Source organism: Hyperoodon ampullatus (genome assembly GCF_949752795.1).
Source record: "Hyperoodon ampullatus genome assembly, chromosome: 4".
NCBI lineage: Eukaryota > Metazoa > Chordata > Mammalia > Artiodactyla > Ziphiidae > Hyperoodon > Hyperoodon ampullatus.
Window position 1 is genome coordinate 26107977 of NC_136917.1, and position 67571 is coordinate 26175547.

The 67571-nt window shown below is 59.5% G+C and overlaps 3 protein-coding genes across 4 annotated transcripts in view; 2 read left to right on the top strand and 1 right to left on the bottom strand.

The window, feature by feature from the left end:
- Window positions 1–1893: 1893 nt before the first annotated feature.
- Window positions 1894–54756, top strand: DOT1L (DOT1 like histone lysine methyltransferase; the record flags this gene model as incomplete). Its single annotated transcript, XM_079704035.1, has 28 exons — window positions 1894–1974; window positions 14181–14224; window positions 22916–22990; window positions 25760–25823; window positions 26407–26635; window positions 28240–28334; window positions 28733–28795; window positions 34110–34165; window positions 36158–36237; window positions 40156–40224; window positions 40736–40842; window positions 41036–41077; window positions 41743–41853; window positions 41964–42198; window positions 42499–42591; window positions 43384–43475; window positions 43869–43970; window positions 44205–44342; window positions 44509–44634; window positions 45477–45961; window positions 46113–46248; window positions 46601–46747; window positions 47855–47984; window positions 48690–49267; window positions 49351–49556; window positions 52066–52130; window positions 52514–53443; window positions 54176–54756. The coding sequence occupies 28 exons, from the start codon at window positions 1894–1896 to the stop codon at window positions 54754–54756; spliced, it is 5160 nt and encodes a 1719-aa protein (XP_079560161.1).
- A 4440-nt stretch (window positions 54757–59196) lies between these two features.
- Window positions 59197–61548, bottom strand: PLEKHJ1 (pleckstrin homology domain containing J1). Its single transcript, XM_079704075.1, has 6 exons — window positions 61400–61548; window positions 61237–61304; window positions 60960–61026; window positions 60007–60097; window positions 59867–59930; window positions 59197–59776 (listed from the first exon to the last, which is right to left on the bottom strand). Exons 1-6 carry the CDS (start codon window positions 61491–61493, stop codon window positions 59711–59713), a joined length of 450 nt encoding a protein of 149 aa, XP_079560201.1. The 5' UTR covers window positions 61494–61548; the 3' UTR covers window positions 59197–59710.
- Window positions 61549–62569: 1021 nt separating this feature from the next.
- The window catches only part of SF3A2 (splicing factor 3a subunit 2), a 9761-nt gene continuing 4759 nt past the window's right edge, over window positions 62570–67571 (top strand). Inside the window, exons 1-2 of one of the 2 annotated variants that reach the window (XM_079703816.1) lie at window positions 62570–62591; window positions 66622–66786. In XM_079703816.1, coding sequence (XP_079559942.1) covers window positions 66661–66786 — 126 coding nt within the window. In that variant the 5' untranslated portion in view covers window positions 62570–62591; window positions 66622–66660. Of the gene's footprint in view, window positions 62592–66147; window positions 66232–66621; window positions 66787–67571 lie in introns of those variants that run through there. The other variant, XM_079703817.1, reaches the window with a different exon arrangement.

Genomic DNA, 67571 nt, shown 5'->3' on the forward strand with positions numbered 1-67571 from the left:
ACACACATATAAAATGCATAGTTTGTATATATACAGTACATACACATACATATAACATATACAATATACACACCTAGGTACATATATATCATATGTACACATACACACATACAAAGATATATTAGGTGTGTATATACACAGTATACATATACATATACTATACATACACATATAATATATGCAATACATACAATACATACATATAGACACACATATACACCTACATATAAAAGCATATAGCATAAAAATATATATGTACTGTATATATAAATACACAGTATATATACATACATATATCATATATATAAAATATATACACATACATATATACAATGTATATACATACATACACACCTACATGTAAATATGCGCATGTATATACACATATAAATACATACGCAAGTATGTATATATACAGTATATACATATATACATATAATGCCTATACAACATATACACGTACAGGTATACAACATATATACACACCTATATATAAATATACACTGTATACATACATACATACAGTGTATATATACAGCATGTTCAATGTTCACATGTATAATACGTATGCTATATATATACACATACATACATATATACAATATATACACACAAATATATAGGTTTCTATGTATACTATATATAGTACTTACACATATACTACATACGCACGCACATATAAACATATGTGTATATACATATATGTGTATGTACATACCTTATGTTCAATATATATGCATGCGTACATACATATATATATATAATATGGATACACACATATACAAATTAATAGGCGTGTATATATTCAGTATTTTTTGATATATAGTTTTGTTTTAAGGAGTTGACTCACGTGACCGTGCGGCAGGCAAGTCAGGGCAGGACTCTGGGCTGGAGAAACAGGGAAGAGCTGATGTCCGAAGGCCATTGGAGGAACAGTTCCCTCTTTCTACGGAACCTCATTTTTCTCTCGTCCTTCAACTGATTGACGAGGCCCACCCACGCCATGGCATTGACAATCTCCTTTACGCAAAGTGGACCGATTTCAGTGTTAATCTCATCTGAAAAATACCTTCCTGGCCATACCTGGAATGTTTGTGGTTGCCGGGGCCCCGCGCAGTGCGCACATGAGATTAACCATCCCCGTGGCGTTGATGACACTTTATTTTCTCGCCTGAGCATTGTCACTACTATTCCAATTAAAATGGCAGCGCCAAGAGGGCAGGGCATTTCCTTTTTTGCCAGTACTGAGCGTCCAGGGTCTGGTGCCTAGCATAGGCTAAATACACGGCATTCTTGCGAACAGAAGCCGGGATTCCGGCTGTCACATTTAATGAAGAATTATAGTCATTATTGAGGTGGGGGGGGTGGGGTGTCACGGTACGCCAAGAGGCGGACTCGAACCCGCCACCACAAGCCCCGAGGGGTCTCCCCGGGTCCCCACTTCGGGCCGGTGGGGTTGGCCGGGGGCAGCCGAGGACGTGCGTGCGTGCGTTCGTGCGTGCGTGAGAGCGGGCGAGCCCACGGGGCGGGGCTGAGGGGGGGCGCGCGCGGAGCCGCGGGCGGGGCAACGGGAGCGCGCCGCCTCTTCGCGCCGGGCCCCCCCGCGCGCGCGCCGCGAGTGGTTCAGCCCGGCCCCCGGCTCATTGTGCTCGCTTCACGCCGGCCCAAGATGGCGGCGGCGCTGGAGGCTCCGGGCCTGTGACCACAAAGAGGGAGCCGGGGGCCGGACGGGAGCGCGGCGGCGGCGGCTGAGGCCCAGGCTAGGCCCCCTCCCCTCAGCCCGCCCGCCCGCCCTCCTCCGCCCGCCCGCCCGCCTGCCCCGCCCCCGCCGGCGGCGCCCCGCCCCTCCCCCAACCGCCCGACTAGCATGGTGCGGCGGCCGCGCGCGCAGACATGGGGGAGAAGCTGGAGCTGAGGCTCAAGTCGCCCGTGGGGGCTGAGCCCGCCGTCTACCCGTGGCCGCTGCCGGTCTACGTGAGTGCCGCCCGTCCCCTCCCCCAGGACCCCCGCCCCTCTTCCCCCACGGCGCGCGCTGGGCCCACCGAGAAACGGAGCGACTCGAGTCCCCAGACCCTCTTTGGACCCTCCTTCCCGCCCCGCCGTGGTTCTCCGCGGCCGTTTCCAGCCCCCGCGCGCAGGGTGGGCAGAGGGGAGCCGGAGCCGGCCGGGGGCGCAGACTCGGCCGCGGGGACCCCGCGCTTCCGAGGGGCGCCCGAGCCGGGCTGCCGTTGGCTCTGCCGGGCTGGGGACCCCGGTCCCCCGGGCCTGGACTGCCGGTGGGCTTGCCCTTCCGTACTTTATGATCTGACATGTAGGGTTTCTTCTTCCTGGTAGTTTATTCTTGGCGCTGTCAACGTGCTTAGCTTTTTTATTTTTGAGGACACCCTTTTCTCCTTCTTTCCAGTTTTTTGTGTTTTTGTTTTGTTTTAGTTAGGCATTTTGTCCCTCTGATCTTGAGTGGCAGGACTGGCTGGACCTTTGGAAAGGAGACATTCTGTTCCCTGATCATGAGTGGGTGGGCTGGCAGGACCCTTGGAGAGGAGACGTTCTGTCCCCTAATTCGAGTGGCCTTTGGAAAATGACAGGCCAAATGGAAATTTACACAGGCGTCCCGGTGATTCCAGAAATGCAGGGTGCCCGGCCGGGTGGGCGCCCGGCCTCTCGTCCCCGGTGGCGGCGTGGTGCGCGTGTTCGTGTCCCAGGGTCCACGCTTGGGCCCTGCAGCCCGCCTTCGGGAGGGAAAGCGCAGCGGGCGCCGTGGGCCGGCGCCTTTGGGGCGCTCTTTCGCGCGCTCGGCTTGCGGGGGACCGGCCTCCAGGGACCCGGCGGGGAAGCCCGCGCGCCCCGCCCCTCGCGCGGGCTCCGTGTGTGTCAGTTTGTGGAAACTGTGTCGCGGCCGGGGGCGGGGTCGGGACGCTGGGACCGCCCGGGAGCCGATGTTGGCTCCGGGCCGCGGTTCTTCCCGGTTCTCCGAGATCGGAGGGTTTCCAGCCCGCCACTGCGCACCGGCACTTTCTATTTTTGCTCTTCCTGCGCCCGGAGGCGCGGCTGAGCCCGGGCTCTGGCTTTTCCGGTTGGGTAGCTCCGGGTGGCCCGGTGGGCGGCCTGAGCAGTGGGCAGGGCGGGGAGACATCCCAGGGCACGGAAACTGAAAGTGGGGAGAACCTTCAGAACTCCAGCTGATCCACTTGCCTCGCCTCCCCCGCCCCTCTTACTGCACTTGTCATGTACCGGTTGGCTGGCCGGCGCATTTTTCAAAATGTAATAATTTGTTTATCCTTAGTAGCCGTGAAGCATAGTTCACTTGTAGTGCACAGTTCTAGGAGTTTTGACAGATGATCGCCATCAGGCGGCAGAGCAATCCCGTCATCCCATTTGCTGCCCTTTGGCGCCAGCGTGCCTCTAGCCTCTTGGCCACTAATCTCCTCTCTGTCCCTAAGGTTTTGGCTTTTCCAGAAAGTCAGATAAACGGAACAACAGTATGTAGCTTTTTGATTCTGGCTGCTTTGGCTCAGCAAAACCTATCAGAGATTCATCCCTGTTTTTTTTAAAATATTTATTTAGTTAGTTATTTACTTGGCTGTGGTGGGTCTTAGTTGCGGCACATGGGATCTTCATTGCCCTGTGCAGGATCTTTTAGTTGCAGCGTGCGGGATCTAGTTCCCTGAGCAGGGATGGACCCCGGCATTGGGAGTGCGGAGTCTTAGCCACTGGACCACCAGGGAAGTCCGTCATCCCTGTTGTTGCGGTTATGAGAAGTCACCCCTTTTTCTTGCTGTGTTGTATTCCATTTTCCGTTTGTCCATTCGCCTGCGGGTGGCAGGACTTGTGGGATATTTCCAGTTTTGAGGGGATCAGGAATAAAGTTGCTGTAAACATCCCAGGGCAGGTTTCCATGTGAACTTGGGTTTTTACCTCACTTGAGAAAATACTCAGGAGTGGGACTGGGGTCTGTGCTAAGTATATGTTTAACAACCCTTCTGCATCTTAGAAATTGGTATTTTTGAATACTGGAAGAATTTAGAAATCCACTGTGACCCAGCACCCAGGCACTTGAAACGAAGATGAAAGTTCATCTGGAGATGGTCACGTTGTCCCCATCACTGTCTTTTATTCGAGGCAGAGCAAGGCCACAGATTTGTAACCCTTGTAAGGAAGGCCTCGTGTGTCCAGGCCCTGGCAGGACCTGGCTTTCTAGCGGTGGGCGGTTCTGAAGTGGAGAGCGTCTTTCCCTTGCTGGCCGGACCTCGCTTGGTAGGGTGCGGGGTGTGCTGCCTGCCTGGCCGGGCGCTCCTCCTGCTGGTCAGCAGCCGTTCCTGGTGTGTCTGTCCTACTACCAGGCAAGCAGTCAGGGGCCCTAGTGAAGTGCTCAGCGAGCCGCAGCCTTAAGCTTTGCGGGTAACGTCTGCTACCCTCCCATTTCCCCGCTGAGGAATTTTGCTTTCTCATGGGAAGTGAGGGGGCGGTACTTTATGAGTTCATATTTTGTGATGACTCGATGCTGAATACATTAAGAAAATGGGCTCCTTCCAGAAGCTTAACTTTTCAGAAGGTCAGATTACTCGTGTGACCGCACGTTTGAAATGACTGAGCTTGTTTGTTCATTGATTCATTCATTCTGCAAGTACCTCCTGGATATTTACGCTGAGTGTTCCAGGAGGCGCTGAGGACAGTAGACAGTATTCTTATTCTCAAGAAACTTATGACCGAAGGACAGTAGGTGATCTATAAACACAGAAGGTCAGCTGAGGTGTAGTGCCTCGTATATGGGACCAGCTGAGGTCCCAGAGGGTGGGGCTGCCAGGTTTGCCCTGGGGGAGGTGTGGGTGGCTTCTCTGAGGAGGGGGCACCCGCAGGAGGAAGTGCAAACAGCCACAGCCGTCCGCACACGGAAGTGTCCAGCCTCCAAAATGGGCTTTTGCAATTGACAAATGGGAGGGCGGAGTGCAGGGCGAGTTTTGTTCCTTCTGTGACTGAGAGTTCCCGGATATCCACTTGTAGCTCACGGTGGCATTTCTAAAGCAGGATGGCCCTTCTTTTGGTGGGAAAACCGGGTCTCAGCTCAGGAGGGAGCAGGTGGTATCTTCGGCTGCCTGATGGCAGGGCAGGAGCCAGCGAGGGCGTGCAGTGGTCCTTCCCCTCCGTGACTCACTGAGGCTGTGGGCGTGGAGCGGCCCCAGCGTGACTGTCCCCGCCTGCTTCTGGCTTCCTCCTGAGAGCCCACGAGTCTCTGATGAATGCCCGCTGAGCAGTCATGCCCTTCACTCGACTGTGAGTAGTAGCTGAAGTGGGCGGCTGAGTGAGCCATCCCTCCCTGTGACTCAGAGAATATTTTCTGATCTGACCTCTGCTGGTGTGAGTCCTGCCTAATCTGAGCTCAGGTGGAAGGCAGGTTAACCCTTTGACGACTTTCTGTGGGTGAAGTAGCCTCTTTAAGGAGGAAGGGATCACCGGAAAAGCCTGATATTCCGTATGTACGTGGCTGTTAGCTTTTGTACTTTTGTACCCTAACATCCAAATGCCGCCTGTGTACTCTGTTCCTGGTGGGAGGAGCCAGAGGTGGCCGGCCCTTTGGCTATTCACTAGGCAGGAGGTGGCGGAGCTGCAGGGGACCCGCCCCCAGTCTACCTCTAGGAACTGCATCCTTTTTTCCTTAATTAAACTTTTTATTTTGAGATTATCGTAGGTTCTTGCACAGCCATCAGAAATAAGACGGAGACACCCCACGTTCTCTTTACTTAGTTTCTCCCGATGGTGGCATCTTACAAAGCTACGCACCGATGTAATGATTTCGTTGGCATTGGTACAATCAAGATACAGAGTGTTTGGTGTCCATTTTGGATTCGGGGACCTGTAGGGTGCGACTGGCTGTGTCTGCGCATCCCTGGGTCCCAGGCCCGGCGCACGTCTCCCAGGAAACCCCTCTCCTTCCTTTTTCTTTCTGCCGTGTCCTCCTCTCGTGGTCCTGGCACTCTTCCCCAGTGCGTGCGCCTTCTCTCCCAGGCTGTGGGATGACAGTCCTGTTTCCTTCCTCCCACTCAGGGCGCTGCCTGGAGGCCTCTTTGGCATCTTCTCTGTCCCTTCAAGCTGTCCCTGCCGTTCCCACCAGCCGGGTCTCCTGCCGTGCCCGTGGCGTTGAGCGGTCCCAAGGGTGCTCACAGAGGACGTGCCAACGGGTGTCTGTCCGCGGTCCTCCGCAGCTCATGCGTGGCTCCGTAGTGCCTCCCTCACCGCCCGCCTTTGTCTTCCTTCCCAGACTCTCTCTCCCCACCCATGGCCGCTGTCGCGGTGCCTGGCCTGGGGCTCTGTTCCTCGGCGCCCCTGTGTCGGACCGGGCCCTCTTCCAGTCCAGGGCGCCTGGCAGGGCTGCCGACACAGGTTCCCATGAGCTGCAGTTGTGAGGTCGGAGGCTGTGTGCTTCACTGAGTATTGACCTTGGATGACGATGCCTCCTCATCTCTGAGGGGCTTCCGTTTGAATGCCCTCAGTTAGTCATGGGGTGCGTGGCCGATGTCCGGAAAGTGCGTCAGACTCACCCCAGGTGCACGGGCAGCCGGTGTGTGAGAGAGGTTACCTCTGAGAACGCTTGTCCCTTAAAAACCTGATGCGTCTTTTCCCGGGTGGGGAAGGGGTTTTGCAGGCTGTGTGCTGGGGGCCGGGGGGCCGCCACGGGGTGGTGCCCACGGGGACGGCGGGAGTCATGGGGCTCGGGGTGGGGAGCTCTCGGGAAGGATTTGCACATCGCGTGGTGGTGGTGGCTCACGTTTCCCCTGGTCTGCAGGTGGCTCCCTGGCGTTTGCTCTGTGCTCACCCTGCAGGCTGGGTGAGGCTCCCACCGGGGAGCAGGTGCTGGGGCCGCAGGACACGCTGGGCCCACACCTGGTCTGGGACAGACACCAGGTGAAGGGGCGGGACGAGGGGAAGAGGAGCTGCGCTGGGTCTTGTGGGTTTTGTGTCTTTTTAAATAACAGCTTTGTCAAGATAGCATTCACACACCATAGAACTCACCCATATGAAGTGTACAATTTAGTGGCTTTTACTATATTCACAGAGCAGTGCAACCATCACCTCTAATTCCAGAACATTCCATCAGCGCAAAGGGCCCGCAGTCCCCTTCCCCAGCCCCTGACACTAGGAACCCACTCTTTCCGTCTGTGAATCTGCCTGTTCTGGACGTTTCCCATCAGTGGAATCACACACTGTGTGTCCTTCTCTGTCTGGCTTCTCTCACTGAGCATCGTGTTCTCAGGGTCTGTCCACGTTGTTGTGTCAGGGTTTCACCCCTTTGCATGGCTGAGTGATGCTCCCGTGTGTGTGTCCCAGGTCGTGGGGTCTCGAGGCCCCTGGAGAGGCGTTCATTTGGCTTGGTCCTGGGGTGGGGCGATGTCAGTTGCTCTGATACGGTGCTAACAGGACCCCTTGCTGGAGTGGGAGACAGTTGAAGGCTGAGGGTGTGGCTCGCCTTGGCCTTTGAGACCGCGGGGTGGAGGCCGTGCTGCCGCTTGTCGCTTGGGGAGCTCCGGGCGAGTCCTTCTCCAGCTGTACCCCCTCGGAAGGGCCTCCTCCCTCCCTGGGCTTTCCCTCCCTTCCCATCACGGCCTCGGCCTCGGCCTCTGTGGCAGTAAAGCATTTTCTTTGGTGAGGGCGAGAAAAGTTCTGGTGGTGAACTTTTGGTCGTTGTGTTCCCCCTTCCCACCGGAGTCACTGCAGGACGGACCCCCGGCGTCAGGCGCTCAGCACTTGAAGGGGCTCCTTGGGTGGCTGGGCGGCCTGGGCTGTTACAGGTGGGCTAGTTTGGATTGAAACAAATGAAATGGTCTTGTCACGCCTGGAGCCACTGTGGCGCCAAGTCCTCCTATGGACACACCCATGCCCGTCCTGCAGAAGGACAGCTGCCCAGACAGCAGGGCGTCCCGGCTGGTCCTGGCTCTGCGCAGACTGGCTTCTGTGAGCTGCGGACCCAGGCGTGGAGCTCAGGCTCAGGGTCAGGTCTGGAAACGCGCCCGCAGGTGTGGCGGTAGGTGAGGGGGCACAGGAGCTACGCACGTGCCCTCCTGGGAGCCACATGACGAGTCAAAAGGAGGAGGCGAGGTACGTTTTCATAGTGTTGTACATAACCGAGTATAGCCCAAATACTACATTTTCAACGTGTCGTTTAAAAAATTAGTAAAGGGCAATTTTACTTTGTGTGTGTGCGCGCGCGCTATGTCTTAGAAATCCGCGTGCATCTTGTGCTCACAGCACATATCACTGGAGTGGGCCAGCGCGCACCAGTGCCCCTCGTCCAGGTGGCCTGCGGCCGCTGTGGACACAGTGAGGCTCCAGACCCCTTTCCCTCGTGGCGGCTCCTTCCTTGGACCCTGGTCATTGGGGCCCCTGTGTGCACAGCGGGTGCCACCCGCCCGGGTCAGGGCCACAGGCCCACTGTGTCCGTGACCCGGGAGCCACGGGCCCGCTCCCTCTTCTCTCTTCCTCCTCCAGCTGGACTTTGGCCTCATGGGGTCCCGGCAGCCCCTTCCTGTTTTCCCACATTGACTGTTCCTTGCAGTGCCGGTCTCGCGGGCAGGGTTTTGCGACGCGGCTCGGTCCCAAGACCAGCCTGGTTTGTCGCTTGGCCCTGCGGGGAGAGTGCCGGGTGGGCGGTGGGAGGAGATCCTCCTTCCTGGCTCTCTCCTTTGCATCGCTTTACCAGGCGGTTCCCATCCTTGGCCTGGCTTGTCCTCAGGTACGGTCCTGGGGCCAGGCAGCACCCCCTTGCTGGGGGCCTGCGGACATCCGGGGCTGACTGTGGACGAAACCCATGTGATGCTCCACAGCCAGTCTCTCTGGCACCCCCACCCCTGTGTGAAATGCACTCATTTTCAAGTAAAAACCTGTTCACTTCTTGAATACTCAGGCCCACCGCCTCCCCCTTTACCCCCTGCTCCCTCTCCCTGGCGAGTGGGTGCTCCCCAGCGGGGCTGCAGGCTGAGAGATGAGGCTGAGTGCCTTCGCTGGGCCTCGGGGCCCTCTGCTCACCCGCCTGGCTTTCCTCCCAGAGTGAGAGCCTTCTGTGGATTTTCCACTCCTCTAGCCAGACCTCTGCTCTCAAAGCCCTGCCACTGAGAGAGGCAGACAGACAGCCAGCAGACCTCCCGCTGTGTTCCATCTCCCCTGCCTTTGACTCTTCCCGCTGTGCTTCTCCACTTTGGGAAGCAGTGCGTGCATCACATCCTGGCCGCTCTGTCCCACTTGCCTTGGCCTCCACCCCAGGCCTCCGGAGGTGTACAGAGCCTCAGCGAAGAAGGCAGCAACCCCCAGCCTGCAGGCAGTGCCCCCTGCAGCCTGCTGGGGAGTGGGGACCGCGGGCAGAGGCCCAGGGTGCTCCCCCTCGGCACCTCCTGGGCACTTCTGCCCCCCAGCAGACGGTGATACAGAGTGTGTCCCTGCTTGCTTCAGGCCGGTTGTTCTCTGAGCAGGGCCCCTGGGCCAGCAGCTTCCCCACCAGCTGGAACTGGTTAGGAATGCGGGTTCCTGGGGCCCAGACCTGCTGACTCTGAAACTTTGCGGGTGGGCCTCAGAACTCTGCTCTGATTAGGGATTCTGATGCTCGTCTCGGTGTGATGGCCCTGCCTCGGAGGCCCCCTGGGTCCCGGCGTCTTCCTGCTGCAAGTGGAAAGAGGAGAACGGAGTCCACGTCTTGTCTCCTCCCTAGTCTCTGCCCCCTGCCTCTCGCCGGGCCCTCCAGGGATGATGTCTCCAGATGTCGTGCCCCTGTCACCGTGAACCAGCCTGCGTGCTCAGGGGTGGGCCGTGCCCTGGCAGCGAGCACCCAGGAGGCCTCCTGTCCAGGCTCCTCACGCCAGGCGCAGGGCCTGTGGGGACGAGCGGGGCCAGAGCCAGGCCTGCGGGCGTCTGGGTGGAGTTTCTGTTCCCACACCTGTCTTCACGGTCAAGGAGGAGGCAGGGGGCCTGCCGAGTGGGACAGCCAGACTCCCCAGCCCCGTGGGCGGCCCCCGCCCTCACCTGAGCTGGGCAGGGGAGGGGAGTGGACGGGACGGGCTTGGTGGCGGCTCAGGCCTGATGATAGCCTCCGGCTTCCACACAGGGTGCTTTTTCAGGTGGGAACGGTTGTGCTTATTGCGGCTGTTTTCCCAGGACCCTGGAGTGAGGTCGCCGGCTCTGTGGTGAGCAGTATTGTGCTAAGCCTCTGCGCGGCTTCCTGCGGAGGCTTTGACACCGTCAGTGAGAAGAGCCGGGGTTAGTCACTGACTCAGCAAGCAGCCAGCAGCGGGCCGGGGCTGTGGCTGGGACGGGGAGGCCGGGCATCCCGTGCAGCGAGACCACGGTTGGCCTCAAACCCCGGAGTTCCAGGGTTCCCCCGGGGGAGGAGGTGTGGGTGCTCCTAAGCGTGGGCTTCCTCAGGACTGTTCTCAGTCGGACCTTTCTGGGTTGGCTTCTGGCGTCGCTCTGTTCTGAAGGCCTGTGAAGCAGAAGAGGCCACAGCCGAGAAGCTGTGAGAGCTTCTGAATCATCGATGGTGATCAGGGCATCTTAAATCATACGACTCAGGACGGTCGCTGGAAGCTGGCCAGTCCCTAAAGCAGCATCCTGAGATCATAGGAGGCACGTCATAAACTGTTTTCTTCCTTTCGCTCTGGTTTGAAAGTTGAAAGCTTGGGAAAGCTTGAGATCATCTCATCACAGGTGAGACCACGTTCCAGGCCCCTGTCTTCCCAGGTCTGCGTGATTCGGTCTGAGACGCGGTGGCTCAGCCAGGGCTGCGGCCCGCTTGCCGTGAGGGCCCCTGCCACCCCTGCAGGAGGAGCGTCTCTGGGGTGCGTCCAGCCTCCTGGGGGGCACCGAGGGAGGGAGCGTAGTCTGAGCCGGCACGGGGCTGCCACGCGGCGCACGCTCAGGCACACGTGCGTGCTCACGGGGTCCTTTCAGAGCACACACGCTGTTTTTTAACTCCACAGTGGTGACCGGAATCAGACTCTCCTGGGTACTGTCACGTCCTCCCATGGCTCTAAGACTTGTTCTTACGGGCCGCGCTCGCAGGGTAGTGTATCGGCCTAAACGCAGACATGAATTTAGCAGCTTGAGATGACGCACACTGATGACCTCCCGTGGTTTCTGAGGGCAGGGATTCAGAGCAGGCGGGCCAGGGGATTCCGGCCAAGGGTCCCTCAGAAGGCTGCAGTAGGGGCTTCAGCCGGGGCTGCCCCAACCGAAGGCCGGACCGGGTGGGATGTCTGGCTTCCAGGAGGCCCCTCCCATGGCTCCTCTGCACGTGGGCCCTGCAGGGCTGCTGAGGCTCCTCAGTGCACGGGGGCCGGCCCCCCTCAGGAGGAGTGTGACGCAGGTGAGCGTTGGTGGAAAGTTCTAGACCCTCCTCCTCATCCTGTGACTACCTCAGCGCCTTGTACACTGTGCTGTGTGTGTTTGTCTCTGAGCAGACCCTGCGGGACGGCGTGGCGTCTTCTCTGCTTTCAGGGGGCCCAGGAGCCCAGGGAATTCCGGGCCGCCAGGACTGTGTGTGTGGACTCACTGAATGGTGTGGACCAGCAACAGAGTCTGTCGGCCGTGTGAGTGTCTGAGATGCTCAGTATTTTCCTACTGAGGCGGGGGTGCTTCTGACGATACCGTGCGTTTCCTCCTGTAGATTTTGTTGTGGTTTTTTGTTTGCTTGTTTTCGCTGCGCCACGCAGCGAAATCGGTTGCGGATCTTAGTTCTGCAACCAGGGATTGAACCCGGGCCCTCGGCAGTGAAGGCGCAGAGTCCTGACCACTGGGCCGCCGGGGAAGCCCCTGTTGTTCTTGACGTTGTTGTTGATAGTTGTTCTGAGGTGTAATTCCCACACCCTTCACCTCATCCACCTAAAGCGTGCCATTCCCTGCTTTGTAGTGTATTCATTGAGTGCAGTCATCAGTACTACCAATTTTAGAACATTCCGTCACCCCGAGAGGAAACCCCATCCCCATTAGCATCCCTCCCATCCCCCTCCCCAGCCCCTGACAGCCAGGAACCCACTCTCTGTCTCTGTGCACTGGCCTGTTCTGGACGTTTCCCATCAATGGAATCACACCCTGTGTGTCCTTCTGTGTCTGGCTTCTCTCACTGAGCATCGTGTTCTCAGGGTCCGTCCACGTTGTAGCGAGTGTCAGGGCTTCACTCTTTTTCGTGGGACACATTTGTTCATTCGTTCATCTGTTGATGGACATTTGGGTGGTTTCCACCTTTTGGAGGTTGTGAATCACGCCTCTGTGAACATTAATGTTCAGGGTTTTTTGTGTGTGGTCTTTTTTTTCTTTTTTTTTTTTGGCCGCGTTGGGTCTTCGTTGCTATGCACGGGCTTTCTTTAGTTGTGGTGAGTGGGGTCTACTCTTTCTTGCAGTGCCCGGGCTTCTCATTGCAGTGGCTTCTCTTGTTGCGGAGCACAGGCTCTAGGCACGCGGGCTTCAGTAGTTGCAGCACGCAGGCTCAGTAGTTGTGGTGCACGGGCTTCGTTGCTCCGCGGCATGTGGGATCTTCCCAGACAGGGCTCGAACCTGTGTCCCCTGCATTGGCAGGTGGATTCTTAACCACTGTGCCACCAGCCACCAGGGAAGCCCAATGTTCAGGGTTTTGTGTGGACAAATATTCTCATTTCTCTTGGGCAGACACCGGGAGAGGAATTGCTGGGTCATTTGCTAACTGTTTAACCTTTGAGGAGCTGCCAGACTGTTTTCCAAACCCAGTTGTCCTCACTGTTTTCTGATGTTTGCCAGGAGGCCTTGGGGCCGATCAGTCGTTCTTCCCAAGGGTTTCTGGGTCAGCAGTGGCGCTGATGCTGCAGGTTGGTTCCCCTGTGTCGGGAAACACTGGTCTGCAGGGCTGTCCTGTGCTGGACCGCACATGCTCCATCTCCCGCCCCCGGCCTTGTCTAAGTAATATGAGTTCAATGGATATTTACTGCTCCGTCCTTGGTAGGTTGGAGGATGTTATTAAGAATGATAGAAGATTGGTTTTTTTCCTTTGCCTTAAAAAATAAGACTCTGGGCAAAAGGTCACATATCGTAATTCTATTTACAAATGCCCAGAACTGGCAAATCCACAGAAACAGAGTGGATTACTGTTGTCAGGGGCTTGGGAGGGGATTGGGGTACGTCTGCTAATGGGGTGATGGGATGTTCTGGAACTAGATAGAGGGGATGGTTGCACAGCTCTGAATGTATTAAAACCCACTGAACTGTATACTTGAAGCGGAGGCCCATTTTGTGTGAATTATATCTCAGTAGGGCTGCTGTTGCAAAGATGAGGCTTAGGACACAAAGGGTGTTTCCAGAGTTGTTTGACCTGTTAGGACCGCTGCGCTGTGGGGGGCCCTGTCCTGGGACCTTCCGGGCATCGGTGCCCTGGCCCGTAGGGACTCTGCCCGCGTTGCCGTCCTCCACTGTGAAGCGTGGAAATGGTGGCCTGGGCTGAGAGGGGCAGTCGCTGTCCCGGGGCAGGGCTGGCAGCTCTGGGCCTGACCATCTCACCTCCGGCTTCAGCCCGTGCTCTTCGCGGCCCCTCCTCACCGCGATAGAAACCTTCACCGGCGGGGCAGAGGTGCAGTCTAGAGTTACAGACCGTCCACACGATGCGTCGTCCTCACTTGGTTTCTGCGGGGTCTTGGGTTAGCTGGCCGCCAAGACCCCAGCGAAAGGCCAGAGCGACCCCCGGACGTGCTCCTCGGGGAAAGTGGCGAGGCCAGCCCGCCGGGCGCAGTGGGGCCAGGAGAGCGCCGCTGTGGCCGGGAGGGAGGACCGCTGCTCGCCCGCTCCCGGTGGTTGCACGACTGGTGTTTCCCCATTTTACAGATGGAAACCGAGGCCTGCAGCGGTTCAGGGACTCAGAGCCAGGCCTGTGGCTTCCAGGCTGCAGGAGCACCCGGGGGAAGTCCTGGGGAAGGAGGGTCGGGGGCTTAGACTCCGTCCCGGTCCCTTCCCCGCAGCCCACTGGGCGGCAGGGCGCTGCAGGAACAGGCGCTCCCGAAGCCAGCGTGTCCCACGTGGCAGGACATGGCCCCAGCGCTGTGGGTAGGGCTCTCTGGTAGGTCCCGCGGGTCGGGAAATGAGGCGGGGAGTCCTGGGGGCTGCAGCACCCGCCTCCTCTGGTCGCCACCATCACCGGAGGGTGGAGGGACGGCTCTAAACCCTGTCCCATTGTCTTTCAGGACAAACACCACGATGCTGCTCATGAAATCATCGAGACCATCCGGTGAGTGTGGCACCTGCTGGGGTGGGGCCTCGGGGGCGGGGCCTTGGGGTGGGCCAGTCCTGAGTTCCCAGCAGCCCCCCAGCTGTGCGCTCCCCCATTCCTCCATGCTGATCTGCGTCAGCAGCGTCAGCAGCGTCAGCATCGTCAGCATCGAGGAGGCTTGGGAAGTGGGGCTGTGGGGTCAGGGGGTCAAGCCCTCTGAGTGTGACCCAGGACAGGTCTTGGTGCTTCGTGAGCTGGCTTCCTGTGGAAGAGGCTGGAAATCCTGAGTGGCCAGCTTCCCGAGGGACCCCCTCCCCTCTCGCCTCATCACCTTGCTTTACTCTTCTCCCGTGGAGTTTGGTGTGACCTTTGGGTTTGGGCTGCTCTTCCCTCTGTGAGCCTGCCCCATGCTGTGCAGAGGAGGCCGGGTGCCTGGGAGGCTGACCCGGGCGAGATCTGGGAGGAGGGCCGCCTGCGGTGTTTCTAGTGGGCTGTCTCCTCACGTGGGACCTGAGGGTGTGCCGACGTGGATGCGTGGGTGTCCCCATGTACCAGTGTACAGAGGAGTCACCCCTGTGTTTCCTTGTGCCCTCTCTCGGCCACCTCTCCCTCCAGAGTGCCCTCGGGGGTCCATGCGCGGAATCCTGCGACCGCTCTTGGCTTTAGATATTCCACATGTGTGACCATGGCCCTGGCATCTTGCTGCATTGTTCCTTAAAATCCTTAGCTGTGTAGCCACTGCCTGGGCCACACGCCATTATATCCACTTGAACCTGGGGCGGACGGGCTGGCAGGGTCCCAAGAAGGAGTCAGGATTGGGGTCTGGGCTGTGATGTGAGGCCCCGTCCTGCCCCTGGTGGCTGAGTGGCCTCAGACTCCCTGAGATTGTTTTCTCTGCTCTCGGGGCTGAGCAGGGCCTCCTGCAGTATTGTCTGGAAGACTGAGTGAAATCATGGGTGTGAGTCTTGCAGGGTGGGCCTGTCCAGGGGTGGTGCTGAGAATTTGGGATCTACTTTTTTTTTGTTAATGGTGTAATATATCATAAAAATAATGGTTTATTTTTGAAGAAGACTGCTGGTTAGGAAGTGGGGCTGTGTGATTAGGCAGGGGGCGCTGAGTCGGCCAGCCTGGGTTCTCACCCACTCCCCGGAGCTGAGCGAGCTCTGGGGGCGGGTCTGCCTCCCCACCTGCTTCCTTTCTGCAGGGAGGGGGTGTCCCTGCCGTGCGGGGTGTCAGGACTGGGTTTGCAGCTGTCCATCCAGGCCTGGTCCTCTCCCGGGTTGGCGGTGCCTGCCAGCCGCAGGCCTGCTCCTCATCTCACAGGCGACTTCACCTCCTTCCCTCGTGTCCCCGAAGGCGGGTTCTGTTCACTGGCAAAGACAGTAGTTACCTATTTTGTTTTTCCTCTTATTTTACTTTTTATCCTGGAGGATTTACGACATGCCCAGAGGTAGGCAGTGGGTGTGATGAGCCACCCAGCCCAGCACTCGCCGACTCTCAGCTGCTTTTGTTTCACCTGTACCTCCATCCTCTTTTCCATGTTAGGGTTTATTATGACACATTCGAGGTGTGGTTGAAGTGCAGGAGACTGCATGTGTGGAAAGTGTACAGTGGCCGACGTGGATGCGTGGGTGTCCCCATGTACCAATGTACAGAGGAGTCACCCCTGTGTTTCCTTGTGCCCTCTCTCGGCCACCTCTCCCTCCCTTCTGTCCCAGGCAGCCCAACCTGCTTTCTGCCGCTGTGGATTACTTTGCATCTTCTAGAATTTTACATTTTAAAAAAATGTAACAATAGTTTTTCCTTTTTATTCGTGAGGAGTGCATCATTGCAGGATGTACCACAGTTCGCTCATTCGTTTACCAGATGACAGACATGTTTGGGTGGATCTCGATTTTCGGCAATTGTAAATGAAGCTGTTGTAAACATCCCGCAGAGGTTTTTGTGTGGACACATCTCCGTTCCTCCTGCGTAAATACCCAGGAGTGGGATTGCTGGGTTGTGCTTGAAGACAGGCTGCCAAGGTGTTTTCCAAAGGGGCCACCCCACTTGGCGCTGCAGGTGGCGGTGCAGGACCGCTCCCGCGGCTCCCGTTGTTGGTGGGTGATGTTCACTGGGTTGTTTCTGCTGGTCCTGTTTGAGTCGTGTGGTGGTATCGTTGTGGTTCTAATGAGAGTTTTCCTAATAATTGATGACCTTCGTCATTTGCCTGGTTTTAAAAACTGGTTGTTTTTTAATTATTGACATGCTCATGACATTGTCTTTTAAAGAGCAGATATCTTAAATTTTGATAGAAGTCCAGTTTATCACCTTTTTTTTTTTTTTATAGTTTGTGGGTTTTTTGCATGCTAAGACGTGTTTGCCTAATTCAAGGTCACAAAGATTTCCTCCTATGTTTTCTGGAAGTTTTGTAGTTTGGGTTTTACATTTACATCTTTTCATCCATTTTGAATAAATTTTTACATGTGGTGCAAAGTATGAGCTCAAATGTATTGTTTTGCATGCCAGACGTCCAGTAGTTCCAGCAGCATTTGTTGATGAAACTGTCCTTTCTCTGTGGAATTTCCTTGTCACCCTTGTGAAAGATCAGTTGAAAGTGTACCAGGTGGTTTATTTCTAGACTCTGTTCTGTGCCGCTGATCCATGGCTCTCTCCTTTGGGCAGTACAAAACCTTGGTTACCACAGCTTTATGGTAAGCTTTGGAATCAGACAGTCAGTCCTCCATCTTTGTTCTTCTTTTGAAATGTTGCTTTGGTTATTCCATCTCCTTTGCATTTCCATGTAAATATTAGAATCAGCTTGCTGATTTTTGCACAGTTTAGTTAGGAATTGAATCTGTAGGTAATCTTGGAGAGATTTACCATCACTGTTGAGTCTTCCAATCCATGAACATGGTATACCTTTGCACTTACTTAAGCCTTTCAACATTTCTCTTGGCAGCTCTGGCATTGCAGTGTGGAGGTCTTCGACAACCTTTTGTTAGGTTTATTCCTAGCTCATTCATGCTTTTGGCACTACCATAAGTGGGATTGTGTGTTAAATTTTATGTTCTATTTGCCTTCTGGTAGTGGGTAAAAATACTGTTGATTTTTGTGTATTAACCATGACCTTGTGCTTAATTCATCAATCCTAGTGGTAGTTTTATAGATTTCCTGGGACTTGCTGTGGAAATAATTGTATCACCTGTAAGTGGGGACAGCGTTACTTCTTCCTTTACAGGCTTCATTATTTCATTTCTTTTTCTGGACCTTATTGAATTGCCTGGGACCTTCAAGACTGTTTTGCAATGAAGTGGTGAAATCTGGTATTCTTGCCTTTTCCCTCATCCTGGTGGGAAAGATTTAGTCTTCCACCCCTGAGGTGATGTTAGCTGTAGGTTCTTCACAGATGCCCACTATGAGTTTGAGGAATTCTCTACTATTCCTGGTGTTATTTTCCCTAGGTGTGACAGTGGCATCCACTTATGTTTAAAAAAAAAAGAAGCCATAACTTTTACAGTTAAATACTGAAATATTTATGGATGAAAACGTCACGTGTGGTCTTGCTTCCAAATAGTATGGAATGGGTGCAGAAAAAGCATTTGACAAAAAAGTGTTCCTCATAAGAGCTCTGAGTACAGCAAGAGGCACGTGGCATCCACATGTCTTGCCATGATGACATTAACTTGGATCATGTGGTTGAGGTGGTATCTTCCAGATTTCTCCAGTGTAAAGTTACTGCTTTCCCCTTTTTAATTAATAAAAATTGTGGGGGAAATATTGGGTTGACCAAAAGGTTCATTCGGGTTTCTGAACAAACCTTGTGGCCAGCCCAATACTTGGAGGCTGTGCAGATATCCTGTTTCTTCTTGGACTTTTGCTTGTGATTTTAGCATCCAGAGGTGGGTCTCACCTGCAAGGACTAGTTACTGGGGCATTTGAAAGATGCTTTTTTTTTTTTTTTGGCCGTGCTGCACGGCATGCGGGATCGTAGTCTGAACCCATGCCCCCTGCAGGGGAAGCACAGAGTCTTAACCGCTGGACCGCCAGGGAAGTCCCAAAAGGTGCTTTTCTGTTTCCGTCACTCTCCCCATTTATTAATTGGAACTCTTCTGTGAGGAAGGGGTGTTCCTCCGCAGGCATTGACTTCATTCTGTGGGTCATACCCTGCTGCTGCATTACTTGTTTTGCTCCTCAGGCTGTTCCTGTGCTGGCCTGGGGGGCTCTTTGGGTTTGTGCCCAGTTCCTTTGACTTGGCCCTGCCCACTCTGAGCACATCCTCACTTTCTGGAGCTGCCAGATGCTCCAGAGTCATCTTGAATTTGCTGTGTCCCAGCCCAAGAGTCGGCCACTGCTCCAGAGAGCTCTGGGTTTTCCTCTGGAGAAGAGTTTGTGCTGTTTTCTGTTTTTGTTTTTAATTAATTAATTAGTTAATTTTTATTTTTGGCTGTGTTAGGTCTTCGTTGCTGCACGCAGGCTTTCTCTAGTTGCGGCGAGTGGGGGCTACTCTTCGTTGTGGTGCGCGGACTTCTCATTGCAGTGGCTTCTCTCGTGTGGAGCATGGGTTCTAGGCCTGCGGGCTTCAGTAGTTGCGGCTCGCGGGCTCTAGAGCACAGGCTGAGTAGTTGTGGCTCACAGGCTTAGTTGCTCCGCGGCATGTGGGATCTTCCCAGACCAGGGCTCAAACCTGTGTCCCCTATTGGCAGGCAGATTCTTAACCGCTGCGCCACCAGGGAAGCACTGTGCTGTTTTTTTGAGAATGGGTTGTTTGTCTTCTTACTGAGTTATAGGAATTCTTAACATATTCTGACTTAGTGCCTAGTAAGATAGCATATTATGCATAGTGTGGCTGATTGCAGCTTTAATGGCATCTTGATGAGTGGAAGTTTTTAACTTATCAATTTATTCTTTGATGTTGGGTCGTCTGGGTCATATCCAGGAAATCTTTGCCTGCAAAGTCATGCAGTTATTCTCCTTGTTTTCTTCAGGAAGCTTTGTGGTTTTAGCTTTTACATCCAGGTTTAAGATCGATTGTGAATTAATCTTCGTTTATGTGTGATGAGGGTTTGTGTTTATGGGGGGGTCAAGATTTTTTTTTTCCATTCAGTATTCGATTGTTCTGGTCTCATTTGTTGAAAAGATGTTCCTTTCCCCATCAAATTGCCTTGGTGCTTTTGTCAAAAATCAGCTGTTAAAATTTAGTCTATCTGTGGATTCCATGTCCTGTACCATTGATCTGTTTGTTCACCTCTCTGCCGATACTACACTCTTGGTTACTTTAGCTTTACATTAAGTCTCAAATTAAGGCAGTGTGAGTCTTGCAACAGTGCTGTTATTTTTGAAGACTATTTTGGCTATTCTGGATTCTCTGCCTTTTTATGTCAGTTTGAGAATCAGCTTGTCTGTTACTCAGAAAAAAACCTACTGGACATTTTTATAGGAATTACTTTGCAGTTCAGTTTGAGGAGGAGATTTAACAAGATTTAGTCTTGTATTCCATGAGCATTGTTTGTTTGTTTACATATTTACTATTATGTTGTCTTTAATTTTTCTCAGTGATGTTTTGTTGTTTTCAATGTAGAGGTCTTGCAAATTTTTCCTTAAGATAATCCCTAAGTATTTACGTTTAAATGTTGTTTTTTTGTTTTTGTTTTTTTTTTACATTTATTTATTTATTTATTTATGGCTTCTTTGGGTCTACATTGCTGCACGCAGGCTATCGTTAGTTGTGGCGAGCAGGGGCTACTCTTCACTGCGGTGCAGGGGCTTCTCATTTGCGGTGGCTTCTCTTGTTGTGGAGCATGGGCTCTAGGTGCATGGGCTTCAGTAGTTGTGGCTTGCAGGCTCAGTAGTTGCGGAACGCAGGCTCTAGGGCGCGTGAGCTTCAGTAGTTGTGGTGCACAGGCTTAGTTGCTCTGTAGCATGTGGGATCTTCAGTAGTTGCGGCGCACGGGCTTAGTTGCTCCGCGGCATGGGGGATCTTCCCGGACCAGGGCTCGAACCCGTGTCCCCTGCATTGGCAGGCGGATTCTTAACCACTGGGCCACCAGGGAAGTCCACGTTTTAATGTTATTTTAAGTAACATATAAAATTGTTCACTTGGGCTTCCCTGGTGGCCCAGTGGTTAGAATCCACCTGCCAATGCAGGGGACACGGGTTCGAGCCCTGGTCCGGGAAGATCCCCCATGCCGCGGAGCAACTAAGCCCGTGCGCCGCAACTACCGAGCCTGCGCTCTAGAGCCCGCGAGCCACAACTACGGAGCCCGCCTGCCACAACTACTGAAGCCCACATGCCTAGAGCTCTTGCTCCGCAACAAGAGAAGCCACTGCAATGAGAAGCCCGCACGCCGCAACAAAGAGTAGCCCCCGCTCACTGCAACTAGGAGAAAGCCTGCATGCAGCAACGAAGACCCAACACAGCCAAAAATAAATAAATAAATTTGTTTAAGAAAAAGAAAAATTGTTCCTTTTTAAAATTCTTTGTTGCTGGCATTTATAAATATAGTTGACCTTTGTCCTGTGACCTTGCTGAATTCACATGAGTTCTGGTAGGTCCTCTGTAAATTCCTTAGGATGGTCTGTGTATTGAGTCATGTGTGTGTGAGTAGGGACAGTTTTGCGTCTTCCTTCCTGGCCTTTATGCTGTGCATTCCTTTTTCCTGCCTTGTGGTGCTGTCCAGGACCTGTGGTAGAAGGCTGAAGGTCCCCGCCCATCGCATCCTTGGGGAGCGCAGGTTCGCACTGCCAGCTTGGTGCTGGCTGCGGGGGCCCTTGGCTTCTGTGCTAGGGGCCTCCCAAGGGAAAGCAGGTGTGCTGGACAAGAGCTCGCCGGCGGTGAAGGCGCTCACCCTGAAGGCCCAGGTGGAGAGGCTCTGATGACCATGGGGGCAGTGACTCCAGGGGCCCTTGGGTCTGAGGGAGCCGGGGGCTGGGGGGGATGACACATGGAAGCCAGCACTGCTCAGCTGCTGTGGTGACTGAGCTTGGGTGGGTCTCGCAGGGAGGGGAGCCAGACCCCTGACGTGGGAGCACCGGCCACCAGTGGCTAGGGCCGGTGTGTGTGTTTGGAGGGGCCTGGGGTCTGTACGATGGAGAAAACTACCTGCTGCTGGGTGAGGCAGTCTCGCTGGATGACACAGGGACCCAGGCGGGCACAAGAGAGCCGGCTCTCCTTCCTCTCCAGACCTGTGGTCTCCTTGTGCCCTTCCTGGCAGAGCGCCAGGCAGCAGCGGGCTTGTTGCTGAGAGACAGCAGCTCCACCACGACCCCATGCCCTTCATCAGGTGGAGGGTGGCTCTTTCCATTTCTGTTTTCCTGAAAGTTTTTATGTGAATAGGAATTGAATTTCGTAGTGTGCATTTTCTGCATCTGTTGAGGCGATCATATGACTTTTTTTCTCTTTTATTCTCTTAATGAGGTAAATTACAGTGACTAGTTTGTTTTTGTCTTTGTTTTTGTTTTGGCTGTGCCACACGACATGTGGGATCTTAGTTTCTCAACCCGGGATGGAACCCGTGCCCCCTGCAGTGGAACCGCAGAGTCTTAACCACTGGACCGCCTGGGAAGTCCCTACAGTGATTAGTTTTAGAATGTTAAACAACTTTTCATTCCTGGGATAAACTCTACTTGAATAAGATGTATTGCTGACTTCAGTTTACTGATATTTCTAAAGGGTTTTTGTGTCTGTGTTTGTGAGGGATACCGATCTGTAGATTTCCTTCCTGGAGATGACTTTATCTTTACAAGGCTTTGTCTTTCTCTGGTTTTGCTGTCAGGGTAATGGTTGGCCTCATAAAGCTGAAAAGGATTAGTGTTACTTCTCCAGTGATTCATAGAATTCACCAGCAAAGCTACCTGGGCTTGGAGTTTCTTTGTGGGAGGTATTTGATTAGGAAATCACATTCTGTAATAGGTATAGGGCTATTCAGATGTTCTGTTTCTTCTTCTGTCAGTTTTGGTAATTTATTTCTTTCAGGGAATTTGTTCATCTTTCCCAAGTTGTTGTGTTTATTGACATGCCATTTTTCATAATATCCCTTATTTTCCTTTCATTCTCTGTAAGTTCTGTAGTGATGACTCCTCTTTCACAATTTTTCTCAAGATTGTATCAGGATCCAGTCAGGGTTACACCTTGGGATTGGTGGATATATTTTTGTCTTTCAGTCCGCAGGTTCCCCCTCTATCTCTTTTTTTCCCTTGCAGTGTTTTTTTGTTTTTGTCTTTTTGGGATCTTAGTTCCCCAACCAGGCATTGAACCCAGGCCCTTGGAAGTGAAAGCTCTGAGTGCTAACCACTGGCCTGGCCCACCAGGGAATTCCCTCAGTGTGTTTGTTGAAGAAGCCCCGTTTTTTGTCTTGGGATTAGTTAATTCTTCAAATAATAGTTCCCTTTCATTTCTGGTCCATACATTGCTTTTCAGACTCCCTGATTTGAGCTGATTTGATTTCCTAGACCCTGTAACACATGAAGTCCATTTAGCTCCCAGTGGACAACATTGTTGGAACTTGAAGCAACCTAATACTTGTGTAATTCATAAGGACAGCATCATTGTAATGACGGCATTGTCAACTTCACAGCCTTTGTTTTGAAGTAACACCTCCCTTCACTCTTCCACATTTTGAGTTGGGTAACCAGGAAGTTTTGTTTTTGTATTTGTAGAGTAAACAGTGTTTAAGAACAGTGTTGAGAGTAAAAAATAGAGCACTAATACTAGTTTTCTTTGTGTTTCAGGTGGGTCTGTGAAGAAATCCCAGATCTCAAGCTCGCTATGGAGAATTATGTTTTAATCGACTACGACACCAAAAGGTAAGCCGGGTTCTGCCTGGACTGCGTCTCCACTTGGGACAGGCTCAGCGTGTGTGGACACAGCCTATAATTAGATCTTCCTCGATGCTGCAGGCTGATGGGAAAGTTCCTTTTAGAGTTTCCTTTCAGAGCCAACATTGAGTTATTTTGGTAGGAAATGTTTATCCAATATTGGCAGAGGCTGTCAGAGTGAGGACATAATTGGAAACTGCACGTTGCAGCAACTGGGATTGGTGTGTGTGTGAAACTACCCCAAGTTAGGAGTCACTCTTCACGGCGGGCAGCTGCCAGCGCCAGCGGCCTGGCCTGGGGAACCTTGGTCCCTGCCCAGCTCTGGTCAAGGTCTCGCTTGGCTTTGGCCACGTCTAGCAGTTTCCTACAGCCACATCCTGGGTCTCCAAGGAGAGTCCTGTGGGTGGGGAAGGGCGAGGCCATGTCTGGAATGCCTGCCTGGAATTTTTTTTGTTTTTCTTTGAGAAACGCTCCTGCCTGTCTCCGTTCTTGGCAGGCTTGAGGTGGCACGCAGGCTCGGGCTTAGGTAGCTGCTCGTGGCAGAGAACGCGGCCCCGAGGCGCCCTCAAGCCCCACATAGGCCCTGCTGCCAAGCCTGCTCACGTGGGCTCACTTCCGCGTTTGGAGGACTTGTGGTCCTGGCCGGCCTTCCCAGCCTCAGTCAGCCCCTGGTCCCACCCCCTTGCCTCCCCCTCCTCCGCGTTCAGTCATCAGCACTTGTGTTGTGACAAGAGGCCACCCGTGCTGGCCCCTCGTCCAGAGCAGCCAGACCCCTGCAGTGTTGGCACAGGTGGCCGCACGGTCTCGGGCAGCCAGCGCATCTGTGGGTCCTGACCCCTGATGACGCCTCCTGCCCCTGGGGTGAGGGCGCCTGTGGCCGCTGACCTTGAATGATGGTCTCGATCCGTGCAGCTCACGTCTCATGATGGTTGAGTGCCGTGGGCCTGGCCTAGAGCAGCTGGGGTGCTTAAAGGTGCTTTTGGTGCAAGGTGCTTGCAGGTGGGGGTTTGGTGTTCTTCCCTCTGTGTTCAGCCGGTTGAGGAAAGACTGGAAGGACGTGGGGCTGGGAGAGGGGGGGCGGTCTGACGGCGCCCACCCCAGGGACCCGTGCGACCTCGGTCTGTGACAGCAGGGCTGGCGCAGAGGGCCGAGCTCCTCTGTTGGGTGGATCCCGGCAGGGATCAGGGTGCCCAGGGTCCCCTGAGCTTCCGTGTTGCTCATCCTCCCAGGAAAAGGTCTCTTCCAGGATGTAGCCAGAGGCTTTGAAAGAGGTGTAGAAGTCAGAACACAAGGAAGTAAGGTTGTGAACTAGTGCGTTGTTTTCTCCCTGAGGCCCGCGTAGGAAGACAGGAGTTGGAGATGGACTGGCCATCGCGTCCACCCTTCCATTTCGAAGAGTGGGTGCCTGGGGCCAGGGACGGGCGTGTCACTCACAGACACTGCACTCGGGTGGCTGCTGGGCCGTGCTCTCTGGGACCCCGCGGCCCAGTGCTGGGCTGGACCCCTCGCGCCTGTGCACGTGGTCAGCTCCCCCGGAATGTGGGTTTCCTGCCTTGTTGCGGCGTGTCAGCCTGCTCCCGGCGTGTTGGAGCCGCGTATCGCTGTGTGTCTGTGTGTGAGTTTCACAGGCTTCAGCCGCGCCTGCTCTTTCCCGCTTGAGATCTCTGGCTTTTCAGCTGCAGCTGCCATGCTAGGAAACTGAACTTGCCACATGGTTACAGGTCCCAGTTGAATTCTTTTACTTCTGTTAAGGAGGAAGGAAGGCGCACTTAGATTCCCAGAGCCCTTCCAGGGCCAGGGTCAAGGGCTGGGGGATCTCGAACACGCAGGTGGGGAGGGCTGCGAGGGGTGCTCCCTGCACCCCCGCGTGCGTCCTTGGGTTCCCCGGAGTCCTGGTGTCTCACTGGGGAGCAGCCGTCTTGCTGCCCTGCCTGTAGGGGGCGTTGGACGAGCCCCCGAGTGACAGCCCCTCCCCTGTGCAGCGCAGGCACCAGGCACAGCCCCTCACTGCAGGCGTCGGGCAGGTCATCCTCCACGGGGCCATCCCAGGCAGCCCCTGCCCCATCTCTCAATGCCAGTGGTGACAACCACAAATGGCCCCAGATACCGCTCCGGGGGTACCTCTGGTTTAGGGGATTCTGTTGAAAACTCATTCCCTTGGTGTTTGGGAGAACCTAGTCTTGTTAAAAACTCCCGACCACTCCCTTGTTAGGTGTCTAACACAGGCTGCTTATATCTGTGAAAGTGTCAGAAACTTAAACAGATGTAGTAAACAGAAGTGATGTCGGCGTGAGGGGGGAGGTGCTGACCCTACTCTCTGCAGAGCCGGGGTGTCGGCCGTCATCCCCTTCCACCCGACCAGCAGAGCGGGAGCCCTTTCTGCCTGAGCGTGGCCCTCGGCGCCCCGGCTGTCCCCCCGCCCACTCAAGTTAGGCCGAGGGGTGAACATGGAGGCCCCCCCGCCCCCGGCTAGGACAGGGAAGGGGCGGCCCAGCCCTGGGGCGGTGGGACTTCATTGCATCCATGGGTTGGGGGTGAGGCGGCCTTGGTCCCGCCCACCTCTCTCTGCGGATGGCTGTGCGTAGCCCTTTCCTCACCCAAGGCCTGCAGGGCACCGCTGCCCAAGGCTTTGACACGTGAGCCGACCCCTCCGCGGAGACCCCCATGATGCCCCTGGGACCTCTGCCCCCTCCCACGAGGCCCAGTGGCTTGTTCCGAGCTCGGCAGTGGCCAGCGGCTATCCCCTGCCTCTTTCAGCTTCGAAAGCATGCAGAGGCTCTGTGACAAGTACAACCGGGCCATCGACAGCATCCACCAGCTGGTATGTGGCCTTCACCCGCCCCTCGGGCCCGCCTCCTCCTCTGGGCCCACGCTGTGTTTCAGGACCCCGTTGCCTGTCGAGTCGCTTGGGTGCTTCAGCCCGGCCCCTGAGGCCCTGGGAGTGCAGAGCCTGCAGCACCCCAGGGTGTTGGACCATGTAGTGGGAAAGGGGTGGGGAACCGCAGCCGCTGTGACACAGACGGTCAGGACTGAGCGGCCTCGTTACTTCCGAAGGGGTCCCGGGCCCTGGTGCGCCCCCGGGGGCCATGGCAGGCGGGCGGGTGACAGGGAGCCTTCTTGGGGCTTCTCCGTCCTTCACCCACCCCTCGGGCGCTCTGGGCGCTGGGACAGACCAGCTAGGAGAGGGGAGCTATGCTGGGGAGCTCACACTGCTTGGGTCCAGGGGTGCACACGTGTGCACACGTACCACTGCACGGGTACATGCATGCACGCAGGTTCATACTACACACATCCACACACAGGCTCACACACATGCTCCCGTGCACACGCGTCACCATTGGGGGCAGTGGCACGGCCGGCGGGGCGGGGCCCAGGTGGACCGACTGGCGCCCCCTGTGCCGCAGTGGAAGGGCACCACGCAGCCCATGAAGCTGAACACGCGGCCGTCCACGGGGCTCCTGCGCCACATCCTGCAGCAGGTCTACAACCACTCGGTGACCGACCCCGAGAAACTCAACAACTACGAGCCCTTCTCCCCGGAGGTGTACGGGGAGACCTCCTTCGACCTGGTTGCCCAGATGATCGACGAGATCAAGATGACCGAGGACGACCTGTTTGTGGACCTGGGTAGCGGTGAGTGTGGTCCATGCCCATGTGCCCGCCGGGAGGGGTCCGGGGCAAGTGCTAGGCAGTGGGGGGGGCCCTGACCCTGCAGTCCTGAGTCAGCACACCCCTCTCCCCACCCGGCAGGCCACAAACCAAGCCCGCCCTTCCGGTGCCCAGAAAGCTGCCCCTTCACTCCTGCTAAGCCAGCCTGAGAAGGTCCGTGGGCTCCGCCCAGCCGCCAGTGCTGAGCTGTGGCTCTGCTTCCCGCCCCCGCCCCCGCCCCCAGCCTGCTCCTGCTGAGAGGAGAGCCCTGCTCCCTGTGCCCCCAGGCCTCGTGGCCGCACTCCCTCCTGCTCCCTCCCAGGCCTGGGGCTGCTCCTGGCTCTTGGCCCACAGGTGGCCCCAGGGACCACTGAGGCGGACCAGCCCCCACCTTGCTGGCAGTCCCTCCCCACTTTCGCACTCACCAGCCCAAGCGGCCCCCCTGCTTGCTCACGGGGTGTCCTTCTGCACAGAGTCCTGGGGGTAGGGCCTGGCAGGCACACACGTGGCACACCGTGCTGCCTGAGTAAGCATTGAGCTGACTGGTTCCTGGTGGGACCCATGAGGTCACGGGCTGATGTGGGTGCTGTCTGGCATGTTGTTGGGCGGCTCCATCAGGAACCCCCAGCACAGCCCGCTGGGGCATCTCTGCCATCCCATGTGACCTGCTCACAGACCCGAAAGTCCCGTCTCAGCCGGGCAGGGGCCCTGCAGATGGGGATGAAGATGGCTTCTTTCGTGGTGTCGTCGTCGGTTTAAGTCCTTTTTAGGTGTACGATTCATATTTTGATAAGAATGCACGTACTTCGAAGGTCATTTCTCTAAAAGCCTGTAAAACTCCCCTAGTGTCAAAAGGCTTATGATTTCTGAGAAGCGCCAGCCTCCTCAGGCCGAGCTCTCCACGCCATCCCCCTGTCCCCTGGGAGGGACCGCTCGTCCTCTCCCCTGTTTACCCTGTTTCTGAATAGAGGTTTGTTTTCATCATTGGAGTACATTCTATTCAAAATGGGAAGTCAAGGGGCTCCTGACACTTTATTTAAAGTGCAACTGATCTAAGTTCAGAAGAGACCATTTAAAAAGCTTCCTTTTGTTGTGAAGGCTAAATGCCCGCAGACTCTGCCTGCGTCCTGCTGGCGTGTGCGGTGCGGGGCTCTCCCGCCCCCTCTCTGAGCCCGCTTCAGACTCGGCTGAGGATGCAAGCTGGCCATGTAGTGGAACCGTGGTGTGTCCAGGGCGGGCGGGAGCCTTCCCAAGGGGTTCCTGGGTCTCACATAGCTGGGTCTGTGCCTGGACAGTTAATGCCATGTGTGGCCGTGGACCAAGGACGGATTCTGGTTGGGGGGCTGTGGAGTGTTGTCCTTGGATGATGAAGTGGAACCCAGATGGCTGTCCCCTGGTGGCGGCTCAGCCCACGGCCTGGGGCATTTGAATACATTCTGTGACCTCGGAGAGCGCTCGGGCACCTTTGCCAAGAGCCCATGGCCATCGCCCCAGTGGCTGGGGTGTGGCCTCTGTCACAGTGCACATCTGACACCTGCTGTCTGTCTGTCTGTCTGTCTCTCTCTCTCTCTCCGTCTCTCTCTCTGAAGGAGTGGGCCAGGTTGTGCTGCAGGTCGCCGCTGCTACCAACTGCAAACATCACTATGGTGTCGAGAAAGCTGACATCCCGGCCAAGTACGCGGAGGTAAGCGCTTCTGGGCTCCCGGCATGGTTGCATCTGTCGCTTTTCTTTCTAACCTTGGTTTGTGGTGGCCTATGGGGCGAGGGCGTGGCCTGTGCCAGGGGTCAAGGGGAGGGGAGTTCCCCCAGCACCATGGGGTCAGCTGGCATCACCCTTGTGCCAGCGTCTGCCTGGGGGGTGGCAGGGTCTGGGGAGAGCACACGTCTGAGCGGTGTCATCCCCACGGGAACGTGTTTAGAGTTGTGGTTCGCACGCCCGCTGACTCGGGTTCCCTGCGGTCGGGAGCCTTTGCCAGGAACCCCGGCGCGGGCGGGCGAGGGGAGGAAGGGGGCTTGGGGAGCCGTGGGTGCCATCCCGGCTGCCTGGTTCCTGATGGGCTGTCTGGTTCGGTTCCCTTGCAGACCATGGACCGAGAGTTCAGGAAGTGGATGAAATGGTATGGAAAAAAGCATGCAGAATACACAGTGAGTGCCACCGCTCCATGCCCTGTGGCTGCTGGTGCAGTGCCTGCCCTGAGCCTCCGCCCCCGGGGGCGGGGACAGCTCTCCCACCCGGAGCCCCCTCCCCACCGCTTTCCACCCTCTGCTGGCCGGCCACTCTCATCCTCCCTCCTGGGGGCCCTTGCGGGCGCTCAGAGAACAGAGGTGGCCCATGTGGCGTTTCTCTTCCTCAGCCCCCCAGGCACTGGCAAGGCCTCAGAACACCGGCTCTTTCAGAGGCAGCGCCCCTCCCGGGTCGGCACGTGGGGGCGGCAGGGTGTGGGCGAGGCGGCCTCTTCCCCGTCCGCGGGCCGGCTGAGGGCATGTTTCTCCTGCTTGCCCCCCGCAGCAGCGAGGGGCCCAGCGGATGAGTCCCCCGGCTGTACCGGTGCCGCCTGCCCCTCTGCCCCTCACTCAGCATCGCTCAGCCCGGCCTTTCGACGCCGAGGTTCCTCGGGTCTCGCTCCTGGATCCTGGATGCTCTGGCCTCTCTCTCTGCTCCTCCTACCCAGGGTGTCCGCGTCCGCATCCTCGGCTCGAGTGCGTTTCTGTGCTCAAGGCTTCATCAGTCTTTCTGCCAGGTTTCGGTTGCCTGTGGACGCACGGCCGCCATGCAGCCACCATCCCCTGGGCCGCTGCTGGGGCATCGCAGGGGGCGGGGTCCGCAACCGGATCTTCACCACACCCACCACTTCCCATCTCACGCGCCCCAGGTCACGTGGTCCTGACGCCCCCTCCTGGAGTTCCTTGCCATGCTCGCTGCTCTCCCTGCGCCGTCCTGCGGGCAGGGTTGTGGGGCCAGAGTCGGCGTCCCCGTCGCCTCAGGGACCCAGAGTGGGTCACATAATTGTAGGTGGGAGGCGGATGGGGGCGCAGGAGAGGGGGCTCCAGGCTCTTAGAACAGCCTAGCCATTTCTCCTTTCATGGGTCATGCTTTCGGTGTCGTGTTTAAAAGCCAAGCCTCAGCTCACCTAGGTTTACCTTCATGGTATCGTGTAGGAGTTCTGTGGCTGTGCCTTTTGCCTGTAGGTTCGTGGTTTCTTTCTGGTTACTTCTTGTGGAGGGCGTGAGGTCTGCATCTACATTCATTTCTCCGTGTGCAGACATCCAGCTGCCCCGCCCCGTCTGCTGCAGGGCTGCCTCTCTCTGTTGAGCCGTCTTTGTTGATTCATCCGAGGCCAGCGGCCGCTCTGCTCCGTCCCACGCTCTCCCCGTGTGCTCTCTCAGTGGCACCGCAGTGTCTTGACAGCTGCGTCTTCATGAGAGTCAGTCCTGAACCGCATGGCATCGGGCCTCCAGCCTTGTTCTCCTCCTTCAGTGATGTGCTGGCCACTCTGGGGGGTTTGGACTTGACTCCTGTCTGCGCTGTGCTGACGTACAGCCATACCCTCATCCTGCAACCTTCCTGTAGTTGCTGTATTAGTTCCAGGGTTGTCGTCGTTGTCGTTGATTCTTTTGGATTTTCTACATGGACGATAACATCACCTTTGAACAAAGGCAGTTTTACATCTTCCTTCCCAATCTGTACCCTTTCCTTTTCTTGTCTTATTGCGTTAGCCGGGGCTTCTAGTATGGTGTTGAAGGGCAGGGATGAGAGGGCACATCCTTTTCTTGCCCCTGATCTTAGCAGGAAAGCCTCGAGCTTCTCACCATGGGTGTGATGTTAGCTTTAGGGTTTTTTTGTGGATGTTCTTTTTAAAGTTGACGAAGTTCACCTCTGTTCTTATTTTTGTTCTGAAAATCTTTATTGTGAATGGGTATTGGGTTTTGTTAAAGCTGCTTTTGCATTGTGTGATTTTCTTCTTTGGCCTGTTGAGGGGACAGAGTACAAAGGTTGATGTACTTCCATGCCCGGCGTAAATCCCACCTGGCCCTGGGGTATAGCTCCTATTTTGTTGAGGGTATTTGCAGCCAAGAGGGATGCTGGTCTGTAGTTTTCCTTTCTCGTGACACTTGGCTTTGGCATCAGGGTGGTGTGGCCTCGTGGCGTGAGCTCGGCTGCACCCTCTCTGCTTCTGCTCTGCTGTTCCTGGACCAGGACTTGCACGTCTACAGACTGGGCCCAGCTCCCCTCCCCTTTTTCCTGGTGGGATTTCTTGCACGATTCTCTCCCCTCAGTGAAAAGCGAGGGGTGTACCCTCTGGCCTCCTGTGTCCCTTCTGCATCTGACGTCCTCTGGTGTTCGTTGCTCAGGCTGAGGGCAGTCAGTCCAGTTGGTTTCATCCAGGAAACTTCTTCCTGCCCAGTCCCTAGATCCACTGGCATGCTGCTAAGAGTTCCTGGATGGTTTACCATTTTCCTAAGACCTCATGACCTCATAAAACATAGGTTTTTAAATTTAAGAAGTGCCTCCTGCTTCTGGTGAGAGGGCCAAGCAGTTCAATCCCGTAGTGTAGAAGTCTGCATTGACGCAGGTCCCAGGGATGCCCCGATGGATCTGCAGGCAGCCTTCGCTGCTTTATTCAGAGTGTGGTTCTAGCTGTTGGTACAATCCCCGCGGCTGGAGGGAGAGGTGGGGGTGAGGCTGGTGGGCTGCCCGCCCCGGCGGGTCACCTCTCCTTCCTTCCTCCCCTCGTCACCTTTGGGCGGCAGTGCCTGGCCTGGTGGGTGTTTGGGGGTCAGTGGCACGTCAGCTGGCTCATTGGCGGGGCTCCCTGTGTGTAAACCTTCTCACTCTTTGGCCTCATGAGGTCCAGGGCGCTTGTCAGTTGCCCTAGCTCTGTGGCCTCGCGAGGTGGCTGCGAGCAGAGCTCGGCTCAGAGGACTCTTGGTCGTGGGCTTGGCGGCCGTGTCTGGAGCGGCAGCCAGCTGTGCCTCTGGCGTCCATGTGGCCCTGCTCCAGGAGGGTGTGGCGACAGTCCCTGCCCAACGCCTGGATTTGGCAGGAGCTTGCCGGCTGGGTCTGGAAAGGTGCCCCCACTGCGGGCTGGGAGCAGGTGACCTGGTTGGCGGGCAGGGTCCTGCCTCTGTCACTTAGTGACTGAGGGGGGAACGAAGCCAGCAGGAGCATCCGAGCCCAGTGTGTTTCCTGGCGTCTGAGCCACCTCTTTGGTCCCTGCCCGGCCCTGCAGCCCACAGCTCTCCTCCCGTCGGAGGCCCTGGGCCCTCCCTACGCCTGGCTTCTGCCTGCGTCTGTCACACCTCAGGGCGCCCCCTCCGCCTGGCGACAGCCGAGTGACCCCGTGCTGTCGGCCCCCGGCAGTGGGCCTGGCACACAGTTTTCCCTTGCCTGGGGCGGTGGCGGCCTCACAGAAGTGCCGTGTGGGGTGGTGCCCCCGGCCAGGTCCCCGGGCAGGCGGTGGCAGTCCCTGTGCCTGTGCAGGCTGGGGTCCGTTCTTCTCTCTTATGCCCGTGTGCATTTCTCCACACTGGAGGTCTTGGTTATCTTGGGGCCAGTCACGGGTCCTTGCTGGGGGTGACATCTTCCTGCCACGGTTAACTCGGGCACACTGGCCCCAGCAACACAGAGCCGACTTGGCCAGTCTGTGTCAAGAGGCGAATGGCAGCGGGGCCTGGACAGTGGCTGTTTTCTTGCCTTGAACGTGAGGCCACAACAGAGCAGTGGCGCTGTGGCTTGAAACGGTGTGGCTTGGATGGGTGAGCCCCCATGGAGAGAGAAGCCACATCAGGACGAGCCTGCAGGACCCCAGGACGCAGCAGACGTCGTCCTCACATTGTGGTTTATTCAAAGACAGGATGGAGCAAAACCAGCAGAGGGAAGAGGCGTAGGGTGGGTCCAGGGGACCAGGCACAAGCTTCCAGACTCTATAGGACGCACTTCACTCCCCCAAACGAGACGTGACAGCACGAGCGAGGTGTAGGCCCCAGGGAGGCTCACAAGACCCAGTGCCCAGGGGCTGTGGTCTGCTCTCTTGGCCACAGAGACCCAGCCCAGGGTTCTCACTGGGGGCTGGTCAGCCGAGACCCCAGACTCCGGGAGGAGAGCAGGTGCCTGTGTGGACCCCGTGTTTTTCCAGAGAGTGTGCGACCAGAGAGCCCCCGCGGTCCGGTTCCAGACACCGAGCGCCCTTCCCAGGACACGGCCTCAGGCCTGCAGCTTGAGCTTTTTCCTGTGCAGCATCGTAAGGACTTTGGACTTGGGTCAGTGCCCCGAGCCTGCTGGGCTGTGCGCAGGGAACCGTGGCAGCCTCGAGAGGGGAGAGGACCCAGCAAGCAGACGCGGACATCCGGGACATAGACCTCCCACAGCACCCGGGTGTTTTAGGATGGCCATCTCCCTTCTGCCCTGTGGGGCTCAGCCCCTCGTGTCCCTGGGTGACTCCTATGTGCTGGAGGGCGCCGGACTTGCAGCTGCTCTGCCTGGGCGCCGTGGCACTCACAGGCTCCTCCGCTTGGGGTCTTCCCTCCTGCCCGTCTCGAGACAGGCTCAGGGGCCAGCCCTGCTGGGTGGCGCTGCCCCATCGCTGCCTGGAGGGCCTCCAGTCACCTGGTGGCTTGTGGGGTGCAGACGGGGGCCGCCAGCAACCACCTCCACCCCCTCCCAGAGACGCTCTGTCTGTGGGTCCGCCTGTCCTGGATGTTTTCCATCACTGGAATCACACCCTGTGCGTCCTTCTGTGTCTGGCTTCCCTCACTGAGCATCGTGTTCTCAGGGTCCGTCCACGGTGCAGCGAGTGTCGGGCTTCACCCCTTTTTATAGCTGGGTGATGCTCCCGTGTGTGGAGGAATCACAGGGTGTTTATCTGTTCACGTTCATGATGGACACGTGGGTTCCCACCTTTGCTGCTGCGGACAAGGGTGTGCAGGTTTTCCTGTGGAGGTCTGTTTTCACATCTCTGGGGTGGACACCGAGGAGTGGGATGATAGCCTGTTTTTGAAGAAATATAAAGCCAGATTTCTTGGTTTGTTAAATGGTACAGTTCTGGGCAGTTAGGTTAATAAGGTCTGAGTTGTCTCAGGCAGACTCTGGCCTTGAGGCACAATAAGATTAGTCGGCTAACAAAGATAGTGGTCAGAGCAGTGCGGAGGGCATAAGGACAGCCCTGCTGCCCGGGAGACAGGCGAGGTGGTGCAGGAGAGCTGAGCCCTCGCCGCGTGTGCTCTGTCCAGCACGGCCGCCTCGGGGCGCCCCCTGCTGGCCCTGCATGGGCATGGCGTGGTCTCGGCCTCTCCCTGCCGTCCCCTTGTGGGAGCCTGGCCCCAACGCCACTGCCCTGCCGCGGCCTCCCCACTCAGGGCCTCTGCTCATTCCATCTCTTCTTTGGGGGGCAGGCAGGGGTGGGGTGCAGAGGCGAGCGAGACCCCTGAGTGATGGGCTGTCCCTCTTTTCTCCTTTCAGCTGGAGAGAGGAGATTTTCTCTCGGAGGAGTGGAGAGAGCGGATCGCCAACACGAGGTACGGCCGGGCCAAAGTGAGGCTGCGAGGGCCACGGGGGCCTGCCGGGCAGGGCAGGGCAGGATGTCGCGGGGTGGCGCAGCTCCCCCTCCCCGGGTCACTCCCTCTCCCTGGGTCTCTCCCCCTCCCCGGGTCTCTCCCCCTCCCCGGGGGTCACCCCAAGCAGGCGGGGGCCCAGAGAGTGCGGGGAGGGCCCGGGCTCAGTGCAGGTTCCTGCTGTCGGGCCTCCCCGGGATGGATGGTAGCACCGTGGCAAGCAGTCTCCAGGCTGACACCGCCGCGTATCCTGAGCTTGCCGGCAGCTCTGCCTCCGTGGCTCCTTCCCTTGTCCTGCCCAGGCCTGGGGCTGGGGAGCGGGCTGGACCCCGCGCTTGCGTACCTGGAGGCAGCAGTGGCAGCACCTGTGGAGCGCGAGGCACTCATGTGGCTCAGTGGGGGTGGCCGGGCCTCGGTGACTGCGGGGCGGGCGTGTCACTCTCTCAGCTCTCTGGCGGGGGCGGGTCACACCATTTCCCTTCGACCTCGTGGTCTGGCCTCCCTCATTCCTTCTGCATGTGCTTGCTGCACGGCGCTCCGAGGCCCCACCACTGGGTTCCCTGCGGGCAGGTAGGAAACAGGCGTCCCTCGTTCACAAAGGCCTGTCCTTGTCTCGCTCTCCCGTGAGAATGTCTCACCTGATTTGGACACGCTGTCCCCCTTTCCTTGAGGGGACCGTGCTGACCCCGTGGGTGTCCCCATCAGACGGGGTCGGGGGGCTCTGGAGCAGCTGCCATGGGGGCCTCTCCCGTAGGGGGCACCCAGCAGCTGTGGCCCGGCAAGGAAGAGCTCGCCCAGAGCACCGCGAGGTCCCGAGACCGGGCTCTGCCGGGGCCCCCAGACGGTGCCCCCCAGACGGCAAGCGCCCTATGCGCTCTGCTTCCTGTTGGGAGTGTCCCCGCCCTGACCAGCTCCTCTGCGCTCAGGGGTCTTCATCCTGGCTTCCGCGGGCCTCAGGGAGCTTCCTTGTTTTCTCTTGGGTGACTCTAGTTCAGGCAGCCCAGGGTCTGTCCTGGCTTACCCCCTCTCCCCACCTTGGCCACCTTGAGGCCCTGGCATGCAGCCTTCCCAGGCTCTGTCCCAGAGCAGGGACCCCTCCAGGCCGGCCCCACTCCCTGTCGGAGCCTCCCCAGCTCGCCGCTCTCATCAGGGCTCTGCCCGTCGGCCCCAACCTGAACCGCACCGCATCTGGGTTTCTTTCCAAGCGGTCGGCAGCGAGAGAGCTTGGCTTACACCTTCAGTGCTTCTCCTACTGCCCGTGTCCATCCTCGCCCCGGTCAGATCCTCTGTTACTGTCCTAGCACCGAGATTCCAGACAAGTGGCATGGAATGGCAGACAGCTCGCTGCTCTCCGTCACGTTCAGATGGGGAAGGGATTCCTGGTGGGGGTCCTCCATGGGGGCAGGAGCCAGCGGGCAGAGGAGGGGACAGGTTGGGGGCCTGTGCGGGCAGCAGCCTCCCACCACCTGGTGGGCGTCTTCAGGCAGCGCTTCCTCGGGCCGTCAGGTGCCAGAGAACGTTTGAGAAACGGGAGAGGATGGGCCAGGCCCTGCCTCGGAAGAACTTGGCGCTGGGCCCTTGGGTGGTGGTGCAGCTTGATGGGTCTGTGCTGCTTTCCTGCCTGGGTGTTCTCGCACCTCTCTGCCCAGGTGGCACTTGAGCTGCCCGCTTTCCAACCCCGGGGCACCGGAGGGGTAGGGCGGGCAGCCCGTCGCCCTGGGCCCGTGTCTGTGCACGCCTTCCCAAGGAAGCCAGCAGTCTGCTTGTCGCGGTGTCCGTGTTCACAGCACCCAGGGTGGCAGTCACAGCCTCTGGGCCCTGGCACCCGTCCCCAGGCAGGGCGGAGGTGGTGCGGGCAGAGCTGGCGGCAGAGGCGGTAGGCGTCGTAGGCGCTGCGGCTCTGCGTGTGTGTGCAAGTAGAACCTCCTTTCACTCAACTGGAATATTATTTTGCAGTGTTATATTTGTGAATAACTTTGCCTTTGGTCCTGAGGTGGATCACCAGCTGAAGGAGCGGTTCGCAAACATGAAGGAAGGTAAAGAACTCCCCTTCCCTCCCCTGTGCATCCCGCGTCTGCACCTGCTCGGGGCTGTGTAGCTGTGGCCCTGGTCACGGGTGGTGGAGTCCTGACTGGCATCGGGTTCAGCCCTGGTGCAAAGGCCTCAGGCAGGGGGTCCCGTCCACCGTGGCTCTTACTGTCACCTAGGCTGTGGGCGGGGGCCTCGCAGCTCAGCGCGTGTGGTGGAATAGACCCGACGCCTCCCCCGCTCAGGCCCCAGCTTGCAGCCGGCCTGAAGGACTGGGGCGGGGGCCGGATTAGCAAGGGAGCTTCAGGCTGGCTGGTTCATTTGGATTTCGCGGAGACAGGGAGTGACTTCTTAGTTCAAGGACATCCTGCCTTCTCCTGAAGGATACTTCACTGTGTATGGGAAACTGAAACTTGATTGGGTGTCCCCACGTGATCTGGAACCCTAACCTGGGGGCGCTGAGGGCACGGGGGTTCCCCTGGCCGGCCCCACGGCCTTTGCCGGCCGGGCCTTTCCCGTACTTGGACCCGGGCTGCCTGGCCAGCGCCGCCCCCCCTGCTTCCCCTTCCCCCTCACCCTCGGTCCCCGGGCCAGTCGAGACCCGGACGCTGGAGGGGACCTCACCTTTCTCGTGTCCAAGTCTTGGAAGCGCTGCCAGAACTGCTGGGCACAGCTCTGGAGGAAGAGGTCACGGGGCGGAGCTGAAGCCTGGGTCTGTTCTCAAGTCAGGATCCGTTCAGCATGTAGGAGGGCGCGTTCTCCCCGGGCTTATGAAAGTGTGTAGACTCACGGGTCACCTTGATGCTTTTGTGGAGCGAGTGCTGTTGGCATCTGGCCAGAACTTTGTATGGGGGAGGTCTCGACAGGACCGGGAGGGAAGTGCCAAGGCCCAGCGCTTGGGACAACGGGAGCTCCTGGTGTCTGAGCGGACTCTCCCCTCCTCAGGAACGCGGGCGGGGGTTGTTCAGTCTTCCTGTGTCCCGAGCTCCTCCCTCTGGCATGGTGAGCCTGAGCAGGGTGGTCCCCGAGCGCGAGATCCCTCCAGGCCACTGAAGGTGCAGGGAGGGAGCTGCTTTGAGGTCTCGGCTTAGCCGCCAGGGTGGGTCGCGCCCGCCCAGGCCCAGCAGCACACATGAGGTGTCCCTTAGCTGTGCCTGGGGCGTCCTCGTGCACATGGAGCATCAGACCAATGCAGACACCTGGGCGGGAGCCTTCTAAACAGCTGGGAGCTGACCAGTTTCTTTGAACCTAGTTTGTGTTCTTGTGCCCACCCCTGGGTCCCATGGTGAGTTGGGCTTAGGCTCAGAGTGGGAGAGCAGGTCCGGTGTGTTCCAGGAAGAGGGGACGGAGGAGCGGCTGCTTCTTCAGGCCGTCCTCCCCAGTCCGCCTCCCTCAGAAAGCTGGGCGCTTTCTGTCCCAGCCCCATCGATGGTCCTGACAAGCAGGGCGGCAGCTGGGGGACCCAGGGAGGGCCGCGTTTCCCCTTGTCCTGTGCCCTCGTGCCTCCTCCTCACCTGCTGCTTTGTTTCTTCCCCGTGGGGAGGCCGGTAGCTTCCCATGTGTGGTGAACACTCAGGATGACGGCGGCTCTGTCTGGGCCGTGACGCACTCTGCTCTGGGAGCGTGGGGGTCATCCCACCCCTCGTGGAGTCACGGGCTTCTTTCCCTGGATGCCCAGTCGCACACGGCCAGGCTCTGGTCCTCGGCCAGGGGCTGTCGCCATCCATGTGAGAGCTCCAGCCTCAGGTGCCCATCCTTCTCGGGGTCCTCCTGGCAGGACGGGACCGGTCTCCCGGGCCCGCCGTGGGCTGTGACCTCAGCGTGAGGCCGGATATGCTGTTGCCCCGCGTGCCCACGGCCTCGCTGGGCTCTGCCCGCTCCCCTTCCTGGGGCCTGGCCGGGGATGAGGCCCTGACAGTGTGTCCCCATGCTTCTCCAGTCGTGACATGAGATGGCAGGAATCACCTGTCCTGCAGGGAGGTCTCCAGAAAGCGTCTTCATCATTGGGCTCATGAGGGCGGCTTCTCTGGCCGCTGCTGCTGCTCCGATTCCCACGTCAGGTCTTCCCTGACGTGCTGCAGGAGCCCCGGCAGGGCAGACGTGCTGTGCTCTGTCCTGCCCCCCCCCCCCACTGCTCCCTGTCCCCACAGCTGCGGGGAGGCCCCCATGCCGTCCTCATGTCCTCTGTGGCCGGGAGAGAGAAACGGGGTCTGTCCCCCAAGTTTTGTTATGAAACATTTCAAGCAAACAGGAGAGGGGAAAGAGTCACCCAGCATAGACGCAGAGAGTTTCCAGCTGCCCTCAGCACCACCGGCTGCGTGTGTTTGCGTGTCTGCGTGTGCAGGTGAGCGTGAGCCTGAGCATGCGGCAGGGTCGCTCCCGATGGTTTTGTGGGAACAAGCGCCCTGCCCGGGCCCCTCTCCTGAGCACTCGGCGCCCATCCCCGCACCCCACCCGGGAGAGGAGCGTGGATTCCTGCTCTGCCAGCTGCCACAGGCGCCTCTTGGGCTGTGCGGTCCTGACTCTCTAGCCTTAGGGCCTCGGGTCGTGGCCCCTCCATCTTTTTGGACGTGGCCCGCTGGGCATCGGGCCTCGTTGTCTCGTGGGATGTCGCCCGTTCTTCACTCGTCCCTCGTGGTCATCTTGACCTTGCCCTCCACACCCCGTGTCCCACCTGAGCGCCCGGGTGTTGCATGCAGCCGGTTCGGGGCCCCTGCTGACATGCTCACGGAAGTCCCCTCAGGGCACCTGTTGTCCCAGAAGCCTTGCAGGGGGCACATTCCTAATTCGAGCGTTCTCCCTTTGACACTCTTCAGGTGCGCCCAGGGGACCTCCTCAGCCTCTGGCTGCTGTGACTGCTGGCACAACCAGCCGACTGCCCAAACTCTCCCCTGGCCAGCCCGGGACCTGGCATCGCCGCCTCCTCGGGGTGGGGGGCGCCCAGAGGCCAGGCTGGGGCTCGGGGAGCTGTGAGCGCGTGTGTGAGCAGTGGGCTCATCCTGACTGCTTCAGTTTACTCGTAACGCGTCTTCTTTGACTTTTATATTTGGTTCTGTATTTCCTACGTTGGAACGTTCTTGTGTATTACGTTTCCTGACAGTGTTTCATACAGGATGGGGGAAACGTCTGTAACCTGAGGGTGACATCATCAATCATGGTGACCTCTCTGCAGGAGGCTGCGGGTCCTTGTGGTTCTTCTTTTCCCTACAATGACTGCACACATGCCGGGAGTTAATTGGAAAAACTTTTCTGTGCAGCTGTTCCTGACCTGACCCTTTCACGTTCTGTCTGTGTGGGGTCAGGGCCCAGTTCTGCCTTAGGTTCTCCCTGTTCCTGTGGATCAGGACCCGGTTCTCCCTCAAGTTCTGTTTGTGTGGAGTCTGGGCCCCGTTCTCTCTGAGGTCCTGTTTCCCTGGAGTCGGGCCTCGTCCTGCCTCGGGTTCTGTCTGTGTGTGTGGATCAGGACCTGGTTCTCCCTCAGGTTCTGTTGGTTCTGTGTTAGGGCCTGGTCCAGCCTTAGGTTCCGTCTGTGTGTCCGGACCCGGTTCTCCCTCAGGTTCTGTCTGTCTCTGGGGTCAGGGCTGGTTCTGGTCCGGATCTGGTGTGGGTGTGGCACATCTAGACAGTGCAGAAGTTGTAGAGGGGGTGCCCAGCGGGCCCCACGGTGAGACCCAGGGGACTGTGAGGCCCTGAGCGCGTCTTGCAGGAAAGCAAATCGTGAGACGGGTCAGAGCTCTAAGGCGCCACTTTGTTTGCTTTCATCTGTGAGATTAACTCAGGCCTACCAGCCCCTCGGCTTTTCTGTGTTCAGGGGGCTGGTTTCTCTGGGTGCTTTTGCGTCCTGGTGCTCTAACCTTCATCAGGCTCTTGCTCTCATCGCGTGCTGCTGTCCCCACGGCCGGCACTGATCCCTCTCTGTGTTTTAGGTGGCAGAATTGTGTCCTCAAAGCCCTTTGCACCTCTGAACTTCAGAATAAACAGTAGAAACTTGAGTGGTAAGAGCTCTCCTATTGCCGAGTTCTTAACACGTGCAATTATGAGCACTGCCATGGGTTAAAGCGGGGTCGCCTGCCAGCAGTGGTGACGGCGGGGGGCGTCCCGGGCACTGTGGGATGTGGAGCAGCGGCCGCACTCACTCCATGCAGGAGGCCCCCAGTTGTGACAACCCCAGACGTCCCCAGACGTGGCCCTGGGCAGGACCGTGGTGCCGGGACCCAAGGGAGCAGTGACAAGGATGAGCAGCAGTGTGTGCGGGCCCGCGGGGTGGCAGGACCCTCAGGCGCTGGGCATCCTCGTGGCTGCTTGGTTGCCACATCGGCCCCAGCAGGCCTTTGGAGCCCGCCCTGTGGGCTTGTCGCCCTTGTCCTTGGCCAGGCACCTGGGTGTGGGGAGGGCCGTGGGCACCTCCCCAGCCGGCAGTTGGGACGCGCCTGGGACCTGAGCCCCGCCATACCCCTCCCCCTGGTGCCCTGGCGACCCCTGACCCCTGTGCCCCGTTGTGCACAGACATCGGCACCATCATGCGCGTCGTGGAGCTGTCGCCGCTAAAAGGCTCGGTGTCGTGGACGGGGAAGCCGGTGTCTTACTACCTGCACACCATCGACCGCACCATAGTGAGTGGCATCCCTTCCTCCCCGACCCGCCTCTCAGCTGACGTGGGTGGGCAGAGGTCCTGCTCCCAACCCGGGGTCCCGAGCGCTCACCGCGCCCGTCACTGCCTGACATCGGTGGGTCTGGGGTGTGGCTCTTGTCCTGACAGGGTTTTCCATCGCTAATGAGACATTTCTTTTCCTTTTCCGTTTTTAGCTTGAAAACTATTTTTCTAGTCTGAAAAATCCAAAACTCAGGGTAAGTTTGTGTATTTGTCCTTGATCTCTAAGCTGACCAGGGCCCGAGGCATCCCGAGTGGCCGGGCGTGGGCCTGGGCGCTGGGGCCCCCTGGCTGTGGCGGCCGCGTCTTGAGCAGCTTCACCCTGGCCACATTTCTTGAGAGATTTTGGGGGGAGATAGGTTGGAGTTACAACCTTTCAAAATGTCCCACGGCCTTGTGGTCATCACTTTGTCTCTGAATCTCGTGGGACGTCTGTCCCAGTGTCTTCCTCTTTGGAGGCTCAGACAAGCACGTGAGCCTTGGAGGACCCCCCCCGCCCGGGCCCTTCCTGTCGCACTAGGGCCTCTGGGTCAGGGCATGGTGACGGCCACCCCCACCTGGAGACAGAGGGCGGCCTTGCGGGTGGCCCTGTCCTCCCTTCTCTTGCCGTGGGTGTCCCGCAGCCCTCGCCTGTGGACAGCGCGCCCCTTGGTGGGGAAGTGGTTGTGGGGACCTTGGGACCGCCTGCCGCGGGTGGGGCCAGGCCTGGCCATCCGTGGGGCCACAGGGTTCCCAGCAGAGACTGGGTGTGGGGGGTGTGTACCTCGCTCTCCCCTGGGGCCAGGGCTGCAGGGCCCCTGCAGGCAGGAGGGTCTCCATGGTGCCCGCGGTTCAGAGGATGAGCCCCCCGCTTGCTCCCCAGGAGGAACAAGAGGCAGCTCGGCGCCGGCAGCAGCGGGAGAACAAGAGCAACACGACCACCCCCACCAAGGTGCCCGAGAGCAAGGCGGCCATGCCCGCCGACACCCCCATGGTGAGCGCCCCGCCCCCAGCCAGATGGGGTGCCCCGGTCTCGGGGGAGGGAGCCAGGCTGCCCCCGGGAGCCCACGTCGCCGGCTGGTCCCTCACGTGGTCTTCCACTAGGACTCTGGTGCTGAGGAAGAGAAAGCCGGGGCGACCGCTGTCAAGAAGCCGTCTCCCTCCAAGGCCCGGAAGAAGAAGCTGAACAAGAAGGGCCGGAAGATGGCCGGCCGGAAGCGCGGACGTCCCAAGAAGATGAGCACCACCAACCCCGAGCGCAAGCCCAAGAAGACCCAGAGCGCACTGGACCTGCTGCATGCCCAGACTGTGTCGCGGGCGGCGTCACCCTCGCCGCAGGGTGAGTGCCTCCTCGCCCCTGCCCCGCTGAGCTCTGGGATCCCGGGGAGCCTCACCGTTGTCCCTTTTCCTACCGGCCTGGGCAGAAGCCACTGCGACAGCGTCTGCACTGAGTACTCGGTGGGGGGAGTGGTGCTCCAGCTCCAAAGCCTCCCGAGGGCTCTCCGGGGGTCCCGTGCAGAAGCCCCGCTCAGGCAGGGCGAAGTGCCGTGGTTTGGGGTCTGGTGGCAGCTTGGCTGGGCAGCTGGGGCGTCACGCAGGGCCTGGCGTCTAGGGAACGTGACCCGCTGTCTCCCCGCAGGCGCCCCCTACCAGCTACCTCCCAGCACGCAGCGACGCCCCCCAGAGCAGCTGCTGCTGGCGCCCGCCCCGCCCGCCCTGCACAGGCTGCTAGGTGAGCTGCCGCGGGGGGGGGGGGGTGGCGGGGCGGCTTGTTCGCAGACCCCCTGGGAAACCCACGCTGCATGGCCAAGTGCACCACCCCCAGGGCTCAGGCTCAGTCCTGCCAGGGCGTGCCTGGGCTTCGGGGTCAGCGGGGCCCGTACAGCGGTCTGAGGCTGCGGTCCTGCCCCAGGGGAAGTGAGGCCACGTCTGGGGCATCGTCACAACTGGAGGGGGGGCTCCTGGTGTCGAGAAGGTGGAGGCCAGGGATGCTGTTCCACCACCCACGGTGCCCAGGGTGCCCCGCAGGGAAGTACCCAGCCCCGTGTCTGCAGTGTCAGGGAGACCTGTCCGGGATAAGCCCGGTGCCCCGAGGGAGCAGGGCCCTGTCCTGCCAAGTCGAGCTCGTGCTCACGTGGCTGGGCTGCCTTGAGATGCCTCGTCCCTTCAGAAAGTGGATGAAGGAAACTCTGGTACAGTTTTCTCAATTCAACATCAGTAGCATATATTTACCGAGAAGACCGGCAGACTGGCTGATCGCAACCCATGTGTCCTTGGGGAGAACGAAAACGGGCTGGGGATGGCAGGAGCTGCGAGGGTCCCCACGTGGGTGCGAGCCCCACGTGGCGGGACATGCTGAGGCAGTGTGGGGACACGGGCCGCAGCACGACAACGGCACCGTGCAACCCCAGCACCACTCGGGCCCTGGGGAGCCTGCGCGTCGTTCCCGAACCCCACCTGCCCCTGCCTTGAGCCTCAGCTGGAGGGTTTCTGAGTTAAAACCTTGTCTTGGCTCCGCTCGTAGAATCCTTCAAGATTCAGTACCTACAGTTCCTGGCGTACACAAAGACCCCTCAGTACAAGGCCAACCTGCAGCAGCTGCTGGACCAGGAGAAGGTGAGCCGCACCTGGTGCTGCCAGGCCCAGCTCCCCTCACCTGCGGGGCCTGATGGCCCCCGGGCCGCGGCTGGCCGGGCCCTGCTGCCCCATTTGAGGTGTCCTCGTCTGGGGACAGTGTGCCCTGCAGCCTCGGTGGCGGAGCTGGGGTGGGGGGCTGTGAGGTGCGGCCTCCCTCGGGCCCGGTGCGGGCACCCCGGCTTTCCTGGGGGCGGGAAGCGTCAGGCTCTGTGGCTCCTGGTCACGTCGTGCCACGTTCCTGGGTGAGGCCCTGATGGGGGGTCTGGCCAATCTCCTCACGGGTGTGTGTCCGCCGCCGTGTCTGCCAGGCGGGCTGCGAGTCAGACGGGGCGCCCGTCCCGGGGGCCTCGTGCTCACGGCCCTGCCCCGCAGGAGAAGAACGCCCGGTTGCTGGGCGCCGTGCAGCAGCTGTTCGGCCACTGCCAAGCTCAGAAGGAGGAGATCAAGAGACTTTTCCAGCAGAAACTGGATGAGGTAGACGCCCTGCCCTGGCCACCCTGAGGCCACGCAGACGGCCCTGGCGTGGGATGGGGGGCAGGCGGGGCCCAGGGCCCAGCCTGGACGTCTGACCAAGATCCAGAAGGACTGGTGCCCTCCTGGTGCTCTTCACATTGAAAGTCTCCCCGGAGGTGGTCAGAGGGAGGCTTCCTGCCTCGTGATGCCCCCGGCCCCCCGTGAGAGCCCCCCTGTGCCGTCGTTTGTCCTCAGCTGGGAGTGAAGGCGCTGACCTACAACGACCTGATCCAAGCTCAGAAGGAGATCTCGGCTCACAACCAGCAGCTGAGGGAGCAGACGGAGCAGCTGGAGAAGGGCAACCGGGAGCTGAGGAGCCAGAGCCTGCGGCTGGTGCGCCGGCGGGGCCCCCAGGCCCTGGGTCCTGGGATGGAGAGATGCCCGAGGGCAGCCCCGAGTCTGCAGCAGTGGGTCCTGGCAGCCCCCCGTCCCTCCTCAGGATCCTCGCGGGGTGTCCAGGGGCTTCCGACCCCTCACGGCCACCTGCCCGTCCCCACAGCTCAAGGCACGGTGCGAGGAGCTGAAGCTGGACTGGTCCACGCTGTCCCTGGAGGGCCTGCTGAAGGAGAAGCAGGCCCTGAAGAGCCAGATCTCGGAGAAGCAGAGGCACTGCCTGGAGCTGCAGGTAGGAAGCCTGTCGGAGGCGGGGGGGCTCCAGGCTTCAGCTGGGGCGCCGGAACCAGCGTCCTAGGCCCAGTCCCCGCCACACCGCCTGGGCTTGCGAGCGCCTTGTTTCTGAGGCTGCCGCTGGTGGCCCTCGCTTGCACCGTGAGAACAGCTCGTGCTGACAAGCTGAGCAGAGGATGGTGCGGGAAAGAAGGACGGACAGATCAGCGCGCGGGTGCGGGCTTCCCGGAAGCCCGTCTGCAGGCCGAGGCCTCCCACCACGTTTGCGTCTCCCCAGCGAGGTTTAGTGATTTACGTGAAGCTTTTGCCATTGCCTGGCTCTGGGGGCTCTTTCAGGGATGGGTTACTGCAGAATGGCACTGCAGTGAATTCCTCTGCACCGGAGGCTGCTCTGGAGGCTACGTCCCTAAAGACACGCTTCTCCCAAGTAGCCGTCGGAGTGGCTGTAGGTCCCGGGATACGGTGTCGCACTGCCTCCTGTGGTGGCCTGGCCCTGCTGCCAGCCTGTGTGCAGGAGTCGTCTCGGGAGGCTGCGCGCTGGGTCCTGACGCTCCTGTGTCACCGAGAGGCGGCCCGAAGCTGTGGGCCCTTGATTCATTGTGGGGAGAGCCCAACGATGCCTCGGGCCCCAGCCCCCGGGGCCCCCGCCCCCGGGGCCGATACCTTAACCGCGCGGTCGCGGTGACAGCCACGGAGCCTGGGCCCCTTGCTTCCTCAGGCCGGCGCGTCTGCCCGTCACACTAGCCGGCCCACATCCCTCTCGCTCTCTCAGGACCGTCCCTGCCAGTGAGGTGCTGGGCGTGGGGCCTCTCAGGCCTGACGCCTCCTCTCGTCCCCCAGATCAGCATCGTGGAGCTGGAGAAGAGCCAGCGGCAGCAGGAGCTCCTGCAGCTCAAGTCCTGCGTGCCGCCTGACGACTCCCTGTCCCTGCACCTGCGCGGGAAGGGCGGCCTGGGCCGAGAGCCAGAGGCCGAGCCTGGCCGGCCACACCTGGAGCTGGACTGTGCCAGGTTCCCCCTGCACCACTTGAGCAACATGAGCCCGGAGCTGTCCATGAACGGCCACGCGGCCGGCTATGAGCTCTGCAGCGCGCTGAGCCGGCCCTCGCCCAAGCAGAACACCCCCCAGTACCTGGCCTCCCCCCTGGACCAGGAGGTCGTGCCCTGCACCCCAAACCATAGTGGCCGGCCGAGGCTCGAGAAGTTGTCTGGCCTGGCCCTGCCCGACTACACCAGGCTCTCCCCTGCCAAGCTGGTGCTGCGGCGCCACCTGAGCCAGGACCACACAGCCAACAGCAGGGCGACCGCCAGTGATCTGCACCCACGGTGAGCTCGTGGTAGGGGTCCTTCTAAGCGGGGGATCGTCAGTTTGGAAGAGAATCTCGGGGGTTGTTAGGCCCAGGCGGCCAGCTCTGAACGCAAAATCGCGGCTCTGAGGGCTCCCCAGAAAATGACCGAGGACACGTCTGGTTTCCAGAGCTGAGCACGCCAAGGAGAACGGCCTCCCGTACCAGAGCCCCGGCATCGCCAACAGCATCAAACTGAGCCCACAGGACCCTCGGCCCTCGTCCCCTGCGGCCTTGCAGATGACGGGAGAGAAGGGCAGTGAGAAGGTGAGGCCACTGCTCTTGTGAAAGTGCCCACGCGCGGGGTGGTGTAGGGCTGAGAAGGCAGGTGGGAGGCTGCCTGGCCGCGCCCTAGCCCTTGGGTGAGGCTGGAAGAGTGGGATTGACTCTGGGGAAAGGAGAGGCCGGGTTGAGCAGCAGGGGAAGGGAAAAGCCTGCTGCGCTCCCGTGATGGGGTGCATGCTGGGGTGATGGGCGGGGGCCCTGGCAGGTTGGGAGGATCGCTTTGGGGTGGGGGTGACTTGTCACTGGTTGGAGGACTGCTGTGTCCCTCGGGGCGGTGCTCAAGGTCCAGTTTCCTGGTCAGCGGGAGCAGGCCGGCCCGGTGGTGTGTCTGCAGGGTTTGAAGGAGCGCACCTACGCCAGCAGTGGGGAGGCCATCACCAGCCTGCCCGTCAGCATCCCGCTCAGCACCGTGCAGCCTAGCAAGCTGCCAGTCAGCATTCCTCTGGCCAGCGTGGTGCTGCCCAGCCGCGCCGAGAAGGTGGTGAGTGAGGCCCTCGGCCTGGAAGCCTGACGTCCCCAGGCACTGTGTGTAGGCACCAAGAGAGCCGTTGCTCTTGTTCTTTCCCCTCGAGGCCCAGAGCATTCTTGTTCAATTGCACGTGGTTGAGTTTTGAGCGTATCGTGAGGCCCGAGAAAAACAGAATGTCTCATGTCCACATTTAGTTCTAGTAACATTTTGCCACTTTTATCTTAGATCCTTTTAGTAAAAGGTGACGTGTGCAAACGGAGAGGGACTAAAGCTTCCAGATTCTATAGAAACTTCTCCCTTTCCTTCTAGTTGACATGGGCATTCAGCCTCACACGCATGGACTTGGAAATGACACTCTCCTGTGGAGTGGGCTGTCCCTGTATATGGAGATGTCACTCACACATAGCTCACCCACCTAAGGTGTTCGGTGCAGTGGGGTTTAGTACATTCACCAGTCATGCAGCCATCTCTAGTTCCAGAACATTCCATCCCCCCAAAAGGAAGCCCATCCCCACCAGCAGTCACCCACATCCCCTCCCCAGCCCCTGACAACCACAAACCCACTCTCTGTCTCTGTGGATCTGCCTGTTCTGGATGTTTCCCATCAATGGAATCACACACCGTGGGTCCTTCTGTGTCTGGCTTCTCGCACTGAGCATCGTGTTCTCAGGGTCCATCCACGGTGTAGCGAGTGTCAGGGCTTCACCCCTTTTCATGGCTGAGTGATGCTCCACCATATAGACGGACCACATTGTGTTCATCCATCACCTGTTGGCAGTCATCTGGGGTGTTTCCACTTTGGGGCTGTTGTGAATCGTGCTGCTGAGGACGTGCGTGTGCGGGTTTTGTGTGGGTACTTGCTGTTGTCTGGCTCCATGTAGGAGTGGAGTTGCTGGGTCAGATCATAACGGCTGCCCTCACTGCTCTCCCTGCCCATTTATCCCTGGCCCAATGCTTGCCCATTAGCCAGGGCCATCCCTTAGAACCGAGGTCAGACACCTGTGCCTCACCTTGTGAGAACCTTCCCATGGCTGCTCACCAGGCTCGCGGCCTTGGGCCCTTGGCACATCCTGCGGCGTGTGGCCGGATCAGCTGACAACCTGCACTTTCTCTCCGCAGAGAAGCACCCCCAGCCCCGTGCCGCAGGCCCGAGAGTCCTCGTCCATGCTGGAGAAGCAGATGGGTGCTGGCGCCCACGGCTCCGGGGGCAGCGCTGCTGGGAGCAGAAGCCTCGCCCTGGCCCCCGCAGGTAAGGGCTCCCTCCCATGCGAGGACCCAGAGATGCCGGGTGGGCTCAGCACGTCAGCTGCACAGCGCAGCCCAGGGCTCGGGGGCTCCGAGCTGGGCTGTCCCGCTCTGCTCATCTCAGCGGGCTGTGCTCGGCCTGGGCCCATGCCGGTCCTCTGGGCGGTGGCGTCCTCGTCCATCCGCGTTCCAGCCGGTTCTGCTCCTCCTCAGAGAGCTCCGAGTGAGGCTTCCGGGCGGGGCCCTGCGACCTAGAGGGTGCCTGTCGCCACTGCCCAGCCATGGAGCCCATCGGGGGCGGCGGGCATGTGTGGTCGGGTTGCTTGCCTGTGTCCGCACGGCCTGATCCACGCCTGTTCTTCTGGGGGAAAAGAGTGCAGCGAGGAGGCTGATGCTGGGACGGGCGTCCCGCCTCGGGCGCTGCTGCTCTCGCGTGGGGAGGGCGTCACCGCTGGCGGTGCCCGGGGTCCACTGGCTTGTGCATGAGCTCCAGGGCCCAACCGTCCCAGGCCCAGAAGTGGGAAGAGCACACAAGTGATGGCCCAGGGGCCCCCACTTGTCCTCACCCGAACCTGGTTCCGTGGTGCCGTCTCAAGGTGCTGGGCACTGAGCGTGCAGAGAGCTGAGCTTCCTTGCACTCCGCCGGGTTTGGCCAGGTGGGCATCCTTTCCTGGACGAGCTCCCCTGAGAAAGCGTGTCCTTCCCACAGGCTTTGCCTACGCCGGCTCGGTGGCCATCAGCGGGGCCCTGGCAGGCAGCCCGGCACCGCTCGTCTCTGGAGCCGAGCCCCCGGCCCTGGACGAGTCCTCCAGCTCCGGAAGCCTCTTTGCCACTGTGGGGTCCCGCAGCTCCACCCCTCAGCACCCCCCCCTGCTGGCGCAGCCCCGCAACTGCGGCTCGGCCTCCCCTGCCCCACAGCTCTGTGCCAGTCCCCGGCTCGGCGCCCAGGGCCCGCTCCCCGATGCCAGCAAAGGAGACCTGCCCTCTGAGGCCGGCTTCTCGGATCCCGAGAGTGAAGCCAAGAGAAGGATCGTCTTCACCATCTCGGCCGGCTCTAGCAGCGCCAAGCAGTCGCCTTCCAGCAAGCACAGCCCTCTGTCCTCGGGCGCCCGTGGTGACAGCGGCCAGAGCCATGGGCAGGACAGCCGCAAGAGGGGCAGGAGGAAGCGGGCGGCGGCGGGGACCCCCGGCCTCAGCTCGGGCGTGTCCCCCAAGCGCCGGGCCCTGCCGTCCGTCGCTGGCCTCTTCACCCAGTCTTCAGGGTCCCCCCTGAACCTCAACTCCATGGTGAGGCTGGGAGTGGCGTCGGGGGTGGTAGGTCCAGGGCGCTCCAGGGGCCTGCTGACGGGCTTGTGCGTCTGACCCCTCAGGTCAGCAACATCAACCAGCCCTTGGAAATCACGGCCATCTCGTCCCCCGAGAGCTCCCTGAAGAGCTCGCCTGTCCCTTACCAGGACAACGACCAGCCACCCGTGCTCAAGAAGGAGAAGCCCCTGAGCCAGACCAACGGGGCCCACTATTCCCCACTGACCTCGGATGAGGAGCAGGGCTCTGAGGATGAGCCCGGCAGTGCCAGGCGAGTGGGGCCGATGGGGCAGGTCCTTGTGGCCAGGACGCAGGGCAGGCAGCTTCCCACCTGCCGCTGGGTGGTGGGCGCAGGGTCCTGACCTCACTTGGGGTACGTCCTGGAGCAGACAGGCCCCTTCCCGGATTATTTACTTTAACTGTGTAAGAAACAGCCCGTGAAGGGCCCAGGGCATCTGAGAGCCTCTCGCCACGTGCATGTGGGGCAGGGCTGACCCCGGAGTCTGCAGCTCCCGGGGCGGCGGCGCGAGGCGGGTGTTTCTTGGTGGCAGAGAGAAGGGGAGGGCGGCCACCACGGCGGAGAGCCAAGAGGCAGGTGTGCAGGCTCCCATCAGCGCCTGGTGTTCACTCAGCTGACGGTGAAGAGTGCTTTCTTCCTGGGTTTTTTTTTTTTTGGATAAGAGCTTTATTAGGTATAATTCACATACCACACTGCCCGCTTGAAAGGTGCGACCCAGTGGTTTTTGACGTATTCGTGGGGTTGTGCAGGCATCACCGCTGTCGGTTTTAGAACGTTTTCATCGCCACAGAAAGAATCCCTGTACCCTTAAACACTGACTCCCCAGCCCCTCCCCCAGCCCCTGGCCCCCACCATCTACTTCCTGTCTCTGTGGATGTGACTCCTCTAGGGACCCCGTGAGTGGGATCAGGCAGCGTGTGTCCTTCTGTGTCTGGTTTATTTCACTGAGCGTCCTGTCCTCAGGTTCATCCGTGGTGTATCAGGTGTCAGAACCTCCTTCCTTTTTAAGACTAGTATTCTTCTGTGTGTATATATCACATTTTGTTTATCCACCGTGTGTCCGTGGACGCTTGGGTTGCTTCGTTTTCAGCTGTCGTGAATCGTGCTGCTATGAACGTTCCTGTACTACATGTGTTTCTACTTGCAAATGTGTTTTCAATTTACCCAGTACTTAGGTGTGGAATTGCTGGATCTCCTGTGGCGAGTCTGGGTTTAACGTTTTGAGGAACCACCAGACTTTTCCACGGCAGCTGCCCCATCTCACATTGCTGCCAACCATGCACTAGGGTGCCAGTTTCTCCACAGCCTCACTGGCACTTGTTATTTTCTGGGTTTGTTTTTAGTACGGTAGCTATTTCTGTGAGGGTGTGGTGGTGTCGTCGTGGTTTTGACCTCATCTCCCTCGTGGCTGACGATGCTCGGCATCATCTGTTCCTCAGATGTCTGTTCAGGTCCCGGCCCCACTCTTGAGTCGGGTTGTCTTGTGCTGCTGTTGTTATGTCGTGAGGGTTCTTTAGACGTCTACGTACCGGATCCCTCGTCAGGTACGGGATCTGCAGCTGTGTTCTCCCGTCCTGTGGGTGGTGTGTTCACTCCATTGCTGGTGTCCTTTGAGGCAAAGGAGTGTTCAGTGTTGACGAGGCCCCGTGTGTCGTGTATCCTTTACTATTATTATTACTTTTTAAAATTTATTTATTTTTGGCTGCGTTGGGTCTCTGTTGCTGCGTAAGGGCTTTCTCTAGTTGCGGCGAGCGGAGGCTACCCTTCGTTGAGGTGCGCGGGTTTCTCATTGCAGTGGCTTCTCGTTGCGGAGCAGGGTCTCTAGGCGCGCGGGCTTCAGTAGTTGTGACATGCAGGCTCAGTAGTTGTGGCGCACGGGCTTAGTTGCTCCGCGGCCTGTGGGATCTTCCCGGACCAGGCTCGAACCCGTGTCCCCTGCATTGGCAGGCGGATTCTTATCCACTGCGCCACCAGGGAAGTCCCTTTCTTTAATTTTGTTTAATGCTTAATTTATTTATTTTGGTCGCTCCGGGTCTTAGTTGTGGCATGTTTAGCTGCGGCATGTGGGATCTTTAGTTGCGGCATGCAGACTCTTAGTTGCGACACGCATGTGGGATCGAGTTCCCCCACCAGGGATCAAACCCGGGCCCCCTGCACTGGGGACGCGGAGTCTTACCTGCTGGACCGCTGGGGACGTCCCTGTGTTTTCTTTAGTTGCCTGTGTTTTCAGTGTCTTATTGAGTTACTCTTCCACGTACGAAAAGTACGTTGTACAAGTCCTGGATTCTTTGGCGAGTTCTGTGTCTCTGGAGGTCGTAGTTCTTCGGGATGGTCCACAAAAATCCTGACACGTGAAGCACACACTGCTGTGTACTTTGGTGCAGCTACGGGTACAGCTTGCTGGGGAGTTAACGTGCTAGGTGCTGCACATCTGCCTCTGTGGACGACGCAGTCTCCTAGAGCTTGAGAGCACGTTAAGCACGGAGACGGTTCTGTCTGGGACTCACGGCTGTCTCTGCGTGTTGGGAAATGGCATCCCTGCTCCTCCGCCGGGGCCCGGCTCTCAGCTGTGTCCCCCACCACAGCCGTCATCGTGCCGGCACAGGCGCCACCGCACGGGCATGGGGGCGCCCAGGGGCCCTGACGGCGTGTCGTGCATTGCCGGCTTACCGACCCCACTGGGCAATTCGGTGTAAACGTATAGCGCTCCGGTGTGCCCGTGGACTGCAAACATTCATCATCTCTTTTTTTTTCCTGATAGAATTGAGAGAAAAATTGCAACAATCTCCTTAGAAAGCAAATCTCCTCCGAAAACCTTGGAAAATGGTGAGTTTGGTGTTCCCGATGCCTGAGTTCTTGGTGCCCGGCCTCTGAGGAGCCACATGGGGCTTCCAGAGTGGTCCCTGGGCGGTGTGGGTGCCGCCCGGCCTCCTGGCCCCTTTCCCTGCGGACATGGCAGGCACTCTGGGTGCTGCCTGGGTAGATCGGGCACATGTGGTGCTCTGTGCCGACACGCCGGCCCTCCTGCACAAGCAGCCCTGCTCCCTGAGTTTCTCCCATGGCCCCACCCTCGCCAGGTCAGCCCCGTCCTCCGCCAAGGGGCTTGTCTTGGGGGTGGGGGTCATTCCGAGCTGGCGGGGGTCTGGTCCCCGCAGCTTACGCTCTACGCCACCCAGCCCAGGCCTCACAGCCGCTGCCTCTCCTGGCAGGGGGCGGCCTGGCAGGAAGGAAGGTGCCGGCCAGCGAGCCGGTCAACAGCAGCAAGTGGAAGTCCACCTTCTCGCCCATCTCCGACCTCGGCCTGGCCAAGGCAGCCGACAGCCCACTGCAGGCCGCCTCCGCTCTGAGCCACAACTCCCTGTTCGCTTTCCGGCCCGGCCTGGAGGAACCTGGCGCGGCTGATGCCAAGTTGGCTGCCCACCCCAGGAAGAGCTTCCCAGGCGCGCTGCCGGGGGCGGGCGGGCTGAGCCCCAGCAGCCATCCCGCCGGCGGCTTCGCCCTGGGCGGGGGCCTGGCAGCCGACCTCAGTTTACACAGCTTCAGCGATGGTGCTTCTCTCTCCCACAAGGCCCCCGAGGCGGCCGGCCTGGGCACCCCCCTGAGCTTTCCCGGCCCGCGGGGCAAGGAGGGTGGCGCTGCAGAGCCCGGCCCCTTCGTGAACAAGAGGCAGCTGGATGGACTGGCCGCGAAGGGCGAGGGGGGCCCACCTGTGTGCGGGCCCGCGGACAAGGCCTCAGCAACGCACGGCAAGGCGGGCAAGGGCCGTGACCGCGAGCCCGACGTCAAGAACGGCCACAACCTCTTCATGGCCGCCGCCGCTGCTGCTGCCGCCGCCGCCGCCGCGCCCCCCGGGGGCCTCCTCAGCGGCCCGGGCCTTGCCCCGGCGGCGTCCTCGGCAGGGGGCACAGCCCCATCCGCCCAGACCCACCGCCCCTTCCTGGGCACCTTTGCCCCCGGCCCGCAGTTCGCACTGGGCCCCATGTCCCTGCAGGCCAACCTGGGCCCGTCTGTGCTGCAGTCCCTGTTCAGCTCCGTGCCCACCGCCGGCCTGGTGCACGTCTCAACCGCCGCCACCAGACTGACCAACTCGCACGCCATGGGCAGCTTCTCCTCCGGGGTGGCCGGCGGTGCAGTCGGAGGTAGGCAGCGCCCTCCGGCCGTGCGGGACCCGCTGGGGGACGGGCCGCGGGCCGCATGCTGTCACCGGTGCCCTCCGGGACCGCTGGGTTTAACCACCGCTGTTTGCAGGTTCCCTTCCAGGGCCCCCTGAGGGGGGAGAGGCTGTGCCCGCGTATCCCCTTGGGTCCACTTTGCACCCGTCACCTCGTTCCTTTTCGCGAAACGCGGACGTGACTGTCGTGTGGGCAGAGCGCTCAGGCGTGAGTCGGCCTGTGCCAGGCTCTCTGGTCTGACGGCGTCCCTCTCGCTCTCAGGGGAGCTGGCGCCAGACGGAGCTCTCTCCTTCCTCCCTGCGGAGGTCACCTGTCAGGCCTGACGCAGCCCGGGCTCTGGGCAGCCTTGGGGCCGGCGCTGGGGAAGAGCCAAGGGCCACGGCGCCCGCCACATGCACCGTGGCGCCCGCCACATGCACCGTGGCGCGTGCGTGCGGGGTGGAGAGGAGCGCAGGGAGCCACAGCCGGCCCCTCACTGGGCACGGGCGCCAGGGCTGGGCTGGGGAGGGGAGGGGAGGGGAGCCGTCCTGCAGGTAATCCCAGCGCCTGTGCTCCCGCTGCCTGTGCTTTGCCCTCACCTGTGCCGCTCGCACGTGGAGCTGGAGCTGCAGCCGCCATCGGCTTCCCCTTCGCGCGCCTTCCTTGGCTTGGCTGGCGATACCCGCCTGTTGAAGCTGGGTTTTTCTCTCCTGTTTGCAGGTGCCTTTAACCACGCGGTGCCTCCCGCCTCCGCTCATCCGTTTGGAGCCAGTTTCGGCAGTGGGGCTGCATGTCGCAGCGCCACGCTGAGCCTAACCCCGCTGCAGGCGGTGGCCAGCACCCCGGCCTCTTCCTTTCAGGCCCCGTCCCCTGCGGAGCCGAGGCCGCCCCCGCCCCCTCCGCACCTGGGCCGGCCCCCTCCGGGGCAGCCCGCCCTCCACGCCCCCCCCCCTCCTAACGCCGCCTTGCCTCCGCCCCCCGCGCTGCTCCCGGCTAACTCTGAGCCCGTGCTCCTGCAGAACCTCGCGTCCCTCCCAGCTAACCAAGCTTTCTTACCTGCCTCCTCTGCTGCCTCTGTGCCGCCTGCTAACGCCTCTCTGTCCATCAAGCTCGCCTCACTTCCGCACAAGGTGTCCCGCCCCTCCTTCACGGTGCACCACCCGCCCCTGCCCGGGCTGGCCCTGGCCCAGGCCGCGCCCGTGATCCCGCAGGCCAGCTCCACGGGGCCGCCCGCCGTGTGGGTTTCCCTTGGCATGCCACCTCCATATGCCGCGCGCCTTGCGGGGGTTAAGCCGCGATAAAGACCTTGCTTAGCTAGCAGTTCGTATTCTGTAAGGTAAGGCTAGAGCTCGACCAGGCGGCCCATACGAGAACCTGAACTGACCTTGCTTTGCAGAGAGCAGGCGGGCCCGCGGGGCTCCGTGGAGGGGCCCGGGGGCCAAGGCTGCTCTCCTGCGGCCGGGAGGTGCGAAGGCGAAGAGCCAGGGAGGCAAGGGAACCCGGGCAGCGAGAGCAGAGAGAGGGAGGGTGTGGCTGGCCCCGCCCCCTCCGGCCGCTGCCGGTGGACCCTCCCCCCAGGTCGCCCAGGGAGGGGGCCAGGAGGAGTCAGTCAGGGCTGGCGTCCTGGCCAGGTGGAGCCCAGCTCGAGCTTGCCGCCACCCTAGGCTTGGCGTCTGCAGCAGCCCAGGACCTGGGGTCATGGGGGCAGCTCAGGATCCCAGCTTTGCCTTGTGTGCGCTCTTGGGCCCCTCAGCCCGTTTCCATAAACGCGCCTTATGTAGGGTTTGGGGGGAGCTCAACGCGTTTAAGGCCCCAGGTACACGGCAGGCCTTCAGGACGTGGGGGTCGCGCGACGTCTGTTGGGCTCCTTAGCTAGAGGGCCTGCCTGCAGGGGCCGATGGGCAGCAGGGTGAGTGTGGTGCCAGCCCCACAGGCAGGAATGCCGGGCCGGTGGGGGGCTCTGTAGTTGTGGCCGAGGCCTGGCTCCTCCGGCCTCCAATGCGCACTGCCTGGCCTGTGCCTTTCAGACCGTCCGTGTGGGGTCAGCGGAGACAAGCGTAGGAAGTGCCTGCTTTCGGGAGCTGGACGGGGCAGGTGTCTGCGAGGCCTCCAGGGAGGGTCCTGGGCCCCGGTGCAGCTGGCCCGGCCACTGCTGGTGCCGCGTCCACATACCCCTGGGGCCAGGACTGGAGCAGGGGTTCCGCCTGCTGTCCTTGGCTGTCTGTCGTGTTTTTAAGTGGAAACAGATGGGAGGCCGCTGGAGTCTGACGGCCTCCTGGTCAGGGTGCAGGTCATCGGACAGCCCTACCCGAGGCCTGGGGATGGGCTGTGCCTCGGTTGTTGGAAAAGCCCAGAAGGTAGGGCAGCTCAGCCTGCAGTGGCCTCGCACCATCAGAGGAGCTTGGAGAGGGCAGACGTGCACTGGGAGGTCGGGGGCCAGGCCCACAGTGGACACTGCCTGCCTGCCATCCTGGCCGCGCCGGCCTCACTCCTGGGGCGTGCAGGCTTGTCCTGGAGCGCTGCCCGGCGTGGGGACCGGGGAGGGTCTCCTGGGGAGGAGGGGAGGTCAGGACCCAGCCAGCGCCCCACACGCACTGGAAGGGCCTGGGCACAGGACCTCCTGCCTCTGACGGGGTCCAGAGGCGTGGCTCAGGGTGCTGCCACCACCACGTCTGCCATCTGTCGTCCGTCCGTCCGTCCGTAGGTGGCTCTGGCGCCCTGGCCTGGGGGTGCGACAGGCTCGTCTGGGCGTGGGGCTAACGCTACGCTGCCTTTCCTCCCACGCCGTGTCCGCAGGTAACTAGGATTTCTACCTCAACCGCGAGACTATGCAAGGATGGGGCGGGCTGGCGGCGCGGGGCCCCCCGCAGGACAGCGAGGATGGACGGAGGCCAGAGGACAGGCTCTACTGTGAATCAGCGCCGCGCAGAGCTGCGGAGACGGCGCGCTGGGGCCTGGCTCCAGCCTGTACTGTCGATAGTTTTAGATAAAGTATTTATCGTTTTTTAAAAAGTATAAACAATTTTGACTTATTTTATTCCACCGAAGTCGTGAAGGCAACCTATCGAGAGATGTAGATACTATATATATGAGAGAATATATGTAAGGACGTCGCCGAAGGACCGGCCCGCCGCGGAGACGCCACCAGCCGGCCCGGTGCTATCTCGTCGCCAGGCTCGCGCCTCCACGTGCTCTTGGTGCTGACTCTCGAGGTTGACCACGCCGACGCCAGGCCCTAGCACCTGGCGTGTTCATTCCCGCCGCTCTTCCCATACCAAAGGCGGCGTCTCCAGTGGAGGCCCGCCCCGCCATCACTGTGAACGGCCTCGGCTCAGCCCTCAGGATGGCGCCTTTGGCATCGGAACGGCGGTCCTGCGCAGCAAGGCTGCGGTGGCGGAGCCTCGAGGAGGGGACCTGTTCTCGGTGCTTGTGAGGAGGGTCTGGTACCCGACTCTGCTGCCTGCCTGGCTGGCTCGCTCGTGTGACAGGTGCATTTACTTTTGTACGTCTCCGCTCGCCCTGGGCTCACGCCGCAGCCCCCCGCTGCAGGGTTGGCTCCTGTGGTGGCCGGGGACGCAGGCGGGTTAGTCGTGGGTGCCTGCTGTGTCTACAGGGGAGTCACACTGACAGGTGACAGTATTTTATAGAGAGGTGATGAAAATTTATAAATTTCATAGACGGACTTCATTTATTTTTAGACTGTATGACGAATACACAGTAAACTAAAGAGAAAAAGAAGGAAGGAAAGTGAGGGGAAACCCTCACGCCTGTTCAAGTGCACAGCGGCGCTGGCCCAGGGCCCGCCTTGCTGGGGTGACACCTGCTCCACCCGAGCGGCCACGGTGGTGCTTGGGAAGGGATGCGCTGGGGGTGGCCAGGCAGGAGGGCTGCTCCCTGAGGCTCCGAAGTGGCCGGTAGGGCTCTCGGTCCCTTGAGCACAGCACCTGTGACCAGTCCTGGGTCCCTGGGTGGAGCAATGTTGTCTGTGTGCCTCCCGAGAAGCTCTCGGTCCCCGGAAAGGGCCGACATCGGCCAAAGGTGCTGACAGGGGGCCCGGACCCAAGGTGGGCGCCCCAGCGAGTGCTGAGCGTGGGCAGTCAGAGCCCCATCCTCAGGTGCTTGCCCCCTAGGCAGCACCCGTCAAGGAGCGCGGGAGGGGGACCTCTGTGTGGCGGCCTAACATGAGCCTTCCCCGGCCTGGTCAACTCCACACACCCTTCAGAGGTGGACGCCACGGGCCCTCTGCCTGCCCGCAAGCGGGGTCAGTGTGGTGGCCAAGGCCCGGCCCCGCTTCCTGACCCCCGGGACGCAGGCCACAAGGGTCAGAGTGGGCCAGTGCGCTGCCTGCAGCCATCTCTACACCGTGCGGGGCAGCAATCAGGCTAGAGAACGGAGCCTTCCTCCTGTGACCGCCCGCCCTGCCCCCTTCCCCCCAGGTCGGTGCTCCCAGTGCACAACGGTGCTGTCCTGACCCCCGGCCCCCAGCCTCTCCAAGAGGCTCCCCTCCCCGTGTCAGGAACACAGGGCTCCCGAGAAAGCTGCGGCGCTGCCAGCGGAGCCCCCATCTGAACAAAGGACACTGTACACAAACACTGCGTCACTTCGGGAGGATCACCGCGCCGCGTCCGTCCTCTGCACGCACACGCAGGCACCAGGGGACGGACGACCCACGCGGGGCCTGCCCCACCGCGGGGCCCAGCTCGGCCTCTCCACACCCACCCTCCGGTCCCAGCCTGAGCGCCACGGCTGACGCCAGCCACGGGAGTAGGGCGCCGGCTGGTGTGCGTGGGGAGCGGCCCTGCGGGAGCCCCACCGCTGCTGCCGACGCGGGTGCTCCAGGTCTGACGGCTGCCGTCGCTTTGCTCAGGAAAACCTAACAACTAGGACAGCCTTCGGTCAGGGGATGCGTTCTCTGTTCAGCTATGAATTGTGACCTATTTAAGAACCACCACCCCCCCGCCGCCCTTATTTATCCTGCCAGCCGGCCCGTCTAAAGTTAGGACTGTTTGTTCTCATTTACACATCCATCCACGCTGGCTCTCGCATCCCTGCCTTGGTTTGTAACGCAGACGGGCTTTGCTTTCTTGTTCCTGGTAGCCTGTGTTTCAGTTGGGGCGCTGGCTCCACCCCCTCTTCCCAAGGGAACCCCACTGCACTGCGTTTCCACCTCTAGACGCTGTAATAAAATACCTGTTTTCACTTGAACCTGGTCTGGTGGCAGTGTTTCTTCCCGACCGTGACACGGCAAGGTCCTGGAGCGCAGAGGGTCCCGGGCTGTGATCACCATCCCCAGTTGGGGAGGACGGTCACTCCCAGCAGAAGCCCCACCTGCCGGAAGGCAGGCCCTGTGACCACAGCAGACAGTGAGCCCCACCTCAGGGAGGCCCAGCCCCTCCTTCAGGGCCGACACCTGACTAGGTCAGGCCCACCCAGGGTGGGCCTCCTTCTTGACTAACTGAAACCGACTGCTTGGGTACTTTTCACACCACCAACAAAACCCTTCCCGAAGTCCCGTCTGCACTCAGAGGGAGGCCTGTGAGCCCCAGAGGCCCTGTGGGCTGGGCCCCAGCCTCCCGACCTTTCCTGGCTCTGGGTTCTAAGCCTCCTCTCCTCTGTTCCTACTGGGCACTTAAACCTTGAACCTGGGCAGGGCCTCACTTCCCTCAGGACCCCGCTGTGACTCTGCGGGACTGGCAGCCTGTGGAGGACAGAGGTCCCTCTGCATTCACTGCACCGCCGTCCCGTGTGAAAAAGAGGTACCTTTATTTGAACAGAACAAACCGGCCACCCCAAAGGCGCACCTTCCAGCTCTGCCCAGAGGCGTCCGGCCGGGGCCTGCCCCTTCAGCAGGAGAATTCACAGCAGCCCCAGCACGGGCCCACGCCCTTCACAGCATCACCTAATGTTGTACATTCAGCCTGCACGGGGCAGGAGAGTTGCACCAGCCTCAGGCACCTGCCAGGGCTGGATGGACGCACCCAAGGGGCTGGACACAGCTCCTGGGAGAGGACACCTGTCCCCTGGCAGCAGCATGTGGCACTGAGGTGCCAAACCAGTCCAGTGGGTTCCAGTGCATCCAGAAGGGGCTTGCTGGGTTGTTTCTTCAAAAAGACAGCCCCTGCGGGTCCTGCGGCTTTTAAAATCTTTAAACCAAGACACCTCCCACGGCAAATCCAGGCTTGGCCAAGAAACCCTGGACCCAGGGAGGGTTCATCCAGCCCCCAGCAGGAAAGCTGAGGAGCCCCACACCCGGACTCATGCCTTCAGGCCGCTCAGCTGGAACCTGGCCTCCTCCGATATGCCGAACTGCTCCAGGGGATCCTGTGTGGGTGGACGATGGCGGGGGTGGGGGGGACGGCATGAGCCTGGGCCCAGAAGACCCCCACCTCCCACCCCTGCACCCACGCACACCTTGCCGGTCATTTTCTGGATCTCGTTCCGGTAGAAGATGAGGCTCCTCCGCATGAACTCATAACTGGGGAGGAGGGTGGTGTGAGTCCACAGGGCCTGCCCCGCCCCTGTCCCAGGCCCCCAAGGTGGCCGCACCCCACCTGGCTCGACGCAGAGCAGCCATCCACTCCTGACACTGCTCCTCACTGCAGCATTCAAAGTGATACTTCCTCTCTGGGTCCTCTAGGAAGCCTGCGGAAGGAGTAGCCCGCATCTGTCCCCGCTCCCTCCCACCTCCCCCCCACCCAGCCCTCAACTTCCTCTTGCCATTGTCCATGACTGTCCCCTTTCCAGCCCCGGCCCGCCTGGGCCCACTGCTTCCCACCAGCTGGGTGTCGGCTGAACTGTGTCCCCTCCCAAGACTATGAATCTATCTGGATGTGGAATCACTGCAGGTCTAAGTAGTTACAAGCAGTTAAGCTGAGGTCACGCTGCACTAGAGTGAGCCTCTAATCCAACAGAACTGCTGTTCTTAAGAAAAGTGAAACCTGGACACGACCACACAAGGGAGAAGATCCCACGAAAAGGAAGGCAGAGATGGAGTGAAAACGGTCGCCAGCAACCCCCCAGAAGCCAGGAGAGAGATCATAGGGACAGATTCTCCTTCAGAAGGAACCAGCCATGCCAACACTCTTGATGTCACACTTCTTGCCCCCCAGAACTAGGACAAGTAAGTTTCTGCTGTTTAAGCCCCCTAGTCTGTGGCACTCTTCTTGCAGCCTCCCCACGAGACTAGTTACAAGCTCCGTCTTCGCCTGCAGACCCCACCCTCTCAAGATGACCCAGGAGAATCCTCCCAGTCCCCCAGCACAGGGCCCTGATCCCAGGAGAAATGACACAGTTACAGCGAGGCACCCCGAGAGGGCAGCGCTCCCCAACAAGACAAGGGCGGCCTCTCGGGTAGTACGCTTGGCCTGGGCCCCCACCCGGAGGAGCCAGCGCGAGTGGGGCTGCCCGGGACACTGGACTCAGCCTCTGGGGACTCAGGCGGGGCCGCGCCGGGGTGGAGCGGGGAGGGACGGGGTCAAGTAGCCTCGCCCCAGGCCGCACTCACTGATGGAGAAGCCGCTGGGCTCTTCCTGAGCGACTCTGCAATGCTCCAGCAGCACGGCTCCAACGGGCTAGGGGCAGACAGGGGCATGGGGGCGGGCACCGGGAACCTGCCCGCCCCCCGCCCCGCCCCCGACTCCAAACCCCCGCCCTCCAACTGCGGCCGCCCCCCCCGCCACAACTCCGGACCCGGACCCGGACCCGGACCCCGACCCCAACCCCCGCCCCCGCCCCCTTCCCGGCCCTCCCCGCCCCCTTCCCGGCCCTGCCCGCCGCCCTACCTCCGCCTCGTCCGTCCGGAAGTAGAAGAGGAAGTTGACCACCAGCTTCACCAGCCGCCGTTTCACCACTGCGGGAACAAGGCGGGCTCGCGCGGGTTCCGCGGCTGCCCACCCCCGCCCCCCTGCCGCCCGGCCGCCCGCTCCGGCGCCCCGGGCCGCTCACCGCTGCCCTTCTTGGGGCCCCGCATGCCCAGCTCGGCTGCCATCTCGGCCGGCTGCCGGGACAGTGCCTGCAGCTCCTTCTCGTTATAGCGCATGGCGCCGCTGGGACCCAGAACGCGGAGCGCTGGGCCGCGCCCTCCGGGCCGCCGTCCCTGCTCGCGCCGCTGCCGGCGTCAAAAGAGTCCCACGGCGTCGTCCCGGAAGCGCGGCCGGAGCTACCACGCCTGCGCGCTTCCGGGCCGCTCAGCCTGTCCTACACCGGCGAGTGGCAGAAGCGTCCCGGGGGCCGCCGGGGCCGAGTAGAACCCTCGTGGGGCGCACAGGGCAGGGCAGTAGGCAAGATGGACGGTTGTCATGTAACCAGGCAACAAGGTGGACCCGGGGTGGAAACAATAAAGCACCCCCACGACCGATAGCGCCCAGTACTCAAGGGAACAGGCGGACGGGAGTGGGAAACAAGAAGCAACTCGCTATCCCGCGAGAACTGGCTCCGCGCGAGTTTGGCCCACCGAAAGGACATTGAGAGCCGATGCGCACGCGCGCTTCGGCTTCCGGCCTGCACTCTCTGCTGCCCGCTTTCCTCCAGCCTCCGAAGCGTCTAGCCCGCGCCGCTGGGCGGGGCGGGCATGCGCACACGGAAAACCCCGCCCCGCCTGCCCTCGGAAGTGCTTCCTTAGCCCGCGGTGCGCATGTGCAGAACGAAGTCGGCGCGGCCGCAGAGGTGGTGGCCTAACAGCCGACGGCAGTTCGGCCGCGGGTGAGAGTTAAGAGCCGCGCGGGGCTAGGGCGGCGACCGCGAGGGGCTCCCTGGAGGGGAGTGGGCGAGGGGCGCCTCGGCAGGGGCGCGGGTTGGGGGCGGGCGCTGGCTCCCAGTCCCCGCCCGGCGCTGGGCAGGCCCGACCCCCCCCACCCCCGCCCTCTAGGAGCTCCGGCTGCAAAGGCCCGTTGGGTCGGGTTGGGTCAGGTCGGGTCGGGTGGCGGCTCCCGTGGTCCGGGGCCCCTTCCCTGCGCCCGGGAACTCGTCCGTTGGTTTGCTGGCTCTGTGGTCCGGGACTCACCTGGATAGGGGTGACGGCGGCCCCAGTTCCAGGCCCACCGAGTAGAAAGGAAGGTCCGGAGGCGGAGCGCCCGGCACCGCGCCCGAGACCACCAGAGCCCGTTAGCTGGGCCCGTTTCGCAAGCGAAGCCCTGAGGTTAAGTGACTTCCCCGCTTGTCAGTCTAGGTTTCTTATACCATTCTTCCTCCTGTCCCCCAAAGCTCATTAACTTCTTCACTTTTCCTATTCGCCTGATTTTGTTTGCTTGTTGTTAAACCTTTGTACTCAAAGCGTTTTCACCCCACACGCCTAGCGGTTGTATTTTCCCACAGTTTGAAACAAATGGATGCCTTTTTTCCTTTCCCCCGTGGAAACTTCCCTCTCAAAGCTGGCATCCTCCTGCTCCGGTCGGGACTGGAGCCCCACCTTGCAGCTGAGTAGCTGTCCTAGAACCTGCTGTCCGGGCTCCCCTGGGCTGGCTTGTTTTCAGTGTGACCATCTACTCCCCTTCCTTTCTTCCATCAGAGCTCATCAGGTAGCTTTTGAAGAAGTCGACTATTTTTTTATATTGAGCTCTCGGTTAGCTGAAAACGGCTTTATTTACCCTCACAGTCAGAAGTGTGGGTGTAAAGTTCCAAATCAAAAGCCCCCGGTGGGAATTGTGAAAGCATTGCCCGTCATAGGAGTTCCGTGCTGTCCCGAAGGTTCTCGTCCCGTTCTGGTTTCCGACCTCTTGTTTCTGATTTTCTTTCTGTGTAGTAGAAACTCTAGGTTTTCGTTAGTGTTGTGAAATTTCATATTTTCTTCGTTTGAGAGTGTTTTTCTGTTTTTTCTGAAGATTAGGTCCTTTCAGTCCTGGGGTATTTTCTTTTATTTCATAGGTCATTCCTTTGATGATATTCTCCACGTTTGTTCTTTTTAGTTGTTATTTCATGTGGGTCTATGGTTGATTTACAACATCGTGTTAGTTTCGGGCGTACAGCAAAGTGATTTATACACATACATGTGTCCGCTCTTTTTCAGGTTCTTTTCGCATATAGGTCATTGCAGAGCATTGAGCAGAGTTCCCTGTGTATGCAGGAGGTCCGTATTGATTATCTTTTTTTTTTTTTGAATAAAGTTATTTATTTTATTTATTTATTTTTGGCCGCGTCGGGTCTTTGTTGCTGCGCGCGGGCTTTCTCAAGTTGTGGCGAGCAGGGTCTACTCTTCGTTGCAGTGCGCGGGCTTCTCGTCGTGGCGGCTTCTATTGTTGCGGAGCACGGGCTCTAGGTGCACAGGCTTCAGTAGTTGTGGCTCACGGACTCAGTAGTTGTGGCTTGCGGGCTCTGGAGCGCAGGCTTAGTAGTTGTGGCACATGGGCTTAGCTGCTCCGCGGCATGTGGGATCTTCCTGGTCCAGGGCTCGAACCTGTGTCCCCTGCATTGGCAGGCAGATTCTTAACCACTGCGCCACCAGGGAAGCCCTGGTTATCTATTTTAAATATAGTAGTGTGTCCCCGTTTCGTTCTGTTTTCAGTCCGGGATTTCTAGGTTCTTGCTTTGCTTCTTATTATTTTGCTATTATTGTTGTTATTGTTGTTCATTTCCCTGTTCTTCATTATGAAAGCCTTCTTTGACTCTTACCTTCAAGCGCTCGTATTCATTGTTTTGTCAGGTTCATCACGTATTTGCTTTTAAAGGGTTTGTCTTTTTTTTTAACTTTATTTGTTTATTTATTTAGGCTGCACCGGGTCTTAGTTGTGGCATGCGGACTCTTAGTTGCAGCATGTGGGATCTAGTTCCCCGACCAGGGATGAAACCCAGGCCCCCTGCATTGGGAGCGCGGAGTCTTACCCACTGGACCACCAGGGAAGTCCCAGGGTTCGTCTGGTTTTAATTCACCGTGCTCACCTTTGGCACCTGTTCTAGTTTCACGATGTGGTAACGTCTCCTGTCATCCGGGAGGACGTTAGCATCTTCTATTGACGTTTCCACCAGGTTTCTTTTTTCTCTGATACACACGTTTCTTTGCATGTGTTTATGTGAAGTTACCAGTCTTTGTGGAGAGCAGTGCTTCTCATTCTAGTGAGCTCAGTGGGCCCGGCAGAGTGCTGGGGTTTGGGGAGTGCGGGGGGCCCCAACCGTCAGTGTCTGAGAATACTGTCTCTGGTACTCTCTTCCCAGAAAAGGCTCCTGATCTCCCCTGGGCTGGGAGCACCAGCTGGGTCTCCTGCCTGCTGGACACAGACCAAGGGAAGGGGTGTTGCCTGCTGCTTAGCGGGTGGGTTTTTTTGTTTATTTTTCTGTTTTTTTTTTTTTTTTTTTTTTTGGCTGCATCAGGTCTTCGTTGCCGCGCGGGCTTTCTCTAGTTGCAGCGAGCGGGGGCTGCTCTTTGTTGCGGCGCGTGGACTTCTCATTGCGGTGGCTTCTCCTCTCGTGGAGCAGGGGCTCTGGGTGCGCGGGCTTCAGTAGTTGTGGCTCACAGGTTCTAGAGCGCAGGCTCAGTAGTCGTGGCGCACGGGCTTAGTTGCTCTGCGGCATGTGGGATCTTCCCAGACCAGGGCTCGAACCCATGTCCCCTGCATTGGCCGGCGGATTCTTAACCACTGCGCCACCAGGGAAGCCCCAGCGAGTGGGTTTTGATGGACCTGCCCCCTTTTCACCCTGGCCTCATCTCAGTCTCTGATAGGTACTGGCATTCACTGTAATGTGGTGAGTGATCAAGTATTTGTTTGCGTTTGGGTTTCCTGAGCCAGTCAGATCCTCTCCACAGGTGCTTTCACAACACCTGTGGCACATACTCCCGACTAGAACAAGAGCTTGTTCTGGCTGCTTAAGAAGAAACTGGGCTCCCCCCAAACTGACTGGAACTCTTGGCTCTGTTAGTGTTTTGCCTTTACCAGTTGGCGGCTCTGGGTGGACTTGGCATGAAATAAAAAGTCTAGTCCTGGGATTCTGCAGCCAACTAGGTCACCCCGCTGGTCACCATATGTGAGGTTTTTGTAAACTCATCAAGTCACACTGCGGGTCAGTGGCACAGCTGGCTGGTGCCTGGACTGTTCGTTTCCTGTGGTCGGTGCAGCAAACCACCACAAACCTAGTGGCTTAAACGACCTAAGTTCATGATGCAGCTCTGGAGGTCAGAAGTTCAACGTGAGTCTCACTGAGCTTTATTCCTTCCGGAGGCTCCAGGGGAGCATCGGTTCCCGCCTTTTCCAGCTTCTCGAGGCGCCGCATCCCTGGCTCGCGGCCCCTCCTCCATCCTCACAGCCAGCAGCGCAGCAGCTCCCGTCTCCCTCGGCCTCTGACCCCCCCCCCCGCCTCCCTCTTATAAGGACCCTGTGATGACACTAGGCCCCTTGGGGAATCCAGGGTCCTCCCCATCTCAGGGGCCTTAACTTAACCCCACCTGCAAAATCTCCTCTGCCCTGTGAGGTGACACGTCCAGGAACCCCTGCGATAGGGCCATCTTTGGCAGGGGTCATATTCACTCCTGGGCCCCATCCCTGTGAATTTACCCCAACAGAGACAAGATACCAGGGGCCTGGGGCCAACATTGACCAGTGGGAAAGGGAGTGTAAGATGAGAGAGAGGTTCCTGGAGGTTGGGTCTGAACTGAGCCTGAAGGAGGGTGGGAAACAGTGGCTGGGCAGGAAGAGACATCAAGGGCTCGGGAGAGCCTTCCTCGGCCGCGAACGAGCCGTGAACACCTTGTGCGTTAGGCAGTGGGGGGTGGGGGATAGGTTGGTAGATGTGTTCCTTGTTTCCAGCAAATGTACAGCTGAGCCAGAGAAGCAGAATTTAGGCTGCGAGAAGTAAGTGTAAGACGATCAGAAAGGGAATTCAGAGGAGGGAGTGAACAGCACGGGCTTGGGCGGTCTGGGGAGGCTTCCTGGAGGAGGTGAGACTAATTAGTGAGAGCTTGGTCTCATTTTGCCCTTTACCATTTTGGGTCCTTGGGCCTTTGCACTCCTCAGGCTGGGGGGACTTCCTCAGTCCACCCACAAGGTCACCTGGAGATGCCCTGTTTCTTCTTCTTTTTCATTTCCATGTGCCTGGCCCATCGTGGACCCTCGGCCACTGAAAGAGACTTGGTGAAGCCTGGGCGTGGGGCTGAGGGCGGCGAGAGTGAGGTGGGGGATGAGGCTGAACCAGGAGGGTGAGGCCTCCTGCGCAGCCTCACAGCCGCCCCTTGGCCTCCACAGGTTTCCTCTCTGGTCTGGTAGAGCCCCAGGGTCCTCACCATGGACTTCCAGCATCGCCCCGGAGGCAAGACCGGGAGCGGGGGCGTGGCCTCCTCCTCTGAGAGCAACCGGGACCGTAGGGAGCGCCTCCGGCAGCTGGCCCTGGAGACCATCGACATCAACAAGGTACCCGTGCCCTCCCACCGCCTGGGCCCACCCTGCACCAGGGAGCTTCACCTGGAGTGGCAGCTCTCAGTGTCCACCAGAGGCCGGCTGCTGTTCGTAGCCCCACGTTTGAAGGGTCTGTTACCACAGGAAGCTATACTTAACCAGAGGTGTGGGGAGTCGCCAGTGGTGGGGGCCCTGATGGCACCACGGGCAGCGAAGGACAGCAGCTTATCCGTACAGAGCTGTAGGGAGACAGACCTCCGCCTCGGCCCTGGGGACACGTATGTGGGTCTCCCTGGGCGCTGTGGGGTGTGCAGCAGCATCCCTGCCCTGCCCCCGCGCCAGATGCCAGGAGCTCCCCAGTCACAGCCAGGAGCTCCCCAGTCACAGCGGCCACAGATGTCCCCATATGTCGCTCAGTGTCCCCGGGGGGGCGGAATCACCTCCGGTGAGACACCAGGGATAGGGATTCCACTGACCCCAGGAGACTGGGTTCCATGACCACGTGACCTCTGCGGTCCTGGGATGCTGCACACATTTCAGTCCACACCTGAGTGGGAGGGAGAGGAGGTGATACAGATGCTGGGGGCCCCCCTGGTTTACACCAGCTGACTATCGGGGATTTATCCTGGTGTCCAGTGTGAGCAGGGAGCAGACTCAAGATTTTCGCGAATAACTGACTAAGGGTTTCTCAGCTTGGACGTGCGGCCGGGTCATTCCCTGGGGCGTGGGGGCCATCACGGGCACTGTGGGGTGTGGAGCAGCACCCTCACCTCCACACTTGATGCCAGGAGCCCCCCAAC

Coding starts and splice junctions, on each gene's coding strand:
- PLEKHJ1 (XM_079704075.1), bottom strand. CDS start 61,493: ATGCGCTATAACGAGAAGGAGCTGCAGGCACTGTCCCGGCAGCCGGCC. Junction 61,027..61,236: donor TCCGGACGGACGAGGCGGAG/GTAGGGCGGCGG, acceptor GTCTGCCCCTAG/CCCGTTGGAGCCGTGCTGCT. Junction 60,098..60,959: donor GCCCAGCGGCTTCTCCATCA/GTGAGTGCGGCC, acceptor CTCCTTCCGCAG/GCTTCCTAGAGGACCCAGAG.